Source organism: Morus notabilis, unplaced genomic scaffold (assembly GCF_000414095.1).
Source record: "Morus notabilis unplaced genomic scaffold, ASM41409v2 Scaffold159, whole genome shotgun sequence".
NCBI lineage: Eukaryota > Viridiplantae > Streptophyta > Magnoliopsida > Rosales > Moraceae > Morus > Morus notabilis.
In genome coordinates, this window is record NW_010366170.1 from 190,843 (window position 1) to 262,931 (window position 72,089).

A 72,089-nucleotide genomic window follows, 5' to 3' on the forward strand; every position below is an offset into this window, starting at 1 on the left:
TTGGTTCTAGAATTGGAGGCTAAACTTGGTTTTAGTTCTAGGTAGAAGCTTTAAACTATTTTCTTAGAAAACATTGCACAACTGTTAAACAGTTTTGGTGTTGAACAGAGGAGTTTGTTGAAGAACTCGAAGTATAATCTCAGGAAAGTATGTTGATTTCAGAATTTGCTAATAAAAAGGAAGGTTATTAGGATTCAATAAACCTAATCTTTAAATTAGAAACAAGGTTTTATAATCCTTTAAGATAGGAAAAGAGAAAGTAAGCCATAAATATAGAAATTATAGTTTCTTACAAGCTTGCTAAAATAGAATAGCAAGTGATAGTTAATCTCACACTCTTAGTGGGTATTTATTCTCAGAAATAAGAAAGAAAGAGAATAGACTCTTTGGCGAATAGAGAATTCCACTTCCTAAAACAGGTAAGTAGGAATCTGACCTACAGTATAAATAGATTTTAAAATGAACAGTACACATAAATTATATGTGTTAGAGTACATTTCATGTTATAGTATGCTATGCTATGTCATACTGCATACACCTTAATAAGTCAAGAGGAGCTTATAAGAATAATCTTAGTTGAATGTTGTACTAGCCTCCTAGTTGAGAGGTAATTCAGAGCCTCCTAGGTGAGAGGGACTCTAGCCCAAGTGAGGCATTCAGTTCAGTTTTAATTACGGAGTCAATGGGGGACTTATGAACCCTCCCGTCCCGTATATCGCGTGCAATGGTACGAGCACTTGGGCCCAACAGTAAGAAAGATAAGACCAGATAATAAATTTATGATAAGAAATCATAATTCAGCATAATAAGTTCAAGCATATCATTCATGTGAACTTTTAGTTATTTTGCGAGTAATAGTTCCTACTTGCTGAGCAAAAGCTCATTTCAGAGTATTTATACTGTAGGTAAGCAACCTGTACATAATGCTTGATGGACTGATATCGAGGCAGCGGACGAGCGGAGTGGAGGTCGGGGAATGGATACCGCACGCAATTATTTCCGCAATAGTTTAAAATTTTAAATGAATTTGGTGGATTTGTCTAGGAACCTGTGTTTTGAAAGTTTATAGTATGATTGTTAAGTGCGTGTAAGCTAGCAGGATTTTGAGAAGCAAAAAAATATACCTATGTGTAAATTTATGCTTTAGAAAAGGAATTATTTTTGAAGTATAAAAACTTTGCTATGTTCAAAAGTGGAAACCAGAATTTATGTCGTTACAGTAAGTTTAAAAAAAATGATATAACTTTTTTTAAGAGAAAGAAACTTATGCTCAGAATGTTACAACATTCGTATAGCATTTATATATATATATATATATATATATTAAAAGAAATGCTACAACATGTTATATAGCATTTTTAAAAAAAAATGTTATAACATTCTATATGGCATTTAAAAAAAAAAATGTCCCACAAATTTTAGAGAGTTTCAGAAAGTATATATTAAAGTTAGTCAGGTCGTCACAGAATTACTATTAGATTATCCATGCGATTACAATAATAATTTATATTCACAATGTTATTCTGTTCAATTTTATTTGGGAGAACAAACTTTTTTTTTTTTTGGCAAACTAGCTAAATTAGAGTAGTAGTCTACAATAAAATAGTGCATAAACATCTCAATTTAAACAACACATTCTTTAGCTACGTTTTATCTATGATTTTAATTCCAACATTGAGAAAGTCTCAGACCCTTCTTAGTTGGAAATTAGACAAGAATAAAAAGAGTGGACGATAAACTTTCTAGCTTCAAGTGACCAATCATCAAGCTTGCCATTTAAAAACAACTTGAAATTTATTAAATATGATATCCACGCACTTGCTACAAGCTAATTAGAATATTCTATCAACATTTAATAAACTAATAATAAAATTGCATATTCTCAAGCTTAGTTCCCAAGTATTTATTTATATATTTGTGTCACAGCATCAAGTATTCTATTAGAATTTTTCTTTATTCTATAATTGAAAGATTCTTATACAAACTAGATATGATAATTCGGGATAATATATATACAAAGTAATCTTAGGCATTTTACATATGTTGGACGGATTCCTTGGGGGACCTAAACACACCTATAAAATACAAAATGTTATCAATTAAGTTATTCAGGAGATAGTGTAGAATTTTTTTTTATAAATTACAGTTATCAATCAATCTAAACAATCTGGTCAAACCCATATTTTATGTTTGCGCTAATCTGAGTATATTAAATATTAAATAATTATATATTTAAATTCATCTGGGACACAAATTCCAATAATTACCTTTGTCACGTCAAGTAAGAAAGAAATATAATTAAACATTTTAATTTTTTAATAAAAATCTATTTTCTAGTAGAGGACCTGAGCGGTTGACAAAATTTCAAAAATATTTTTCTTACCCAGAGAATAATTTACGAAAATTAATTAATCAAATTTTCAAGTATTTCTGTTATTGTTGATAGTAGATATTGTTTGATGAATATAGGAATAATAATAATATCCTTATAAAAATGGGTTGAAATTTGATTTTACCAAGAAAACTATGGACATTAGGGAAAAAAAAACTTATAGATGCATGACCTGCGGCGAGATGACAATTAATTTATGGCCAAACAACCTTTCAGAACAATCTTTTTTATATACATTGATTAGGCAGTATAACTAGATGGGACACGTCAAGTAGATTATAAAATTTCAGAATCTTCTGAGTTTTATTCCCCTTGTTACGATCTAAGTTAATGATTTAAATATATATATATATATATACATAAAGTTCTTATAAAAATGGCAAGAGAAAATAAAATACTATTATGCTAGCATGATATAAGTAGTCTTAGGCCAATTAGATTAGAACATAAACCTATTTTGTGAAGGAAATTATCGACTTATAATTACCGAATAAGGAATTTTTAATAATTTTGGCCTGCCGAATGCTTGATAAAATAAGGGCTAAAATCATGAGAATCAAACCATGTTGCTGATCATATAGTAAAGTGGACACAAATATCGAATAACGAAGACGATTGGACAGCTTCCCACGAAAAGTTTCTTCCTATAGTTGGAATTAAATTATTAGATAATGTTCATGAAGATAACACCAATACCGTATCTTTATCTTGTTCTAATCGAAATAATCTCTTCCTAAAATAATTCAGTGGATTCATTCCTTAATCCGATTCCTTGATGCATCACGCATCCACTAACGACCACTTATTATTATTATTATTATTATTGGCAAAGTCTTCAATTCTACAATATACAGTTCAAATAATGTATTTTCTTTTTTATACTCATCTAATATTAGTCACATGTGTGTAACATTCGGCTCATTTAAGTGTAACATTCTATATTACATTTTTTGAATGTTATACTCAAGCAAATTAAATGTTACACACATGTACAAATGATATTACACGAAAAAAGTTATATGTACTTGACTGGAGACTTAACACAATTTCTATTATTATTATTATTATTATGAAAGGCGGGGCGGGAAAACCCTCTTATTTTTAGTTTACATGAATTTGGTTTTATTGTTCAAGTTTTGAAGTAGTTTTAAATTTAATTGTTCTATTCAGATATGTCCTTAAAACTGTACAACCTAGAATTATTAATTGCTGGCATTTTAGCTGTTTATTGGTCTTTTCAGAAGTCAATTATTAATTTCCTACGACTTGCATTGGCATCTTTACGATACTAATAAATAGAAATATGTGGAGAACTACTTTCAAACTACCATAAATTGCCTTGTCCTCAGCCCTTCAAATTCCATTAATTAACATTGATACCTGGAAAAGGGACTGTTTCATAAATCATAAGTACATAAGGGCTGGTCATTAATATCGTATTTATAATTTTCCCTGCGTAATGTATTAAGTTGTACACCTAAAAATTATTGCTTCATAAACGGTGTTCATTGCAACTTGCGTCGTGGATTTCATGCAAATTTCTCAAACCGAACAAGTCAAGAACTTTCAACGCGTACGTTTACTTTTTGTAGTATACTAAATATATATATATATATATATATATATAAATGCGAAAAGGCACTTTCTCTAATTTATTTTTGGGACAATTCCATGTTTGTAACAGTTTAAGCTTTTGTCGAATTGGTAAATTAATATAGTATGTGTTTGTAGAAAGTTGTATTTACTAATAATTAAAAAGATAAAAAATGTATAATTGACACGTAGTTAGAATTAAAGTTAAGTGTACCTAACACTATTGTATCGCTTATAAACAAATACACATTAATATACATGTCGTTTTTATTCCCTGCCAAACATTGTCGTTTTAATCAATATTGTTTAATTCTTGCCAGAAGCTTTTTTGCTGTTCTCTTTTACGTCGTTTCTCTATGTTCTTACCCCTAAAAACGGCACGTTGCTTTTTAAACAGAAATTGCCATATTTATACCTTTTTTTTTTCTTTTTCATAAACGACCAACAAAAGAATGGGGCCATTTTTGTAGAGAAAAAACTATGGGGATCTAATTAATTCCTTTGGAAATAATGACCGCTTGTTGTTTTCTTAACCATAAAAAACGACATGATTTTGTATAGCATAAACGATATGTAGTTTGACTGAGAAACGACTACTTCGTTTTTTTTTTTTGGTGAATTACTTGTGTTTTTTCTTGATGTCGTTTTTTAGAACAAAAAACGACACGTATTCTTTTCGTTGAATAAAAAGAATATGTTACAAACTTCGAATTCGATGTTGGGTATGTTGAATGTTGATCAATAATGTATCTCCCCGAAAATCTTCAAGCAAAATCGTTGTTGGAGAATAATTTGGTACGTAAGAAAACGTATTATGTTATTATAGTCTATATCCAATGTTAATGTGATGCGAATTTATTAAAAACTGCAGGTAATATTCTCATAGTTTATTACGCTGTGCTGCACAAATAAATGGAAGCAAAAAACAAATATTAAAACGATAAAGAAGCATCCAAACGACAAAAAAAAATGCAATATGAAAGAACGGCAACAAATGAAAAGGAAAAAAGAAAGAGAAGAAAATGTGCGAAGAACGTCCCAATTCCCAACTGTCGAATGCACGGATCCGGCATGGAGAGTTTTGTGTTAGTTTATCAATCCATCCTAAAAGCTTAAGCTATTAGGGATAACACTAGTTTTATACCTTAATATTTTGCTTATACGTTGCTATATTTTTTTGGTTCCTCTACATCTTGTTTTCTTACTTTGTTTTCTTGTTTTTCATCTAGTTGTTTTCTTCAACGGCCTCTTGATATTAAGATCTTTATGTCTTTATTCTTTTTTCAGGCAGTTAAATGAATTTTATTTGTTGTTTTTTTAATATCACATGATTTATTCTTACGTACTCTTCGGATAAAAAAGACATTATTTGATTGGATTTCTTTCCACCATATCTTTTAATACTTTCTTTCTTCTCAAAAAAAAAAAAAAAAAGTCTGAAGAACAGGACAACAGGATAACGTGTCAAGGGATGCTGATAACGAGAAAAACTACATCAAATCAGGAAAATAAGAAATGAAAAACGACCACGAGTCTAGAGCGACAGTAAAAGAACCAGAGTCTTAAAAATGACAAGAAAACAGAAAACAACAGATGAAATGAGAATTATAAAAACGGACAAGAAACAACAACGAATTAAACCAACAACTAAGTTTGAAAAACGATTCAGTCAAAAAAAAAAAAGAACAAAAAGAAATAGTATAAAAGACGACGAAGGTTAGTGAGAAGGAAAAAACAACGATAAATAATGAAACAAAATAGCAGAAAAATAAAACGACAGTAAACGTCAATAGCAGGGGAAAAAAACTACAAACAATGACAAAGAAGATAACAAAAGAAAAACGGCAACGGACTGTAAAATTACAAGCAGATAAAAACGACAACTACTGTAAAACGGCAATAAGGATAAAAAGAGGACGACAAGAAATGAAGAAAAAAAAATAAAGAAACTAAAATTAAGAAAGAAAGAAGAGCCTTGATGAGAAACGTTAAGAGATTAAAAAAACAAAAACAAAATTAACGACGACTAATAGAAAACGACAAAGAACTCTACAATGGAATGAATCGTGAAAACAACAGATTTAAAAAAAAAAAAAAAAAACAACAACAAAACAAAACAAAAAGGATTGAAAAAAGACGACAAAAAAAGAAAAAAAAAAAAAACCAACCTTGTTTAAAACGTCAATGCTAAAAATAATGCCACAAACAAGAAAAAACATAAACCACAATGACGATATTAGCAAAATGACGACATCAATTTGAAAACGACACTAGAAGATAAAAACGACAATGTACTTAAAACGGCAATATGAAACATTAAAAGCGACATCTCTCCTGTCTCTGGCCAAATATTACATGAAGTTTGGGAAAACTACCATATTCAGAGTCATTTTACCCTAGTAGGAAGAGGAAAAGATAATGTGAGAAAAACTATTGAAGCTGATTAGTTATCCACGATCTGGATTTTAAACAAAAATTTAATGCCGTTTTGTTTAGAGGAGAAATGACTCGTCCTATGATGTCGCTTGGTCTTCGTAATGACATGTCGTTTATATTCAACACAACTGTTGAAACATCTTCAAAGTTCAAATAACATGTTATGTTATATTTTGTCTAGATTAGAACGAGATGGTGAAAGAGAAAAATGAACGTATTTTCATATAGCAATGGCTAGTAATTTTTAAGGATAGCTATCTTAATAGCACTAAATACTGGTAATTGGAACCATTATCAAACATATCCTTATAGCTTAAATAAGATTATGCATGCCAAACAAAACACGAAGTCAGTGAGAGCATAAAATCTAGGATAAATTTTATTTTTTACTCTCTAAACTTTAGTCTTGTTATCACTTTATTCTTGAACTTTGAAAATTAGTATGCACACCTTTTAAACTTTGAAACGTTATTAATTTTACCCCTTCTGTTAATTTTATTAACGGATTTAATGACAAGGCAATTATTAGAAAGGTAGTTTAATAGATTATTTTCATAAATATTCCTTGAAGTATGTACCATATTTAAAAATGTCTCCTGATCTATTAAAACAAATCAAAATACCCCCTAATCTATAGAAAACATAATAAAATAATGCCATTAAAAATTAATTAAACATATTAAATTCAAATTAAATCAAGAAAAGTGATTAAATATTTAAAAATAATATAAAAAGCTTGAATTTAAAAATTGAAAAATTAAACAAATCAATTTTTTTTTCAAAAATCAAAACAAAAAAGAGGAAATTTTTTCAAAATTAAATAAATATTGACAAAAAGAAAGTAAATTTTTAATATTTAATCACTTTCATTGATTTCATATGAATTTAATATGTGTAATTAATTTTTAATGGCATCAATAAAATTATTATTTTATCTTTTTCATATATAAATTAAAAGTCATTTTGATATGTTTTTATAGATCTGTTAATAAACTTAACAGAAATTAATAATGTTTTAAAATTTAAAGAGTGTACCAATTAATGTTTAAAATTTAAGAGACAAAATGCTAAATGGATTAAAGTTTGAAAGGCAAAAATAAAATTTATTTATTTTTACTTACTACAGGCAGTTTCCATTATGGCACAAAATTGGCACTTATGAACACGAAATTAACGTACGTACAAAACCATACTTTTTCCGGGAATTATGGCACAAAGTACGTAATTATGACAAGCAAGAGAAAGAGAGAGAGAGAGAGAGACTACGTAATTATGACAAGCAAGAGAAAGAGAGAGAGAGAGAGAGAGACTACGTAATTATGACAAGCAAGTAACAATAGAGAGAGAGAGAGAGAGAGAGAGAGAGAGAGGTTAGAAGGAGCAGAGGCTAACTTTGTCTTTGTCGTGATGTGTTAAAGAATATTAAAGAGACGTGAAATTCGTGTTATGATTCTCACAAAACCATACTTTTTCCGGAAATTACGGCACAAAGTACGTAATTATGACAAGCAAGTAACAACGGAGAGAGAGAGACTCCGAGTCCGATTGGTACGTAAATTTATTTTCTAATTCGAATCATAATTCATAATAATTCGTTACAATATTTTTTTTTATAAAAAATATACATAAATTAAAAATAATTCTAATCACATAATTTAAATTCATAAACTAAACACCACTTACGTAATAATGACAAGCAAGTAACAATATAGAGAGAAAGAGAGAGAGAGAGTACGTATTTATGACAAGCAAGTAACAATAGAGAGAGCAAGTAACAATGGAGAGAGAGAGAGAGAGAGAGAGATGATAGAAGGAGCAGAGGGTAACTTTGTCTTTGTCGTGATGTGTTAAAGAATATTAAAAGATTCCAAAGTTTCCAAGTTTCAACAATTGTTGACAAGGGCAAAAAACCACCCAAAAATAATGCTTCCCCCGCAGTTTACACACATAACGGCAATTTCCCAAGTTCACTGCAGTTCCTCCCTATACAACCTTCTGTCAAGGCCTTTCTTATGCATGTAGAATTGTTTTGGGGGGTGAGACCAATAATGCCTAGTGAAAGCAAAACTCCTACGAATTTCTAACACTTCTAATCGTAACCGAAAAAAATAATAATAATAATAATAATAATAAGAAAGATCAAACATCAATAAGAACGGTTCCCAATTCATTATCAGAACATGGCCAGATTTAACCTTGTGTTATGTTATGATATGATATGCCTATGTCTTTTTTGTTAATGCAGCTATTTCCTTGTCCTGTTGTTTCTTCAGATACCTCTGAGCAGTTGCATTCACAATCTTCACAAAGAAGTTCATGAGCATGAGCCACACAACCGTGCTCCAAACCGAAGCGAATGAGAAATCCCACTTTTTCACCTGATGAGGGGTTTTAGAAAACAGTGAAATCAGTACCGGAAAAAACCAAATGGAATGCACCTCAGCGGTTTACGGGGTTACCTTGCTATCTGAGGATACGGGTGCGGATGTGAGATATTTTTCTTTCACAGCGTCAAGTTTGGCGGTGAGGTTGGGGAGCGCAGATGCTAAACCCGGGATGAAACTCAGAACCCAAATTAATTCGTTCTCTATCCAATTAAGAAGTTGATTATTGCAAACAGCAATAATGAAAACCGTCTACAGAGGGAGAAATACAAAGCAAATGAAGAAGGGGGAAAAAAAGGTCAAAAGATACCTTGCAAAGTTGATGAACACTTTACAGAATAAGCAGAAAAGTAAAAATTAGATTAGCTTAGAGAAACAAATCTAAGATGAGCTTCTATTAAGGTCAAGGCATTAAAAAAGATGGGATAAACTGACTGAGAAAGTGACTTGACAAACCTGTATGTGCGTCTTAATAATTGCCTTCCCAATAAGTGTTGAAAGGAAAAACTTCCAAAATGGAATTCCAAATTGTCCACACATGATGCCAGCAAGATCAAATAGAGGATTTGGAATCTGCAAAAAAAAAAATAAAAACGGGTAGGATGAAATGGAGATAATAATCTATATGATTTGAAATAAGCAGAAAATTCGTTTTCAAGTACACTAGATAAGTTTTTCTAACAATGTATGGTCCCCTCCTCTAAGGTGCTTTATGACGATAATGGGAAGGCATTAAAAAGGATTTTTTTTTTTTTTTTAATGAAATGGAAGGAATTTAAAAGTTGGACCTAAAGTGAATGACACCATCGTGACATATGCATCACTTTCCACTTTTCAACGCTGAAGCATTTCCCTCATATGCAGGACATTCGGTTCTTTATTGGCACGCAATAGGCCATAGGGATGGTCCAAACATGAAAAGACCATAACTCTAGCCACGCAGAATAAGCAAGCAATGGTTAAACATTATTGATTATTACCAAGGAAAAAGCAGAGAAAGTGCTACTACTTGAGCAACTAGATCAACGAGAGACGTGATTAAGTTGCCAGAACAAGAAAATATGCAAATATCTTTCAAAGACACGTTCATAGCCGTTTTCTTTCAACACAAAACTTAATTTCTCAAAACTACCTAAAAGGTCAAGAAGGGTTTGTGTCTAAAACCTGCCAAGGAATGGTAATCCAGACTAAAATATATTTAATTAAAATGACGTTTAGAAATGAAGCAGGAAGAGACTGAAACTAACCGAAGCTAGTATTAAGATTGTAATGAAGTTCAAATGCTGTGAGTGTGACAAAAGCCAGCGCCTGATATTTCTCATGTGAGTAGCCCAAAATCCATTATCCTCATTTGAGGAGTCATCTAAATCTTCCATGGCATCCACTCTGTTACCCGATATGCTTGCTTCATAGAGTAGTAAATCAAATAAGAGATGGACATTGTCATAAAGGTCTTGTGATTTCAAGTTATTGTATGAAGGAAAAAAATCTGTTCCAGACAAGAGATCACAATTTGTATATACTACCAAATAAAAACATTACAGATCTTAATTAGAAACAAGCGAAAAATCCTTGAAAGGTTCCACCTAAACACATAGAAGTTTTTCAAAAGGACTGCAATATTTCCAGAATGAAATGAGTTGGATGAAGTTTCCCTTCTATGCCGAGTTACAATTAACCTCTATTTCTCTCTAAAATAAGGCATCTGAAGTTCCAAAAAGCAAAAAAATTGTTCTGCAAACTAGTAAACCACCTATGTGAAAAATATGACAATAATAACAGATTTCAGGAGGATGAAAACATATAGTTTCTTCTGCATACCTGCCCTTGATAAAAAATACGGAGGAAGCTCTCCTATCGCTGTCCCAACACCCCATAGAATAGCCTCAACCTGAACCTGTGGCAATATGCTGCTAAGTGGTACCCGCAAACCGTGTACTAATGGAAACAAAGGTGGTCCAAATTCAGAACAGTCTTTATCAAGCCATGAAGGACCTCTTTTCAACTGTATTGTATCATATGGAGCACTTTTTAAATCAACTCGGCCACACTTCATTGCTTTTATGGTGAAGAGAGCAATATGAGGGCCAAGGTATAGGACAAAAGTATGCAACCCAGACCCTGAGGAAAGCAAGAAAGATTATGTTATTGTTAGGATCCTAGTCTCTATAGCTAAGATTTACCAACAATTATTAGACTGTGAATCTGCTGATAGCCTTTTATTGAATGCAAATCATTACCATAACAACTATGAGCTCTTATGAAGCTCTGATATTCAACAAGAAAGGAAAAGTTACAGAAATAAAGATAGATAGAGGGGTTTTCGAGGAACCCCACAACCTCCCAGCTATCAGCTCAAGCACAAGATTCACAGTGCCCTCCCTACTGCTTCGATACTCCCCAAATACCCTCCAATTCTCTAACCAACTTTGCACGTCAAACTCAGATCCCCAGATGGGCCTTCCTCGCTCACCAAGCCCACTATCTTAGACTGACCCCCATCCTCTGGGCCTGGGCCCACAACATTACCTCTCTTGGCCCTCCTAGCATAGACTTACCGCACTGGAGGTCTAACAGTTACATTCCAGTGATGAGATACTAAGGCGATTAGAAAAGAATTACTAGACCATCTAAGAGTTTCATTACAAAAGGGCAAGTCTAATGCTTTAAAATAGAGAAAGAAATTGTGCACAATGTTTGTAGTCCAAAATTATCTGTTATAAGACAGAAATCACTACAAAACTAAATATTTTCATCGTCATGAATACAATATACAGACAATAATTCACACTTGTAATCTACATAAATAATGCTTACCTAGACCAATTGACGATGCAACTCCAAGGGCCATCCACCATAATCCAAACCGAAAATACTTAACAAGCTCCTCCACGTGCTGCAAAACAAGTTATAAGTAGAATTCACTATTGGAAAGTAGTAGTTATACAATTTGACAATAAAATACCAAGATTGAATAGAAATTTAACCATCACCATGAAAAGGAAATTATAATAATGTGTATGAAATTGTTCATCCTTGTCATAGGGCTAAAAGCTTTAAGCTTCTTTTTATGTTTCTTACAAATAAAAACAAGTATAAGATTTATGCTTGCGTCTATCCATGTAGTGATCCTACAAGCATAAAAGCAATAAAAAGCTGTAGGAAATGAAATGTTGGGTCATAAGAAAGTTATAATCTTTCATGATGTCATATCACAGATGGATCCTTTCGAAGGTTACGAATTTAATCTCAGTAGGACCATACTAAATTTGCAAACAAAATTTATTTAGTAACATACCTTCTCATGGGGGCCATCAATGGTCACAAGAAGAACTCCAACAGCCAAAGCTAGAGTACTCAATAGCATAAGCCAACCACCTTTTGCCAATAAATAGAATATCGAACGCTTAATATAAAGGAAAACAGCCAAAACAAAAAACTTCAAAGTTTTGAATGGTTGTGTTGCTAGTGTCAAATTTTCTAGATCTTGCTGATGTTTCTCCTGGAGCCCTGCAAAATAAAATATCTCTATCAGCTAATAGCATTCAATAACACTCTTTAGCTTGTTTCAAAGGTCTAAAACTTCTCTTTCCTTTTTTTTTTTGTTTATTTATTTATTTTTTTGTTGGAAATACCAACATCTAAAACAGAAGAACCCAAATGGCTTGTTAATTTATAGCCAATTGTCGTCACACCAAAGTTCACAATTCATAACCATATTCAACCGAGCAAAAACTCATCATCAACTAGAGAAGGAACACGCCAAACCAATAAAAATGCATCCAACAAAAGAAAAAGAAAAAAGACGCCCAATTGGTGAAAATATTTCAGGCTTCCAAGTATCATAATCAATTAATCTTCAAAATTTTCAACAAAAGCTCTCCTTTGCACAACGGTTGAGACCCATCTAAGCAATAAACAGTTACTGCTTATACCCAATTCCCAACTAAGCAAATTCTGATTAAAAAAATTGAAAGATTCGATTTTTACACCCCCAAAAAAGTAAGCCCATTTTCAATATTAGTCTAAACAATCAAAATCCCATTAACAGAAAGAACAATAACGACGATTCAGAAAGCCAAAATTTCAAGATATTAGAGAAAAACAAATCTGGGTTTTCACGTTTAGGGATTACATTTCACATTATCCATAAGAAATAAATAAACAAAAATAAATTAAATAAAAAATTGAAGAACTCGCCTGATATCGACATGTCAGTAGTAGATGAAGATGAAGAAGGTGTTCGTCTTCGGGAACCCATTAAACGAAGATCACAACCTCTCTCTATTGTTCATGAATGAAACGAATTCAATATATAAATATATATATATATATATATATATGTAGGTATGTATGTATGTATGTATAAATTTCTCAACAAAATGAGCATACGAGTATTATGAAATATAGATCGATGCAGATCAATACGTTGAAGTTAGAACCAAAAATTCGAAAGCAAATTTCAGATCTGAAATTACGAAACTGAGAGAACAACCCCTCTTCAGAAGTTAGCGTGAAGGATGGGTCTCTCTCTCTCTCTCTCTCTCAAAGAGCCCAATATAGAGTCATTTCTATTGTTTATTAATTATTGTTTTTATTTTTATTTTTAAATGGATTAATTTTGTTATAACATTTTTCTAAAAACATTTCTTGGTTTTTTAGTGTTATTTGTTAAGGTAATTGTTTTAGTATTGCTATATATTTGTTTATTTTTTGTGAAAAACTTTTAAGAGTCAGGAAAATAGTGAAAGTCCTTTTAAAAAAAAAAATTACAAAGAATAATGAAAAGTTACTTTAATTCTAGCAAGCTTTTTTTCCCCTTTTTTCGAAGGTAGTTAACTTAATTTTTTCTTTTGGCAAATGATTCTTTACAATGTTACGGAGGATTCCCCTATATAATAATAAGGAAAAAAAATAGTTCTTACCAAGTACCAAGGATTCCAATTTAAAATTTGAAAATATCAAATGAAAATATTTTCTTATAATTTATATGTTCATATGATTACAACTATTTTTTGGGGTATTACTATTGAATATGAAAAATATATATCCATTCCACTGATGGGTAGTCATGATACTAATGCATTATTTGCATGCCTGATAATCTACTGAAAAGACAAAGAAAGAAAAAAAAAAGATTATAGGGGTCACTAACTTTTTGTTTTTTCTTTTGTTTTGTTTTTGTTTTGTTTTTTTGTTTTTTTGTTTTTGTTTTTTTTTTTGAGAATGAGGGTTTACTACGTTCTACTCAAATTGCAATTATATTATTTCATTTGAGAAGAAAATAAAATTAAATAGCTTTAAAAATTAAATAAATGAGATCCATTTTGTTTAGAACAAAAACGTGCATAACCATGATCATTATTTGTTAAAAAATGCCTCACAGGGGCATTAGAATTTTATACAATTAATGCATCTATACTCTAAACAAAAGTTCTCAATTGTCTATCAAATTAAGGGTCCCTCAAAAAATAATTTTATAAAAAACTATCAATATTAAGGGTCAACGTGCAATTATAGTTTCCAAAAGAGTAAAAGAAATCAAAAGTCATTTTCTAGCACCATTATTAATGTTGGGTTTGTGGGTCAATAACAAAACTAAAAATGAAAATAAAAATTTTAAAAAGAACATCATCAATTTCAAGCTAATCAAAACACCAAGCAATTTTCCTTTTAAGTTTGATCTCTTTCCCCTCACTATGCTACAATTGTAAATTTTGGTCTTCTCAATCGAGTAATCCAATCCTTTATTATTTTCTTTTTCTTTTTCTTTTTTGTGTTTTTCCTCAATTAAAAGTGATTGTCGATTATTCCTTAAAAAATAAAAATAATAAATTAGTGGCGGTCATTGGTCAATGGCTTCTACCTTTCGGCAAGCCAAGGGTGCTTGAGTATATTCCAAAGCACATTTGGCATATAAATGCAGTTAGTATAGTTTGGATCAGAAGAAACCAGTCAAATGTAAGATAACATTATTTTTGCTCAACATATATTATTTGCTGCTAAAATACTCATTTGAAATTGAAGCTTAGAGGGAATACATATAAATAAATATAAATTTATGTTTTCTTTTTCAGTATAGCTGAAAAAATATATATAAATAAACATATGATTTTCAGGTTTGTCACATGGACTGCACTTTCTGTAATTACATAATATATCCCCGTTCTATTGGCTTATTAAATGATTAAATTAAATAAAAGAAATAAATCCTAGCATTATTGATAATATGTATATGTTATATCCTATTATTTCAGTTATTTTGTTTTTTTTTTATATATATTCCCTAAATTAAAAATTTGAAAACCAGGTTGAATGGCTGGCCAATCAGTGACTATTATTGCGATGACGCATGTGCTATGGATCTGCAAGAACAAGACAACACAGTTCTCTATATATGTTTTTCCTTTTTTTTTTTAAATTTAAAAGAACTTAAATCTATGTCTATCTTGTGCAATAATTATAATATATCTCCTGGCTTTCAAAATCCTATAAAAAAAAACAAATACACATGGAAAGACATTTCTTTTGGTAGTTAATTATAGTTATAGTTGGGTTGGAAGTTGGAAACTACGAAGCATTTGTAATATTATATATAAACACATACCAAAAAACACATGTATCCGATCTTATTTTATTTAGTTTATAGATATCTCTAAGAATTCTAACGTATAAATAATAAAGAAACATACTCGTGGCAGACAATTTGCAAATGCTGACAATACACCCTTCAAATTTATAAATTTTAAAGAGTCAAAGGAAGGGGTGATAAGCCACAAATTCTCTACACATAGTGAGAAAAGGAGATCCTGCATACAAAAAAAAAAAAATGATACCATAATTTAGGCTTGTTGTTAGACTTGACCCGCATAACGATACAAATTGGGTTGAACGGGGTCTAGGTTTTTATTGTTTGTAATTGATACGATTTATGAATTCAACATAGGTCCAAAGCTCTTGTTTGGTGTAAGATTTTCATTTCAAATTTCTAAAGGGTAAATTTCAATAATAGCACTTCTGAATAAATTATTATTAATTTTAGCACTACTTTTGTATACTTTCACAGTTAGCGTCGTCATGTTAGCAGTATGAGGGTAAAATGACTTCTATGCTACTTAGGTCAAAATTATCATTTAAAAGCACTTCAAAAAGACTTTCAACTCTCTCCCGCCCATTCTCTCTCTCTTTCTATACCTCATTTTCGTCTCTATCTCTCTACACCTCATTTTCGTCTCTATCTCTCTACACCATATTTTCATCTCTCTCTCTCTACACCCCATTTTCGTCTCTCTCTCTACACCCTATTTTCGTCTCTCTCTCTCTCTCTCTCTCTCTCTCTCTCTCTCTCTCTCTCTCTCTCTCTCTCTCTCTCTCTCTCTCTCTCTCTCTCTCTCTCTCTCTCTCTCTCTCTCTCTCTCTCTCTCTCTCTCTCTCTCTCTCTCTCTCTCTCTCTCTCTCTCTCTCTCTCTCTCTCTCTCTCTCTCTCTCTCTCTCTCTCTCTCTCTCTCTCTCTCTCTCTCTCTCTCTCTCTCTCTCTCTCTCTCTCTCTCTCTCAAGTTTGGCCTCTTTCTATACTCGGTCTCTCTCTTCCCCACACCCTCATTCCCTCATCGCCAATACTCCGGTTGTGCACCAGATTGAGGTTGGTATACAATTTGTTTTTGTTTTTCTTTTATTTTTGTCTTTTTAAATTTATTTTTCGGGAGACTTAGTATATAGAACTCGAAAAAAATGACTGGGTTGAACTTAATGTGATAGGAATTGAAAATATCCTTCGTCAATTTGAGATTTTTGATGGTTTATAACTGATATGTAAACTAATTGTAACGACCAACACGTCAAAGACATAGTTGACCTTGGGAGTCATAGTATTATGACTCATAATGTAATATGTTCGGTCATAATACTATGACCAGTCAGTCATTACAATATGAGTCATTATCTATGAGCCAAATTATAACAGTATGAGTCAAAATGGTTAGTCATAGTCCAGTCATAGTATTATGACCAGCCATAAGACAATCATAGTGATATGACCGTCCGGTCATAATATTATGACTGAAATGACCCATAGTGTTATGACTAGCACACTATGACTGCCTTATGACCGGTCATTATACAGTGTTATGACTAGTCATTTCTAATGACTTGATGATGACTAAGAGTAATTGCATATTGATTAACAACTATTATTTTTAAATTATTTAGGAATGTCTGTTGGATTGAGCGTCTTCATCAAGTACAATGGACATTGGGACCGTGCTTCTAGATACGTTGGTTGTGAAATGAAGGGGATATTGGTCTCCACCAACACAACTTATATTGGTCTTATAGATTTGGTGAGAAATGTGCTTGGGATTCAGCCACAAGGATAGTTTATCCTTAAGATATGTCGTGGGTTCGTCGGTGCTCATGGTGGTAGACGGTGGTGGTCGTTGGGATTTCTTGATCTCTGTGCATACCCACGTTCTTTCTCCTCCTCATCTCTCTACTTTGAATATTTGAATTTTATAAGGCTTCAAAATATATTCAAGGCTTCAAAAATGAAATGAGGCACAATTGTCATTTTAACTCAAGTAAAATCGGTCTGGTCCTACTTTTGTTAACATGTCAATGCTAATTGTGAAAGTACACAAAAATAGTACTAAAAATAATAATAATTTATTCATGAATGCTATTATTGAAATTTATCCAAAAAGGAAATGGTGATAAGCCGTAAAATCTCTACACATAGTGAGAAAAAGAGATCTTGCAGATAAAAGAAACTGATACCATAATTTGAGCTCGTTGTTGGACTTGACTTACATAACGATACAAATCGGGTTGAGCCGGGTCTAGATTTTTGTTGTTTGTAATTGATACGATTTATGAATTCAACATAGGTCCAAAGCTCTTGTTTGGTGTAAGATTTTCATTTTTCTTATGAGCGGTTAGAACTTTTGCTTGTCGATTATCGATTGTTCCACAAAAATTCAACTCTATTGTCCTTGGTTATTCAAAAATTCCACGGAATGCCAACGAAATCATGCAAGTCTTTGCTATATTCCTCACCCGTCTTTCTAATTGCTTCATCGACTAGCTGTAGTTAAGGCCAACTTGTTAAGAACAATTTTCAAACTACAAGTAAGAAAAAGGACAAGGAAAAAAAAAAAAAAGCTTATTTTTATTTTTATTTCTTTTCCTTGAGCGAGGAGTGACACAACTAGCTCTCCCCCGCCATCAACATTGTCCTCCATAATCTCTGCTCTTCCCACCCACGTTACCATGGGGTGAGCCAGGTTGGCGCCAATGCTATCAACTCACTATAGAGGTTTTTTTTTTTTTTTTTTTTTTTTTTTTTTTTTTTTTTTTTTTGTGTATTATTTCCGTAAGTATCACCGGTAGCACTATAGATTACCGTTGATAATGTAGTAGACTACGATTAGTAAGAATACCTCCAGTCACATGTTAGACTGCCTTCAATAACACAGCATTTTACCATCAGTAACACTGCAGACTATCACCGGCTCGGACGTAGGCTATGACTGCAGTAACGATTTTCAATTAATTGTGTATCAAATACAATATAACCATAGTATAGTGCTGGGTTGACATTGGGCCAAGGTTTGCATCATATTCACATGGCAAAGCCCTTTTGGAACATGGGCTTGAGCTATAGCTGAACCCAATCAGCAAACATAACACAACCAAAGGACAGGAGCCATTTTTTACGCTACTGAATTAACTTTAAAAATACATGGGCCTTAATTTTACTTTTTTATTTTTAATTAATACACTTTTAATTAATATAGTTATTAACTAAAATAATGTAAACAATAAAGAGTACAAATCTAAACTCATGTAAATTAAAAGAATATTTGTCTCATTTTCCTCATTTTACAAGTGTAATAACCATTCGAATACACCTAATGCTCATGCCATTTTTTGATTAGTACATAACTCTTTTGTGGAATGGTTTTTTCTTTTTGCAAGAATGTGGTTAAGTTCATAACTTAAGCTACTTGCATTTTTTTTTTGGCTAATCAAGCTATATGTAAGCTGACCAGAGCAATTTTTCGGATCAGGATATGCCCTTTTGCTTTAGTCTTTGTTTTTTATATTTATCATTGATTCTGAATCATGATTCATGGTTCTCTACAGTATTTTATCTCACAAAAAATACATGTAAAACGAGAATGATTCTGAATACATAAACTAAATGTCCTCAACATTATCATGGTGTCAAGAACAGAAATGATGGAGTCACTTGTTTTATCACTTTATTTCTCACTCTCTATCTTCTCTTTTAATTCACAAGTCTCACACACTTTTTTCACTTTTAATTATTTTAATTTGTGAATCTCTATACTTGATAGTATATATCTATAGTATACATAGAGAGGAGAAAATACATTTATTTTTTTTCAATCTTTTGTTTCGTTCAACCTTCAAAAATCTTTCAACCCGTGAATCTGAATCCTCTGTATGATATATCTAGACTACATGCAAAATAAAAGATGACACTTATATTTGCAATTTTTTTTTGTTCAGTCATCACTATATATTATATAAATCTTATGATGTTGTTCAATATTTCATTATTTATATATGTTAATTTCATAACTTTCTATTAAGTTTCCACTAGAATGATTACGATGTTAATTTTCGAATTTGAAAAACAATTATGGGTTGACTACACTTATTCAAGTTTGCATTTCTTATACCATGAGATATAAATGCTATATATATTCAAGTGCAACACAAATTATAAGATGACTTAGCACACTCATCTATCTATTTTCTTAATGATAAACAAATATGAAAAAACTCTTTGAATTAAAACATAATTAAGCCTACTTAATAATTAAAAAAAGTTGATATAAAATTTTGCAAATAAAAAAATGTAAGGTAAATATTTTAATTTTTTTTTATTACTAAGAGAACTTACCTAAGACACACCCCTCGCATTTAGAGATGCCACTATGAGCCGAGGCCTGTGGGTCGGCTCGGGCCCATCTTGATACAGTGTCAGGCCGAGCTAGCCTGGCACGATACTGTTTAAGGCACAACTCATCCCAACAAAATTAGTAAACTGAGCTGGGCTAGCATTTCTCTGCCCATGCGACGGCCCATGAAAATTCATGGGCCAGACTGGACTTAGGTCGTGCCATGTCGACATAAATAGGCCCAACATGGGTCGGCCAGTCCCGATCCATGTAAGACCCACTTGATTCAGCTCATATAGGCCCACAATGGGACAACCCATGAAAGGGCCATTGTAGCCTAATTTCATATATATATATATATATATATTATTATATATTTTTTGCTATGTTCACTCGTGGTTGGAGAATGGTCTTTTGCCATGCCTGGCATATCAGGCTTTTTATGGTTTTTGTTTGTTTGATTTTCATTTAGTAATTTTATAAACATCTTATATATATAATTATCTTCACTATACTCATTTTTTCTTATTATGATTTTATCTCACTAGATTTTTCATAGAAAGGTTTTTAATGAGAAAGTCGTAAATAAATATATATTTTCATATTTTCATTAACTATTCAGACTTTTATTAACTTGTTTAGAAATTTTAAAAATAAATATTAAAAAAATTAAAAATTGAAGATTATGATGGGTTGGCCCATCTAAATTCACGATGGGCCTACCCATCCTAACTCGTTGATGGGTTCAAATGGGGCGGCCAGTCCCGGCCCATGTAAGACCAACTTGATTTAACTCATATAGGCCCACAATGGGCCAACCCATGAAAGGGCCATTGTAGCCTAATTTCATTTATATATATATATATAAATTATTATATATTTTTTGCTATATTCACTCGTGGTTGGAGAATGGTCTTTTGCCATGCCTGGCATATCAGGCTTTTTATGATTTTTGTTTGTTTGATTTTTATTTAGTAATTTTATGAACATCTTATATATATAATTATCTTCACTATACTCATTTTTCCTTACTATGATTTTATTTCACTGGGCTTTTCATAGAAAAGTTTTTAATGAGAAAGTCGTAAATAAATATATCTTTTCACATTTCCATTAACTATTCAGACTTTTATTAACTTGTTTAGAAATTTTAAAAACAAATATTAAAAAAATTAAAAATTGAAGATTATGATGGCCTGGCCCATCTAAATTCACGATGGGCCTACCCATCCTAACTCGCTGATGGGCTCAAATGGGCCGGCCGGTTCACGGTCCACTTGGCCCGTATCACGGCCCGGCTTGGCCCATAAAAAAATTGGCTCATGGTGTGGACTAGGCCGAGAGTTTTTCTTATATGGGCCCACGGCTTGCGTGGGCCTAAGTAGAATGGGCCAGGCCGGGCCGCCCGTTCTTGCAACTCTACTAGTATTAGGATAATATAAATGAGAGAAACACACAATTCACGAGTTCTAGTACTATATTATTTGTGTGTGTTTTGGTACATATCTTTTTAGGTTTACTTTAGAATAAGATCCACCACTACTCGATTCAAAAGTTTTGGTGATCAAACGCAAAGAAATTATAGTATAATTGTACAATATTTGATGCATTATGAGTTATACCCTACATTTTATAGATTCTTTTAATGGGACATTTTCCGGTATATCAACATATCGGTAGGTCAGGTTTTATGTCCGTTAAATATGTATTAAATCACATAAAAGTCAAAAAATATACAGATTTAATAATTAAAAAAATTTAGCATATTAATACACCACGCGTACAAAAAAATCTCCCTTAATAATATTATCTTCTATTTGAGAAAGTTTCTTTAAAAAAAAAAAGTTAAACCGTACAATATATGAAGATCTTAAACGAATCAGATACAAGGAGAGATGATAAGTACAAGAAGATCTTAAAGAGGGGATAAGATCATGATCTGTGAAGAAGATTGTCTATCAGTGATTAATGCTTTTAATGGTTCATCTGCAGTCCAATGGGACGTGAGTTCAATTGTTGAAGATTCATCTCTGTTGCTAATTCTCTTTCTACTAGCAAGTTCTTCGGGGTCCCGTGAGAGTTGAACGATTTGGCTCATAATATCACGAAATGGGCTTCAACCAGTCACTTGGATGAGTAAATCAAAATTCCTTATGAGAAAGAAGATAAATATGTGTGAGTTTGGATTTTTATTTTTTATTTTTAATTAATATTATTTTTAATTAAATAATTATATAACTCAAAGAGTATTAATCAAAAGTAAAAGAATAAAAATCACGACCGATTCTTAGAATAAGTTTAACAATTTTCTCATTCCTCCTTTTTTTTTTTTTTTTAATCTCTATATAGGTTTCCTTTCTGTCTATTTTGTGTTTTGCTTTGTTGTTTTCGGGCTTCATTTGTTGTTGTTCTTACCTTGTATTTCTGCTTATGAAAAAAAGGGAAACATGATAATGTTGTCTCCTATCTTATCCGTTTATATATAAGACATTTCATTTTTGTTAGAAAGATAAGTTGTGTGTCAGATGATAGAAGAGAGAACTCGGATAATCGTTTTTCATTGGTATGTCACACCACCACTGGTTATATAATGAGACATTTCTTAACTTGCGATGTTATTTAAATAAGGATTTCAAAGTACTCGATTATAAGTATAACTGTATATGCATAGTAGTTAGGTCCCGTTCATTTCACTGATTCGAGTTTAGAATTCGAGTTTTTCTATAGTAAAAAGCTCTCACAAATAATCACATTTAACTTTTTTACTATAGTAAAAAGCTCTCACATAAAGTCACATATCAACTCGAATTAAAAATTCGAATCAGCAAATTAAACGGCCCATATATTAATTAAGTGGGGTTTACTGTCGGAAACTAGATTCTATGTCCCCTTTATATGCCCCTAATTTCTGTCTCTCTAATCAAATTGTGTCACTTCAATTAAAATCTCAACTCATTTAAATTTAACACCTCACCACCATTATAACAATTTCTGTCAGTTTCATTCCGTTACAACTTCATCTTCTTCTTCCATATTTTTTTTTTTTACTTTCTTATTCCTATTTTATGCCCTCTCTCTCACTCTCATCCCCTCTTATTTATCATTTTCTTTCTTTTTCTTACTTTGTGCGTTCTCTCTCTCTCCTTTTTTTTTTTTCCTTTGGCAAGGATAGAGCAGTGAACAGTTTTTTTTTGTTTTTGTTTTTGATAAAGAACGATTCATGAAGTTGATTATGAGAATTTAGAAGCTTATATTGGTCTGATCTAATTGAAGAAAATGGTTTATTTACCACTGTTTTTACTACGAGATGAGCACCAGAGGCAAAGTAAAAATGAGCGTATTAGCAAACTAAAAGTTAAAATTCACATGAAAACAATATGACATATATGCCTAATTGTATATTTATTCAATTCCTTAAAAAAAAAAAATACAAAGCAGAGACAACAAATATCGTCCTTTTCAAATTAATATCACCTGTAAAATGAATTGAGTGTTTGAATATCCAATATCACTTAAAATACATGAGTTCAGATTTTTACCTTTTATTTTTTATTAATCTCGTTTTTAGTTAAATAATTAAAAAAAAAGTTTTCGATAAACATAAATATTTTTGCTGAATTTTGTTATTTTATGGCTTTGTCTATACCCATTAATAGACAACACTAAAATGATTTAGGAGAGTTAATTTCTTAATCAATTATATATATGAAATTCTGATATAAGAAAGAGAGCGCATATATATATATATATATACATGATTTCCAATAGCTAAAAAAAAAAGAAAAAAAATTGCTTATTAATCAATGCACTTTTTAAATTATTTTGAAAAATTAGAATGTGTAGTTTTTAAATTTTACTTCTACTTTTATTTTAAATAAAAATAGTGCTTCTATTAAAAGCACAACAATTATTTAAAGGGAAATAGTAGAAAATAGGCCAATATGAAAAGCTTAAGAAAGTATATAGGCTAATTTTTAGTTATAGAAATTAATAGGCCATAACTTGTCAAGTTATAGTTCATAACCAGATAAGTTATGGACAAACTTATCAAGTTATGGTTCATAGCCAGACAAGTTATGGACAATTATTGACAATAACGTGTCAAGTTATGGTTCATAACCAGACAAGTTATGGACGAAAACAGTAATTTGGCCTATTTATTAACTTATGTAAACTATTGGCTTATTAATTTTAATTCATCTTAAGTCTTGGCTTATTTTCCTCTTTCTCTCTTATTTAAAAAACACAGCAACCCTAAACCCTAAACCGGCCCTTAGCCCATTCTACTTTAATTTGTATTTATGTTTATTTATTTTAATTACTTGAAGAAAGAGAGCGGTGTCTTGAATTTGAGACCACATGGAGAAAAAATAGTGTTTTAGTACCCACTTTACTCAATTATCTAATCCAATAATGCCTTAAACCAAGTTAGAACTACTAAGTAGTGTTTTTTTTTTTTTCCCTGCTTCTTCTTCTTCCTTTAAACGTGTTGTACAACATTCTTTTTTTTTTTTTTCCGAAAAAAATGTAAAGTAATTTGGACATGTATAATACTGGATTTGCTTCAGGTAATTTAACTTAGTTTGCTCCTAATAAATTGAGCACCCCTTTACTTTCCAACTCGAATGAGTTGAGATATGAAATTTCCACCTCTCTCCGACCTCATATGTGGACTACCCGAGTCGGGATGATAGTTAATTAGCATTAATTTTTAAATAAATTCAACAATCTTGTTGCTCAGAAAAAAAAAGAAGTACAATTCATATATATATATATATATATATGTGTGTGTATATATATATATATATATATATGAATCCCGGTTTAGACACCAGATCAAGGAGAGTTTTAACATTTGTCGCTGAAGGAATCTCGTTAGTGTCCTCATCGCATAATATAATATTGAAGTCATTAAAGAATTTTGATTCTGCTTTTTCTTTTTTCTAATTTGTTTCTTCCATATCTCCCTTTTATCGCACCAAAATTTTATATCTATAAGTAAAGAATAAATTTCACTAAATAAAAAAAATTCTACGATCCTTTTCTCTTTCTTATTCTAGCTCCCTTTTAATTCTTAATTGTGTTTGCCTTTTCTGTTCATGTGAACTCATCTTAATTCGGTGTTTTGGAATGTCCCGTGGTGGTTAAAAGCTTTTCACTTAGGTCCTTTGCTCATACGTTAATATTCTTAACTATATATTTTGCTTTTTACTTTATTCCTTTCCATCGCAAACAAGAAAAGGATGTTACTACATTGAATCATGATAAGGTGATAATATAGAATGAGGTTAACTAGACCTATATATAATTATTATTAGTCGATTCTCTGTTAATAAGCCTGAAAAAACTTTGTTGGATTCGAAGATGACACAAGTACACTTTCAAGAATAAATTAATCACAATCAAGTTGTACGTATGGCCATGATGTAGGATCTAATATGGGTTAAATACATTGAAAAGATGAATACAAGAAATTAGCGGGTCTGTTATAGTCTCATTTTCATTGTCGCGTTGAATATGATATACGATATATATTATAGCTATACATGATACTAGTGTATTATTAGCCAAGTAAATCATGAACTTTTACCTTAGTAAATAAATTGTTGATCACTCACTTTTAAGTACATTATCTTTTGTTTTTCATCGGAGCCAGTGTAATGTTTGCAGAAGAACTATCCCCGCATGCTGTGTTATTGTTACTAAAATTATTTTTTTTTACATAAATTATTATTATTATTTTATTATTATTATTATTATATGCAAAATGTGACTTTACACTAGAGTTCACTTTTCTTTGGCTCACTACTTACTCAAAAATTTTATCCTTGTGATAATAAGAAGTATAAAAAACTATATATTCTGCATATTATTTTAATCTGATGTGATTTTGATTAGATTTAACAGTTAAAAACTGATACTATTGATAAGGAGACGTAACTGAGAAATGTCCTAATAAAAAAAGGTGTGTTATTAGCACACGAAACAACTATATAAAATCTCCTAAACTTCAAGTAATTATACGTCATATGATTTTCATACTTAGATAGGTATATGACCGCAACATAGAAATTTCCATTTTTATATTTCATGTATTGAAAACTGTAATCCCATTCCTAGCTAGCAGACTCCTAGGTACTTATTTTAGTACTCCAGCTAATTGACTAACATATGCGTGAATACGCTATAGAGTCTAGACAGGGCTAAATGTTAATTTAGATAATATTTATAAGCACATACGATTATTTCCTCGATTGAATGTCAAATCCAGGTTTATCGTAACTTTTGTGCACATTAATTATATTCTTAACGGTGACAAACCCCTCCTCATTCTCATCATTTATAGAAGAAATTTGGTGACCCATTAATAAAATAAAAAGTGTATGATCTTCTCCCAAATCACCATGATTTCAATACGATACAACCCAATACACAAACAAAATCTTTGATTGGGGTGCTGAGTATATTGAATCTGGGTGCATTTTATAAGGAGAAAATAGAAAGACATCTTTATTATTACACCAGCTCATGGCAGTAGCATGGATGTTTCTTATATATGCAACTGGACGTATGTTTTCCTCATCAGCACAAGTATTTTTTGTTTTGTCTTTTTCCTTTTCTTTTCGGGATTTTCTCTGATAAACCTGAAAAATTAAACTACTGGTAATTCTTTACTTTTCAGCTGTTAAATTTATATAAAAAACTGTCTATTTTGTATTTATTTTTAAATCTGATGTGAGTTTAACGAGATTTAATAATGAGAAATTGACATTATTAATAGAGAGGCCTATCGGATAAAGTACCTTTCTTTTCCTTCTTTTAATCTCAGCTTGTGTTAAGACGAACAATGTCACATGGTCTAGAGGAAAGGACGTACAAATGCCAATATTGGTGTTTCGGCCAGTTGTAATCAGATATATCATGCAGTTGACTAGGACTTCAAAGGATACTAGTGTTATTAAGAAAAGGTTCGGCAGAGAATATGTTGCAAATTATATGGTAAGAGTTGCTTAAAAAGTACATATTAACTAAAAAAGAAAAAAAAAGTTAGTGAAAAACAGTATTTTTTTATTATTATATACACCAATTAGTTATTTCTTTTTTCATTCATGGGTAAACAAATGCAGATAAGTCCCTTCCAAGTTTCAATTTCCAAACCGTTGGAGGGTTAATGGATCTCTCTTTTTCAATTGGAGAAATGAAACTAACACCTTTTTAGAGTACAAGAGTCTACATTTTTATCTCTTATTCTTAATTAATATCTTTTTAATTAAAAAATTATATTAGTTAAAAGAGTATTAATTAATAGTAAGGGATAAAAATCAAGACTCATACACTCTTAACGGTAAGTTCGGTACCGTTTCTTCTCTTTTCAATTTTACTTGAAATTTATTTGGATGAGTTAAATCCCTTCAGTGGGGATATTGCTTAAATTTCAGTTGGAATCATTTATTCAAGACTTCTTCTTATAAGGTCACGAGAAATTATAGGCCAGTACTATTATCTTACAATACATATAAATTAAAAAAGGAAAAAAAAAATAACAACCAAAAGAAACAAACAATTAAACATTTTCTGATGGTGACAAAGGGGCCCAAAATTACTGCTTCTATTTATGATCGAATTGCATAAAAATATCAAATTTACTGCTTTGCAATATCTCGCTTTTCTGGGGTTATCCACAAATGTTACTCTTCCAACCAAAAAGGGAAAATTATACTAACAGAAACCATATATTATTATTTTGGGTCATTAAAACTTGAAATATAGCTTTGTATTTCTTTTCCCCATTATCTCTGATTCTCTTCACACTTTTTTTTATATAATTAGAAAAAAATAAACATTTTAGTTCTTCTTAGCATAGACACTTAGAGGGTGTTTGATATGAGGATTCGTGTCATGGTTTGAATCATGATTCGTGACTCGCTACAGTGTTTTCTCTCACAAAAAATACACATAAACCAAGAATGATTTTGAATCCGTGAACCAAACTTCCACTTAATTACATACCCTCTTCAAAGATTACGGTATTAACCTTCGTTGGCCACTATGTATTAAGAAGTGCTATGCCATTAATTGGAGCTCTAAAAGGGCAGATATGAAAATCTGGAGTTTTAAAAGTTAAAGATCACCACCAAAATATAAGTGCCCATTTTCTTTTTCCTTCATATATTTTGTTCAATTCAGCACTTTTAGAATATGCAACAAAATCTCCACTATTGCTCCATTTGTGGTTATTATATATTGCTTGGTCTAATTGAATTTTTCTTTTCACAACTCAAATTATAACTCAATTTTTTTTTATGTGAGAAAAAGCTCAAGTCATTATTCAAACTTTTTTATGTGAGAGAAAATACTGTAATAAAAGACTTTGAGAGATGATTTGAGTTATGAAAAGAATAAGGCGATAGTGTTAGTGCTTGTGTCTAATTTGCATGTTCTACTCATGTATGTACTTCCCTCTTTCTTGCTGTCTTTGTTCTGATATGTACATGACAACTATGATTTCATATTAAATTATAATACCTTTGAGGATATTTATGTATAGTATGTCTATTGATATTACATATTTCAAAATGCATTAATTACGGACTTTCAAATAAATTTGGGACCTTAAGCAAAAATATAAACACCTAGATATATGCTATCAATCGAGATTTTTTTTTATTTATATTTTATTTATATCTTTATATTATCTAACGCAATTTCTTAACTTAAAAAATTGTAGTACTAAATGGTAAACCGAAACCATATTATACATTTTATGAAGAATAAATGAAAATAACAACAAAACAATGTCATCATAAAAAAAAGAAATTAAATAAGATCGTAATTGGAAAAACTCGTGTCTTGTGTAATTGTTTGGTTTGTAATGAAATGTTTTCTTTTCAAAAAAATATACATACATATATATATATATATATAAGAAATAAGATCGTATCTATAGCTTTCAAAGAAAACAAAGAGAAGAATACTAAAAGATTCCACTTACGTACCTTTAGTTGAAATTTGTTCAATGACAATTCGTAAGGCAGATGGACTAAAACGATTGTTTGTTTGCCCCCTAAAAGACGTTTCTTTCCTTAATTTATTACTATATGACTTAAAATAACCTTAAACATTGAATTCATTACATTCACACTTTTTACATGTGGTACATTTCTTTTTATTTTTATGTTCGACAAATATTAGCTGACTTGGTTTCTATAATTCGGATTTCACATAAAGATAAAAGGAAAGAATTCTTTCCATCAATAAAAAAAAAAAGAAAAAGAAAAAGAAAGGGTACAAAGAGAATCCGAAACAGGTGTAATTCCAATACGACATATAATGAAATGTAGGACGTGTTTAGTTCGGTAATTCGAGTTGAGATATGATTTTATGTGATAATTTTTTATTATAGTAAAAAAATTAAATATGGCTGTTATTCTGAAAATTTTTTACTGTAACAAAACTCGAATCGGTAAAATGAATGGGGCCGTAATCTTGACAAATTCTCCGTTTTTTCTATAATTGAATACTCTAAGTTAATTTGGCCTTTTGCGATTGGAAATACATCTTTCCCGTGTAAAACAAATACTATTTAATCATCCACTATGATCTACAATACTAATTATTATTATTAAATAAGGCCAAAAGTAGCACACTTAAACTCAATAAGATTATTATACCATGCCCCCCATCTGGTTGTCCATGACCACCACTTAGAAAAAGAAGGAAATAATAAAATAAAATAAATAAAAAATAAGGGCCATGCAACAGCGTAGCCGTACATATTTTAATACTTTTAAGTGTCATTGAACCGAGCTGTCAAGAAAGAATCTTGGCTGATCTCACAAACTAAAAACTACATGCATGCTTAAACATATACAGAGTCCATTCATTTTGTTAATTCGAGTTTAAAATTTGAGTTCTGTTACAGTAAAAAATTTTCATAAATAATCACATTTAATTTTTTTGTTACAGTAAAAAGCTTTCACATAAAATCACATCTTAACTCGAATTAAAAACTCGAATCAACGAACTAAACAGACCCATACATATGTATGTATACAGTGATGGAACTAGTGTTATTTTACAACGAAATTCAGAAAAAATTTAAATTTGTGTTATAATTTTATTCAAGTTCATATTTTTTTTTTATAAAATTTGAGTTTGAATTTAAGTTCGAGGTTAAACTCGAGTTCAAGTTTCCCCTTCAACTCGAGTTCATAAACTCAAACTCAAGTTAATGAACATTATTTTTTCTATTCTTAAAAATTCCATAACTTTTTCGTTTTAATTCTGATTAAGATGATTTTTTTTTTCTATACATTCACAACAAAAAGACAAATAAAATCACACCCATATACCCTATTAAAATTTTTCATTACCATTGAGTTTTTATTAAAATACTATATAAATACAAATTTAAGTTTTGATACACCAAAACACAAACTGAAATAGATTCTTATAACTCAAGCGTGCACATCCAAACACAAACTCAAGTTACAACTTCAACTTAAGTTATAACTCAAACTCAACTCAAGATCATCACTCAAGTCACCCTAACTCAAAAATGTAAAAGAACAACCCTTTATTGTTCGGCCGAACCCAACTCGAAAATTAATTCGAGTCACCAACCCATTCTCGCCTCCTTTCTCGAGTTCAACCTTCCCCTTGAATTTGAGTGTAACTCTCGACTTCTACCGTGCATATTCTCACGTGTACATACCTGCCATCTTGCCATTTGACCATTTCCATCTTCCAACAAATCGGCGACGAAAGAAGATGGAGAACAGGAGAAGAAGATCGCTGACGGATTAGCAATAGATCGGCGATAATGGCAACGAGATCGATGACAACAAGAAGCTCGGCCACGACGGCAATGAGAGAGGAGGGAGAGCCGAAGACATTCGATGACCTGGAGACATCGATCTCGACTGAGGACAGCTGATCTGCGAATCGTTGCCGGAGAAGAAGGCCGGCCAAGCAACAAATCGACGGCAATGGCAACGAGATCGATGACAGTAAGAAGCTCGGCCGGAGAGCGAAGAGGAGAGAATGTCAAGAAGAGAGGAGAGAGAGTTGTTTATTTTATGTTGAAGAGCAAATCAAATAAATTCTTGTTGTGTTGAACCACTCAAGTTATGCCATTTTTTTTAATTTTTTTAAATTAAATAAATTCAAATGAGAAATATATGCCATTTTCTTTCCCCACTATTCACAACTCAAGTTATTATACACTAAAACACAAACTCAAAAAGATTCTCATTTTAAATCATAACTCAAATGTAAACAACCAAACAAAACTCAAATTACAATTTCATCTTAAGTTATAATTCAAATTCAACTAAAAAATTACACTCAAGTCACACCCCAAACTATAAGCTAATATAACGTAATATAAAAAAACTATCTGCTTATAACCTATTATAATATTATGCATGTTTCAACATTTTTATAAATATAAAAATGAAACTTAATGGATCTTTTTACATACCTTAATGTTATAGAAGTTGATAAAATTCTAAAATAAAGGAGATCACAGAGCAAGATGGTAGCAACTTAATCTACCGAAAAAAAAAAAGATAACAAGTTAAAGACGAGAGAGAGGACAAGCCAAAATAAAATTAAAAAAAATAACAAAAAATAGAAATAGTTGAAAATAAAAAAATTTGAACATGCATTGGACTTGAAAAAGGGTGGGTCCATATGATAATTTAAAAAGTGAGTTAAATCAAACCCAAAGCTATATAAAAGACAGTATTACTTAGCTGCGTGAGAAATTAGGGGTTTAAAAGACAATATAGAAGGTATCAGTTGAATAATTTATGTCCCGTTCATTTCGTCGATTCGAGTTTATAATTTGAGTTTTGCTACAGTAAAAAACTCTCAGAAACAGTCACATCTAACTTTTTTGCTACAGTAAAAAGTTCTCACACAAAATCACATCTCAACTCGAATTATAAATTCGAATCAACGAAGTGAACAGCCCTTTAAATTTTCAGTGGGGGCACGTGCCCCCAGTGGCTCCGTATATATGTTCGTACGTACTTACAACTAGGAGGAATATATTCATAAAAAACACTACAAGGAATATATATGATGTGAGAATACATAAATACATGTATAACAAAAAGATTTTAGGATTGGTGAACTTAGTATTTGTTTTATCATGATTTTATTGACTAGAATGGGAAATGGACATGGCAAGGTAGAATCAGGTCCTTTGTTCATTCACTTTAAAAAGATATATAAAGACCCAAAATTCCAAGGCCTCAAAATGCCACTGTTACTTGTCATAATCAATATTCAAAGAGATGCCTCGTCAATGGAGGCTTTGGCATATGATGTTGGAAAGAAACCCATAGGATATTTCCAAGTCAATAAATGTTTGAAAAAGAAAATTATCTCTAGTCTTTAGAAAAACCAAAAAAAAAAAAAAGTTAGTAAACGGATAGAAGTTTCCTATGGAAAAACTTTTTAAGAATTTTGCTTATATATAGGTTGTAACATTACCATACACATTGAAAACACCTTAAACATCTTGAGAATCAATCTTTTTGAGTCTTTCTTTTCTTTTCTTTTCTTTTCTATTCTTCTCTTTCTTTCTTTCTTTCTGGTTCATTGAGATTAAAGCTATAATGGGGTTTTGTTCAAGTTTAGGAACAAGCCACAAAGCGATGGAAGTGTTTTGTATGAAGAGCAAAGAGAGTACGATTATTAGTCAAAAAAAGGTTGCTGTTGAGACCAAGAAGATCAAAGGAACGGTTGTGTTGATGAAGAAGAATGTTTTGGATTTTAATGATATTAAGGCTTCTTTGCTTGATAGAATCCATGAGCTCTTCGGCAAAGTTGTTTCCATGCAGATTATCAGCTCTGTTCTACCTGATCCAGGTCATCTTCTCTCTCTCTCTCTCTCTCTCTCTCTTTACAATATTTGAGTTGTGTCCTTGAATGAGAACTTTTAACATTCACCCTTTGACCAATTTCTCATACATCAAAAACTTTGTTCATATATTATAATGAAAGAGAACTATTATGGAAGTTTCCCTTTTTTTTTTTTTTTAACGACTCTTTTAAGTTTTATATCAGTTGTTTTTATTTTTTTTCCTCTTTCAAAATGTCTTTTAATTTGAAGAAGATGTTGAATTTGGGGGAATTATCCGATTATAAAGTTGAGACAATATTTGAGTAGGTTAAAAAAAAAAAACAGTAAATTCTTAACATGTTTCTAAGCATTTTTTTTCCCGGTTTCTAATAAGCTTAATGATGAAGCAAAAACTGAGATTCCTTGTATTATGTTATGTTTAGAGAATGGTTTTAGAGGAAAGCTTGGGAAGGTAGCATACTTGGAGAAATGGATCTCAACGATCTCTCCGACGGCGGCAAGAGAAACTCAATTCACCGTTACATTCGAATGGGGCGAAACCATGGGCCTTCCAGGGGCTTTCATCATAAAAAACCATCATCATAGCCAGTTCTTCCTCAAGACAGTAACTTTGGAAGATGTTCCAGGACATGGCAGGGTACATTTTGTGTGCAATTCCTGGGTTTACCCCACACACCGTTACAAGTACAATCGCGTTTTCTTCTCAAGCAAGGTAAGTTGATTGTTTTCTTTAGACGTTAAAGAAAGGTTACATCTGTACTAATTTTGACCTTATTCTTGTGTAAATCTCATATTTTTCAAATTGTCTAGATGAATTTACTCAGTCTTGATTTATTTTTGCTTTTTATTTTTTACTTTTAATCTACAATTATTGGAAGCAAAACCCATATCCCATCTAGACTTCCTTACAAGGAACCGCCTCAATTATTGTCAACAAAAATTACAATTGACAATGACTAATGTTATGATCTGTGACTGAGTTTTGCTTCATCCCCAAGAAACCAACAGTTTTCAAAATAGAATTACATTATGGTTAAGAAACATGTTTTGGACTAACAGAAGAGTCCACGATTTTTGTATCAGACCTACTTGCCATGTCAAACACCCGATCTTTTACGCTACTACCGAGAGGAAGAACTGAAGAATCTGAGAGGAAACGGTACCGGTGAGCTCAAGGAATGGGACAGAGTTTATGACTATGCTTACTACAATGATTTGGGAAGCCCTGACAAGGGTCCAGACTATGCACGCCCTGTTCTTGGTGGAACACAAGAGTATCCTTATCCTCGAAGGGGAAGAACCGGTCGAAAACCGACTAAAACTGGTAAGGAAAATCTGAAACCACGTGAGAGGTTTTAAGCATTTTGAATCAATAATTTGATTTTGTTGAGTGTAACAGATCCCAACAGTGAGAAAAGACTGCCACTTTTGAACCTAGACATCTATGTCCCTAGAGATGAACGGTTTGGACACGTGAAGTTTTCAGATTTTCTGGCCTATGCACTGAAATCCCTTGTCCAAGTCTTGCTTCCGGAGCTAAAATCTTTATGTGACAAAACCATCAATGAGTTTGACAAATTTGAGGATGTTCTTAGGCTCTATGAAGGTGGGCTAAAGCTACCAAACGGGCATACACTAGGTAAGATTAGAGAACGCATCCCGTGGGAGCTACTTAGAGAACTTGCCCGTTCGGATGGGGAGCGATTTCTTAAGTTCCCGATTCCTGCTGTGATCAAAGGTATTCATAGTTCATTCTAGTGAAAAAAGGTGACAACTAGTTCGTAGATAGTTGAAATTGGTATAAATTGTGAAGTGTTCTTGATTGATCATTTCAGAGGACAAATCTGCTTGGAGGACAGATGAGGAGTTTGGACGCGAAATGCTTGCTGGAGTGAACCCCGTCATAATCCGCCGCCTCCAAGTAAAAAAAGAAAACAAATTTTGCTAGCTGAATTAGTTTGGTGAATTTTGTTATAATGGTATTTTTTTATACTAACATTGGCTTAAAAAAAAAAAATACAGGAGTTTCCCCCAGTCAGCAAGCTAGACCCTGAAGTATATGGAAAGCAAAACAGCTCAATAACAAAAGAGCAAATAGAGAAGTACATGAACGGCCTGACTGTTGACCAAGTACTAATCATAATTCTTCCCTAATGTGTCTCAAAACAAAAACAAAAAAATCTCTTGTTGCAAATCTCGAGAACAAAATTTTCTAACATTTTTTTTGACAGGCAATTGAAGAGAACAAGTTGTTCATTCTGGATCACCACGACGCGCTGATGCCATGCCTGAAACGAATAAACTCGACCACCACAAAGACTTACGCGACGAGGACTCTCCTTCTGCTCCAAGATGACGGGACGCTGAAGCCACTGGCCATTGAGCTGAGCTTACCACATCCACAAGGCGACAGTCACGGTGCTGTCAGCAAAGTTTTCACTCCGGCGGAAGAGGGCGTGGAGGGTACGATTTGGCAACTGGCCAAAGCTTATGCTGCCGTGAACGACTCTGGCTATCATCAGCTCATTAGCCACTGGTATTTGATCTACACAACTTAAACATGAATCGTCAATCGTCAGATCACATCATAATTATATCAAATATAAGTATATACTTTATATAATGTGCTGTTTTCTACTTGCAGGTTGAACACGCATGCTGTGATAGAACCGTTTATTATTGCAACAAATAGACAGTTGAGTGTTGTTCACCCAATATACAAGCTTCTAGACCCTCATTTCCGTGACACGATGAACATAAATGCGTTGGCTAGGCAAATACTCATCAATGCCGGCGGTGTCCTTGAGAGGACGGTCTTCCCGGCGACATACGCCATGGAAATGTCTGCTGTGCTCTACAAGAACTGGGTGTTCACAGACCACGCACTGCCTACTGACCTCCTCAACAGGTGAGTCATTCACATCCAATTGCTTCCATCTTTTAAAAAAAAAAAAAATTATTTGCTTGGGAAAATGAAGGAAAAATATATCCTTGGAATTGTCTTCAGTCCGGTAGCGGTGCTTGCACATTTTTTTTAAAATGTGTACATTTCTTTTAATATGTACATTTCTTTTTATAATAAAATATATAATATATACATATTTTAAAATAAAATATACACATTTTTAAAAAATATATATATTTTAAAGAAAAAATATATAAATGTCGCTCCAATTTAGTAGCGAATTTGGTGAATTTTCCTATATCCTTTATTTTAAATTAATCAATCAACTAAGTAATTTCAGTACATATAATACTCATTAATCTTCTGTCACATAAATAGTAATGCACTTTTGTTTGTGGTAATATATGCATATTACTTACGCAAGAATGCTACAAACCTACCATATCAAATAATGTTCATCATTGATTAGTAGGAATGACAGGCACTGTGGTGAGGTGGCAATTCTGCAAAATAGGTTCACATTTCATGTTTTATTAGTGGTATTACTTAACACTAATGATGTCCTTTAAAGTATTTTTCATACATACAATAGTAAATGTAAATTACATGATTATGTAATTTGTATTTTAGGGGTATACATTACATATTAATAGTACTAATACTGATTGTGGCAAAACAGTAAATGATGATCGCTACATGATTTTTGTTCTCTTATTCATGATTCAATTTTTATACCCGTATTTAGTTCTCTAAAACAGTGATACTAACACCTTTGCAGACTTTTGACGAGTCTTTTGCATTCCACTTGGAAGTCTCATCTCCCACTTTAGAAGTGTGTGTGTGTGTATATATGTATATGTGTGTGTATATAGATATATATATATAATTTGGAACTCAAGCTGATTATAATTATCCAATATTACTGTTATTGTTATTTTTTAGAAAATTTCCTGCTTATCATCTCACTTAACTTCATTTACAGAGGAGTGGCGATCCCTGACCCCGGCAGCCCCCACGGCCTGAAACTCCTAATCCCCGACTACCCCTACGCCGTCGACGGCCTCGAAATCTGGTCCGCCATCAAAACATGGGTAACCGACTACATCAGCCTTTACTATCCCTCGGACTCCGCCGTCGCCGCCGACCCGGAGCTCCAGTTCTGGTGGACCGAGATCCGCAAGGTCGGCCACGGCGACAAGAAGGACGAACCCTGGTGGCCCCAGATGAGCACCATCGCCGACCTCGTAAACTCCGCCACCACCATCATCTGGGTCGCCTCCGCCCTCCACGCCGCCGTCAACTTCGGGCAGTACCCCTACGCCGGGTTCCTCCCCAACCGCCCCACCGTCAGCCGCCGCTTCATGCCGGAGCCGGGCACGCCGGAGTTCGCCGAGCTCGAGTCCGACCCCGACGCCGCCTTCTTGAAGACCATCACGGCGCAGTTCCAGGCGCTGCTCGGCGTGTCGCTGATCGAGATCCTGTCGAGGCATTCGACGGACGAGGTCTATCTTGGCCAACGGGACACGCCGGAGTGGACCGACGATGGGGAAGCCATTGAAGCGTTTGAGAGGTTTGGCAAAAGGTTGGTGGAGATTGAGGAGAGGATTTTGGAGAGGAATAGGGATGAGAGGTTGAGGAACAGAGTGGGACCGGTGAAGGTTCCGTACACTCTGTTGTTTCCTGGTACCTCGGACTTTACGAGGGAGGGTGGGCTTACTGGGAAGGGTATTCCCAATAGTATCTCCATATGAACAGTGTTTTTTAATATTTTTAATGTATAGTTTATGTTGGAGAGTTGTATGAACAGAAGAAGAATTGTGTGTTTTACTTTCTTATAACTTATTCTTGGTTATGTGAGCTCAGAATGTATGTTGTATTTGTGTGTCAGATTTTCAGTGTTTTTTTACAGATTTTCAGTTTGTGAGTACTGATTACTGAAGAGTTCGTGTAGTAGTATTGATGACAAATGACGTTTTTTTTTTTTTTTTTTTTTTTTTTTTTTTTTCAAATTTAAAAAAAAAATAATTTTTTTTTTTTCGGGGCAATATGAAGACATAATAATGTTCTCTGTTCCGGTGAAATTTTAGTAAGCCCGGAGAGAATTACAGACTCCAATGTCGGGATTGCTATGAATGTTCGGGCTCTTTTTGTTTCAACAACTCACACTGTTATTTAATTCATGATTTAAATTGGTGTTTGAGAGAGTAAAATATAAGGACAATTCAATTTATTAATAATAATTTAAGAACAACTCAAATTGTTAATTTTAAAATTTACCTCTTTTTTAAATTTTAACAATCTGAATTGTTGTCAACAGTCCAATAATTTCATATTTTATTTTTTTTCCTTCTTCAATTTCAATCTTAAAAATATCATAATTTTTTTATTTTAATTCTGATTAAGATGATTTTTTTTAATGTGTTCATAATGAAGAGAGGAACAAATCTCCACTCATGTTGCATATTTTTAATGTCATTTATAATAAGATTTTATAAGATTTGTTACAAAACTTTAACTACAGTTTTCAACACTTTATTCAAATACAGTTCAGATTTTATTCACAATTTAAATTATAATTTATTTACATATACCAAAATAATAATTTAAATCACTACAGTTTAAATTATATAATTCTAACTAAAAAGATTCAAATCTCTACCGTTTTAGTCGTTGAACCAACAAGTCCTAACGAATTTGAATGTTGAAATTGTAAAATAAAATGATATGGAACTTTAAACAAAACACGATTACTTATAAGCTTGATATGACACGTCGTTTTATTTTGAGTAAAACTACCAACCTTCTTGTTGTTTATGTGAAGAAGCGATAAACGACATTGAAACGAAACGTATTTTTTACTAAGGAAAAACATGTCGTTTCGACGATTGCTTTTCGAGTAAACTACCAAATGACTTGTTTGTACGAAGTAAGTGATAAATGACAGTGAAGCGAAACATACTTTGTGTCGAGGAAAAACATGTTGTTTCGATGATTTGTTGTAAAGCTTACTAGTATATATTATAGAGTTAATTTCATAAATGGTTTCTCAAGTTTACACTAAATTTTATTTTAATTATTAACTTTTTAAACGTCGTACAGATGATTTTTGAGGTTTTATTTTACTTCAATTTTGATACAATATTTGAAAAGTCATGAACTAAATTTCCTATAAAATAAATTGAAACAAAAAAAAAACTTTAGGGACCAACTGTATGAAGCTTGAAAAATCAAGAATTAAAGTGAGATTGAAATTAAACCTCAGAAATCAAGATTAACCCTATAATTATATTATAGGAAGAAGAAGGACGCTGCAAAGATAAATACCATATGACATGTCATTTTCAAGATTGCTTATAGTTTGGATTAATCTCCTTTTTAGTCCCTAATTATACGCCAAATCTTATTAGGGTCCAGACTTTTTAAACGTTTCAAAACTACTTCCAAATCTATCAAATTGTATCAAGTTAGTCCTTTCATATGTCTGACAGTTAAAATTTTGACAAATAAATACACGTGAGGACAATGTGAGGTTTAATGACAGTTAATTTTGCAATTTTACATATTTGAGAATTGACTTTTTAAAAAGGGGTCGAGTATTTTTCCTGTCGAGATTTTAATTATCAGACGGATAAAATGACTAAATTAAAACAATTTAATAGACGATAGACTCTTTTATATGATATTTAAAATGTAGCTTAGCAAAATGATAATTTGGCAAACATCTATAATTATCCCAATAATCTTTGTAAATGCTAAATGGAATTTCCATCTCATAAAAAACTTGAGAAAAAAAATAAAAAAAACAAATAAATGAGTCGATTAAACGGATATTTTTCCCTTTGTAAAAGAAATGAATCTCTAGCTCTCTCTCTCTTTCCATTTTTTTTTTTTTTTTTTTAATGGGAAAAGAAATGGGTCCTTTAACTAATCTAAAATAGAGTTTACACGTCGACGGTTGACCAGAAAAGAGATATGCAGAAGCAGCACATGAGGTATGGGTAAGAGAACGTATCAAAATCACAAATTCTAATTGGTCCAAGCAATATCACCTTATCCACACCACATCCCCAAATCCCCTAAAACTCCCAAACAAAAATAAGCCTTCAAAACTCAACAACCACCGCCACAACACAAGAAATTCTCTTCCCACACCCCAATCTCCAAAACCCAGTTTTCCATGGCCATGGCGACTCAAGCCACCACCACTCTCTTCACCCCGACCCTCTCCGCCCCGAAAGCCGGCGACCGCGGCGTTGCTGTCACATGGAAACAATCCCTCACCTCCTCCTTCACCACCCCAAAACCCTTCAAGCTCTCCCGACCAAGCAGCGGCAGCAGCACCATCGTCCGCGCCGCCGCAGAGGAGGCGACTAAGGCCCCTACGAAGGAGGCCCCCGTCGGGTTCACCCCGCCGGAGCTCGACCCCAACACGCCCTCCCCGATCTTCGGGGGCAGCACGGGCGGGCTGCTGAGGAAGGCGCAGGTGGAGGAGTTCTACGTCATAACATGGGACTCCCCGAAGGAGCAGATCTTCGAGATGGTGACGGGCGGCGCCGCCATCATGCGGCAGGGCCCGAACCTGCTGAAGCTGGCCAGGAAGGAGCAGTGCTTGGCGCTCGGGACCAGGCTTAGGTCAAAGTACAAGATCAAGTACCAGTTCTACAGGGTTTTCCCTAATGGTGAGGTTCAATACTTGCACCCCAAGGATGGTGTTTATCCTGAGAAGGTCAACCCTGGGCGCCAAGGGGTTGGGCAGAACTTTAGGTCCATTGGGAAGAATGTTAGCCCCATTGAGGTCAAGTTCACTGGGAAGCAACCTTATGATTTGTAAGAATATAATATAATGTTTGATCAGGGCTCTTGTTAATTTTGTGGTTGTAATGTATTTATATGATCATGACCATCTTCATGGACTACGTTAAAATTTTAAAATTGTTTTACCCTTTTGCTTGTAATTTCTCTTTTGCATATCTGAAAACATGATGCATCCGTGTATATGTTGTTTCTTTGTGTAATATGTTTTTTTTTTTTTTTTTTTTTTTTTTTTTTTTTTTTAAAGTCCAAAATTATGAACTTAAGGCAACAAATTTAATTATGATCCTATCAGAAATATTAATGTATGTGTGTATATTATTTTAGGTAACATGAAAATAGTAGGAAATTGGTTTGGGCACTTACGTGTGCTTATAAATAGGATTTAGTACTAACATTCTCTGCTTTGAGATGTGTATGTGTTTTTTAAGCGGGAATTTTCTGGTGATCAAATTTGGAAATTAACATGGGAAAACAGTAGGAAATTGGGTTTGTGCACTTGAAGTGTGCTTGTAATAACAATTAGAGGATTGCCATTCTTTGGCATTTCATTAATTACATCATAACGGATTAAACGAGTGGAATTGTTGCGCTATCCATATATTTGGGTTTCGCCTTTTTACTTTTTGAATTCATGTAAATAAGAAAACTTGTTGCAATATTCCCGAGTTAGGAGATACAAAAAGGGTGTCAAAAGTTTCTCAAATCATACCAATTTGGAAAGAAAAGGGCAGATACATAGAACATATGCCATCAAATAACATGTATGTTGCGCTATCCATATATTTGGGTTTCGCCTTTTTACTTTTTGAATTCATGTAAATAAGAAAACTTGTTGCAATATTCCCGAGTTAGGAGATACAAAAAGGGTGTCAAAAGTTTATGCCAAAAAAAAAAAATTTTATAAAAAAAAAAAAAAAAAAAAAAAAAAAAAAAAAAAACACACACACAAGTAGAAAATTATTTTTGGTATTAGGAGATCATAATTTATGGTTAGGTAAAGGGGACATGTTCTGCTGCTCTTTATTCACAAGAGATTATATATATATATATATATATATGGTACAATTAAGAATGTGTACTACATTCTATTAAGGATAACATTTACATTTCACCATGAAGAATAACATTGCTTGCATTAACATTACGAGGCCAATCTAATCCAGGTAAGATCGAGCACTACAACTTTAGTGACTTGGGATCCGTTTAGTTCATGCGTTCAAGCCAGTAATTTTTAATTTTAGCATTTGAAATTCAAATTTTTTGTGAGAGAAAAACACTATAACAGAAGTAAAATTATAAGTTTAAACGCATAAAACAAACGGGCCTTAGTGACTTAGATATTGATGGTTTACAGCTCTAACCCATCCTTTGCCCATACGGTGATCAACGATTCTTCCCAATTATTCATTATGGTGAGTAGACTAAAACTAAGATAAGTCTTATATTTAAATTTTTTTTATAATAAGAAAACTTACGAAGGACAAAAGCGGAGGTGTATCTCTCTCTTGTTATTTGTTAAAGTAGAATAGGAACATAATTATTCTCTTTTGTAGTCGATAACAAGGGGAAAGATCAAACGTACAAGCTTCTCCGGGGACTTCAAAGTTTGTGACTGATGTTGTTCAAATTTCGATTTAAACGGTTATGCTACGGTGTTTGTTTGTTTGTTTTTTTTTTTTTTTTTTTTTTTTTATTTGTATTTAATTTCTTTCAAACTATTTCTTTTAGTTCAATTCATTAATTATATTTTTATGACTTCACATCACATGTTTGATTTTCAGCATTAGAAATAGTGTTTAAACAATCATATTACGACATGTTATATAAAAAATTAAAATACTTTATGACTTTTACATGTTTTAATATTCGAGTCTATTAAATGATATGACATAGAATGATTGGTTAAACACTATTAATTGAGACGTTAAAAAATATTAATCTCATTTTCATGGTGATAAAATCCAGTTTTTGCTTGCCTTATGAAACCTTAACAATTATTATGCTATCAAAAAAATATATTGAAAAACTATTTTTCCTCCCAAGTCCCACCACTTCCTTCATTAATATTTAACATTAATAATATCAATTATCTATAGACTCTACCAAAGGAAATCATATAATAAATTATTAAAAGAAGAAAATATTAACGCATATGAGCATACAAGAGGCAGTCCATTACGCACAAGTGACTAATTGGGACAGCCAAAGACCTTAATACTTTTTTAGAAGTGAATCATATAAAAAATAAGATTGCTTTTAAAATTGAAGGAACTAACAAAAACATCATATCAAAGCATATATACAACACGGAACATTGTTTTGTGTTATTATTCTGTCATGACACCGAGAAGTATGGCCAAGTCAATTTTTTAAACTTTAGACTTGAAAGTTGCTGGCATTGTCGGTCCATTTGATACCCTGTTTTGGGGCAGGTGTATCCATTATACAAGCCACTTAATTCATAGTTTATATATAATTAAAAAAAAGCCAATTAATTTACAATTTATCTCCACCAAAAAAAAAATTCATAATACATAGTACTTCGAAAGCTTGTTTTTGTTTTTTTTGTTTTTTTTTAAGAAGTCCAATTTTAATCTCTCTCAACAAAAATTAGTTACAAGTATCCATACTTAAACACAATAATGATGTGTTGGTTCAGTAGTTTAGTCCAGCTGAGTCCATTTAAGCTGCTCCAAAGTCCCAAAAACGTGTTTAGTAAGAGCATTAATTTGAATTAAATGTCCAGTTTAATTTGAGCAAAACAATACAAAAAATAGAGCATTAATTTGAATTAAATGCCCAGTTTAATTTGAGCAAAACAATACAAAAAATAGTTTAAGGGCCAGTTTAAGGTTGCTGTGCTTTTAAAATAATTGTTGTGCTTAAGATAGATGCACTGCTTTTACTTAAAGTAAAAGCAAAAGTAGAAGTAGAATTTAAAAGTTACACATTTTAACTTATCAAAATAACTTAAAAAGTACATTAATTTATGTACAAAGTGCTTTTGTGCATCTTTATCAAACACTATAATTACATTATTTATTATGCAAAGTACTTTCAAGAGTTTCAAAAGTAATTCCAAACACACCCTAAGCCCCCATCCCCATCAGTTCTACTTTTCAAACCATTCCTCTTTTTAGAACCTCTGTTTTTCCATCAGGTTGAAGTAAGCGTTGGTAGCTTAAGTGCTTTGATAACGTATGATGCTCTAAATATTGATATGATGATGGCCACTAGATTACTGAGCCTCTTTTTACTGAAAAAAAAAAAACACTCAATGGCTTGTGTTTTTTTATTATTTTATTTTATTTTATTCTTTTATTGTGTCTAATGGTTTGTTTCCATTCAATTACATGTTATTAATCTGATTCGAATCGTATAAATAGAGTCTTCTTTTTTTGTTTATTAATTCTTATTGTTAATCTGAATGAAAATTTTCTTTTTTTTATTTATATTAACCTCTTTGAATGAAAATTTGCTCAAGTATTTTACTGAATCAAAAATTATTTCAACTTGTTAAACTGAAATAATAACTTCAATTGCACATGAATAATAGATATTGCATAAATTTTTTTTTAAATACTCGTTTTTTATTATATTTTTGTACAGGTTTTAGTTTTTCTTCAATGTAAAATTTTTTTATTTATATTATCAACTTCAAAAAAAATGAATTTTTCATATAGGAAAAAAAAACTCAATTGAAATTAGATACTCTTACACATCCAAACACCAGTTCAGTTTAAACTACAATTTTAAGACCTCATCTAAACATTAATTATGATTATATTTTCTGTTCGGATTAAAAGTTAAGTTGCATGTCCAAACGCTAGTTTAAACTACTGTTTAAATTGCACTGTTCAAATTTTTTTATTCAAATTAAAAAAATTTAAATTAACACAGTTTGAGCCAACATAACAAACGGGCACTAAGAAAAAAAATTCTCTTTTCTTATATTTTTGTCGCCTAAATTATACACATCACTTTTCTTCCTATTTTCCTTCACTCTTAGCTTACCAAACATGCAACTATGTGAGCCAAAAGATAACACTAAGGGTATATTTGTTTGACCGTATTAAAATACCGTATTATATAATAATATAATAATACAATATTTTGTGTGACCATCGTATTGTATAAATTAATACAAATGGTAAATTAATACGGCAAATATCGTATTATTGAATACGGCTCATTTTTAGCGTATTGTATTGCATTATTTTATAGTGGATTAATAATTCATGTCAGGGTTTGGCACGACTAGAGGTCGAGTCAGGGTCATGTCGGAGCCTATAATTGTTAAAAAATTTACGAGGCACAATGCAAATTTTATGTTTATTAAAAACTACATTTTGATCCCAAAACTTTTACAAAATTACAATTTAACCCTAAAACTTTTATAAAATTTCATATTGACCCCAAACTTTTAAAAAATTATATTTTTACCTCAATATTTTTTTAAATTGCATTTTGCATCAAAAATTACTAAAATTTTACATTTTACTCTCTTATACAATACATCACGACACCAAACAACGTATTATATTATGATATACAATACAATACAATATATCTTATACAATATAATATAATACAAGTTATCAAACATGACCTAAGAGGAAATGCATCTACACATGACCCCACGCGAAGGTTCTCGAATGGCCCAAAGTGCATTATTTATGTAAACCATTTAGCATAATTTATTCGACATTATTGATGTACATACCAGATTTACAAAGATAGATACAATTGTCATTTTGGGATATGCACAATCCATCTTTTTCATACACATAATATCTGACGCATACGGACATTATACAATATGGACAACATTATGGGCGTAGCATGTACATGTTGAGATCAAACACTAATTTAAGATCATCAGTCAAGCTCCGACGGCTGTGGTTGCAAGAATGGAATCATTAATCTCGCTCTTGCTGCGGCTGATCCTTTGATCTCCACCGTCAGCTTTGCTGATCCATATCTCGGGTATCACTTGTTCCAGATTGTTGACCGTCTCTAATACATAATCTGCTTCCTTGGTTTTCACGGTTTTCCCAACCTTCACCCACAAAAATAGAAAATTCACTTTATTAGAATAAAGTATTTAAAAATAAAAATAAAACCATCATTCGATAACGAATTGCATTTTACTAAGAATCCAACGGTAGAGTATAGATATATAATGTTTGTTTCACGTTTTTTATTTTGATGTGATTTTATCAAAAATAAAAGATGCTTTCATATTATCTACTCCTAAAAACCTTATACATTAGAGTTGGTTCTTCAACAAACAAAAAAGGAACTTCTATGTAAAGTTTCTTTTTGGTATCATGTATTTTTTCGAAATAAATTGATAATTAATTTAACATATAAATATGATGAAATTTGACAAAAAATGTAACCAACATAACATAATGCAAAAAACAAAGAAAAGAAGAGCAGAAAATTCACAGGTGGAGCAATAATATTACAATAATAAAAGCAGGCGATGTGGGTCCTACTATTAAAAAAAATCCCACATTGTATTACGTGGAATGATTTCGGACCAGAAAAGATCCTACGAATTGTAATATTTGAAAAGTCAATATATTATGGCCCCTCGTTCTTAAGTAAAAAATTTTAAAAAATAATTACATTCAATTTTTATATTATAATAAAAAATTTTCACATAAAATTATATTTAAATTTAAATTAATAAATTAATGGGTCGATAAAAAGAAAAAAAAAATTACCAAAGCTGTCCAAAGACCGACGGCCTTGCCAGCGGCAATATTTTTGACATTGTCATCAAGAAACAGCTGCAAAAAAGTAAACACAAAACGGCGTCGTTGAATTCGTCAGCGCCGTCGCGCCGCCATCTCAAAAATCAATATAAAACAACGAAACGACAAAACAACTTACTGTACGACGAGGATCAACGCGAGCAACAGCCAAAGCAATTTTGAAGGCGTCCATGGAAGGCTTCAAAACGACAGGGATTTCGTCAGGCTTACTGGCTTTGGCCAGGTTCGGATTCATCGTCTCGAAGCATATGATCTGATCAAAGCACTCGGATAATCCCAGCCGTTCCAATGCCTTGATCGCGTGATTCCGATCCGAGTTCGTGAAAATCTGAAAATAATTAAATTTAGTTTTGGATTTTTTGTCGTTTTAAATTTTTTTTGTTTGGATTGATTAATTAATTAATTAGCTTACGATTTTCCTCTGCGAAATGCTTCGGAGCAAGGCTCGGAGTTGAGGATCGGGTTTGATTAGCTCGTACGGCAATCTTCCGTGTACGAAACTGATAATCGTGGAAAAAGGAAAAACACACAACTTTCAGCGAAATTAATCAAAGGGAAAAAGGATATTAATTAATACTAATTTGAATCAGATTAAGCTAATTAATTCACCTGTGATAATCATCGGCGTCAATATCATAGCCTAATATCTGCACACACACAAAAAAAAAAAAAAAAAAAAAAAAAAAATTGAAATGAGAAAAAGAGAAAAAAAAAATTAAAGGTTTTTGTTTTATTTATTTTGGAAATTTGTTTCTCTATGAAGAAGATGAATTACTCTTAAGCCAGCGAGAGTGCTGCCGTATGTTTTGAAAAGCTCGACTCTAAGAGTCGAGGCTTGGCTCTCTGGAAATCCACATTTCTCAACAAGAAAATCTGCAAAATTAATTTTTCAAAAAAAAAAAAAAATTATTCAATTAAATACTTTTACGGAACAAAAAGTGGAGATTTTTAAAATTTTTTTTTATTTTTTTTATTTTTTTTATTTTTTATAATTGTATTATACCTTCAATGTTTTTCTTGCAAGCTGAAGCTATTCCAGTGTTGGCAGGGTACAAAGTATCATCCAAATCTACTCCAAACATAACAAAATTAAATTAAATTAAAACATTACTCGAAAAAAATTCTTCAAGAAAGGAAAAAAATTAAAAAAGAGAGAATGGAATTACCGAAGAGAATGGAATCGAAAGAAGAGGAACTGATCAAAAACTCCATGGCAAAGAAATCGAGAGAAAAAGCAGAGAAATTATAAAATGCAGAAAGAAGCAAAAGAGAGCTAAAAAAAAACTGAAAATGGAGCCTTTTTTTTTTTTTTTTGGGTGATGAAGAAGAGAATGCAAAAGAGCAAGTCGTTTGAGAAGGAAGAGAAGAGGAGTATTTATAGAGGCGATTTAGACCGACGTGTTTGTGTGTAAAGATGGATAAATACGTCACATGTCGGATAGAGGATGCTGACTCACTTCAAGCGTTCACTTGCGATTCTTGTTGTTTGCTTTGTCCGATTGAATTGTGAATGGTGGCCCACACGGCAGGCCCATAAAAGCCCACGCCGTTTGGGGGGAGGCGTGGATTGACGGAAAAGCCCCTCGTTCGTGAACTGGGGAAAATCGGATGCTTTTCTTTTTAGCGTGGGAATTCGGTATTTTTGCGTAGTTTGCATATATTTTGCGTTTTACGTGGCCATGCATTGCACGAAGCTCCAATAATGTTTTAAAGCTTTTTTTTTTTTTTTTTTTCCGTTTGATGAAGAAGATTGGGGCAGCTTGATGTTAAAACGTCAATAATAACAATAATAATAATAATAATAATAATAATAATAATAATAATAATAAAATAAAGACAATAGTGTAAAACAAGTACAGGTAACGTCAAGCACAATCTAAAAATTATTAAGAGGAAGAAAAAAGACAAAATGAAAAACTTATCAAAGTATTTGTCAGGGTAAAAAACAATGGAAAAGATCAAGGAGAGAGCGAGATTCGTACTGGAGGGTGTTTAAGTAAAATTGCGATTTGAACAGGATGAAACTTCAGTAGTGTTCATTGGCAGGTGAAACTCGTGGTATAATTAATTAGTACAATGATATTTCAAAAGAAGAAGCGATAGCGACCAAACAAATGGGGCATCCGAATTAATATATATATATATATATCTATATTAAGTGGTGCATTATATATATGATTAATTGATTCCATTTCCAATGTGATCAACGCTTTTTAATTGGACAATATTTGTTTAACTATATAGAATAGATTGCAAAAGATATGATGGGACACCATCATCAACCTTAACTGAACAATATTTTCTTATTAATGAGATTGGAGTTGCAGATAAGCTCCCTTTCATGTGTAATAATAATAATGTGCATATAATATAGAAAAATGTTAACATCACTTATTTTATCACTATTCTTTTCACTTTCTGTATTCATTATTTGATATGAGGACCTCACTTTATCATAAAAAATGACAAAAAGAGTGACAAAAATAATGATAATTTTACTAATAAAAAACAAAATCATTAAACTTCAAATTCTAATAGCCTATAAGTGGCAACTTACCATGTTAATTTATAATATAAAGTAGTGAGAGAACAGTTATCAATTATATACGCGTCTCTTTTTTTATTTTTACTACTAACTAATATTGTTAAACTATATTTTGTACCACAAGCTGTTAGTAAGCAAGTAATTAATAATTAATCAGCATTATTCTGATATTAAGTTTAAGTAGCTAATGTTACATCCTACACCCTTATACATCTACATCCATTCATTAAAAAAGTGTCATACAAAATTGTTATACGAAACCATACATAATCACTATCATCAAACATTTTTTTTAAGCAGGAAATCTTCACCTCGTTATTGTCAATTTTGATGACGAGTTAAGCCATATTTCGTCGAGAAGTGGATATTAGGTATGCAAGCAATATAGATAAATATGTCTACATCATGTATATTAATGCCTCGTTTAGTTTATTTATTCAAATTTTTAATTTAAATTGAGATATGATTTTATGTAAAATTTTTTTACCGTAATAAAAAAAATTAAATATAACTTTTTATGAGAATTTTTAACGATAATAAAATTAAAATTAAAAATTTAAATTGAGAAAATAAACGGAACAAAATTTTCATTAAACCCAACAGCTAGAGACGGTCCATTATTATTGTTATAATTGGAGAATGACAACGAAGTGTTTGATATGACACGCTAAAGAGAGAGACAATGGATGGTGATGGGATTGTGGTGGTGACATGAAAGCCAGCATCAACTATATATATATATATATATAGATACATATATGTATTTATATGTATATGTATATATCTAATAATTTAAGCTTGTTTATTTGCTTCATGATGGCAGCAACATAGTGAAAAAAAAAAATAAAAGAAAAAAGAAAAACCAATGCAATATTGCTCAACATTCTGATTCTAAACGCTCATTGGTTGTGAAAAAAGAAAGTTGGAATCTATTTGTGCCAAAAAATTTCACCTAACAAACAATATGCACCACGTCTTGTGCCATATGACATCAACAAATCAAGGTCTCATGCATCAAATTCCTTTTCATTTTGTGAAACAATTTAGACTGTGGGTTGAAATTACTTTAAGGTTTTGTATTTTTTTTTTCACAGCACTAGTAAAAATATATTTCATAAATAACACTTATTACTTATTTTGATTATTTCTTTTTATATTGTCACTTTAATAATTACAATAAATAATTATTCTAATTACCAGATCACCTTTGCATACTAAAATAACTTGTGATAATTATTGAATACTAAAATAAGTTGATGTGACATTGATAAGAAAAACATTAGAAGCATATTGTTTATTAGGTGCTACAAAAAAGTTTAGGGACTTTCCTTCTATAGGCTTTCTTTATGGATATGGTCAGTTTCTAGCCGTTCGATCTAACGAAAATTATAACAAATTAAAAAAATAGACAGTTTTTATAAAATTTTTGAGTAGAAATTGATAGCTCATTTTTTATGTCTCACATGAGAAACTCTAAAAAAAAAAAAGAAAACCATGGCAACGTCTAAGATTGGAATTGTGGACAAGCCCAAATTGGCAGAGCGCTTTTTTGGTAGAAACTTTTTTTGTTGGATTTCTTGTCCCATTCATTCCGAAGACCTTAAACCAATCGTTGCTTCTGCCTACCCAATCATAAAAGCCGAAGGGACTACTGATCTCTGCTATCACATCGCTCTTTTTTTTTTTTTTTTTTTTTTTTTCAAGTCCTAAAATTGGAATTTTTTTAGACTAATGGCCTAGCGTGAGTATAAAGATTTATTTTTTTCTTAAATAGAAAACAATGATTTTTGTTATCAGTTTCTTTGTTATATCAACTTAATAAAAAATAATTCTAGAAAAAGAGCACAAAACTAAAGAAATTAGTTGAGCGGGGCAGATTCTTTGATTTTCTCTTTAAAATTTAGTAAACAAGTAATTAAGCTTATGTTACTCATAATTCATTGCAAGTGTAAACTATACCAAAATACTAACTTTTTGTTTTCACTTTGGGTAGAACAATTTGTTAGGAACTAAATATTTTACAATAAAGAAGAGATTAGACGACACCTATTTAACGATATCTTTTTAGAAAATTATCATTTAATATGATAAAAAAACGAGCACGGAAACTTTCATACTTCAAAAATTTGTACGCATACATTAGACTACGATTTTCTCAAAACCGTTGTCTAATGTTGTATATTAGATGATGGTTTTTTTTAAAAACCGTCATCTAATGAAGTATATTGACGATGGTTTTCAAAAAACGGTCATCTAATGTCAAGAAATTAAAAAAAAAGGACTTTTTTTGCTTATTTTTTTTTTTAAAATTCAAAGTTTTGATATCCCTTCTATAACTTCAAGCACTCTCTTACAGACTCTAAAATTTTCTCTCTACTCCCTCCATCTCTTAAAAATTTTCTCCCTCTCTATCTCCTCACGCTCTAACGTCTTTCTCTCTAACTCACCCTCTAAAATTGTTCTCCAAAATCTCATCTTTCCTACACTTCTCACTCCCGCTAATATACACTCCTCACTCTCTTAACTCAGTCGCCCCCTACAAGAGCCTCACGCAACCATGCTCATATATCGTCAGCCGCTGTGACCTCGCCAACATATTCGCCACTACACCATTACCAACATATTTGCCACTACACCATGACCACTAAAATCGGTACTTTTTAATCCTTAGAGAATTTTCCCCCTCCAAGATTAGGTTTTTTTGTTTGAATTTAGTGTTTTCTTTGTATTAATTATTTTTGTTGTTAGATTTCTTAGAGAGACGTTTTTTATGGGTTTTGAAATATGTGTTAAAAGTATATTGATTACGTATGAGAAGGAGAATTTGTAACATGTTTTTGTAATTTTTTTATATGTATTGTTTAATGATTTATGAATAATATTCGAAGAAATTGTTGTATGAAAATATCCTTTTAAAATTTTTTTAATACTCTTAACAATGATTTTTTTTTTTCTGCAAAAAGCGTCCTTAAAAATTGCATATTAGACTATAGTTTTGAAAAAACTGTCGTTAAAAGTTACATATAAGACGATGTTTTTTCAAAAAACCGTCATCGAATATGCCTTTTTAGACTCCTCAAAGACAATCTGAATTTGTAATCCTCGAATTTGCCCTCTAAGGCACCATTCGTTTGTAGAGGCCTTTGAAAATGGACATTCAAAAGTTCAATTGAACACAAAGCATCCAGGATCAAATTTATAGTAACTTTTCACATTTTTGCTATCATTAAGAATTTAATATGTGGCGAGGATTCAATAGATGATGAAGGTTTATACCCGCCCATAAGACATTATTATTATGTTATGCGGAAGAATAATAAGAGCAGAAAACTAGTTGATAAAAAGGTGTTTACAGTATTTTCTATTGGTATGGCATACCATAATTTAAGGTCAACGATACTTGATTTAAAGTGGCTTGGTATTCAACTATATGACATCGATAAATGTAAGATTAAGGAAATTGGTTGGATCCATTAACCTGTTAAAGATGTGGTTGCTAAAATTAATGAAGAGTGGGTTACGGAGCTAAATTTGATGCTAAAAAGAAAGTTAAAGCTAAGATTCAAGCAATTGATTCATTTGTTTTAAACTTTTTAATCGACAACTATTTACTAACCAAAATTGATGGATTAAGATTGGAAATAGGTATGCTTGATTTATGAGAAAATCGGCGAACTCACTTTTTAAATGCATTGTTTTAAGATTTTTGTCTCTTACTCTTGACTAATACCCTTTGACTAAAAAAAGTTTTTGACAAAAAGGTATTAATCAAGAGTAAGAGATAAAAATTAAAGATCCATACATTTTATGAGGTATTTGTTTTCTTTTTCCATTTTATTACTCATAGGTTTCTCTACATGTTTGTCTCATATATTGATAAGCTTGTATTATACTTGATTAGTTCATTTTTTTTTAGTTACTAATTTTTTTTTTTATTAATTTCTTTTAGGTGGCATAGGCTTTCAACCTATCTTGCCTTTGTTGTGGAGCAAAACATGAGTTTTTGCTTGGATTTTTAAACTTTCGCTATATACACATAGTATTTAGCGAATTCATTTGACATGAAGTAGATAATCACTATTTTGTGCATTATGATTTCATTGAATTTTTCTTTTTTTCTTCCCTTAATAAGTTTCATTTATTTATGTCAAACACAGTTGACTTAATGTGGATGATAATTAGTGTTGGGAGCATCTGCCAATTCCTTTTGTGATCAGAAGAATTAGAAATCAATGATTGTGAGTCGGAGAATGAAATGGAAGTGTGGACCGGTTTTTTTTCTCTCATCCAAGACAAAGCGTTGATAAAATGAAATCACTGCTATAATTAGAAAAGGAATACACGAATCTAATTATTAAAACAACTAACTTATAGAGCACAATAATTTGTGAAATTGAATTTGACTTTGAGATAAAAATCGAAGTATCTTTTCCTAATGTACTCAAACTGTTAATGTAAGTAAATAAAAGTTAATGAATATTTACTTCTAAATGACATTTTAAATATAGCGCACATTTTAAATATCGCATATTTTAAATATACAAGTATATATCTTTTAAATGAAAATGTATATATATCACGCATTTTTAAATATCCTTGTATTTGGAGTTCAATATGTTTTATTCATTTGTTTGTCCTTTGAGTTTGTGTGCTATTTTCTTTAATTTTATTCTGTTGTATCATATTTTTTATGTCTGCTATATGTCGCTAGAATAATCTCAGTCCCTCAAAGACAATCTAAAATCGTAATCATAGGCCTTCGAAAAGGCGTCATTCGTTTGTAAAAGCCTTCGAAAATGGACATTCAAACGTTCATTCAAACACAGCATTCAGGATCGAAATTATAACAACTAGTTATTCATATTTTTACTATCCGTAAGTATTTAATATGTGGCGCGGATTTAGTAGGTAACGAGGGTTTATGTCGGTCCATAAGACATGTTTATTATGTATATGCGGAAGAATAAGAAAACTAGAAAACTTGTTGACACAAAAAAAGGTGTCTATAAAATTATCGATGACATTGCCAGTACTTTGCATTGCACGAGGATTTCGCTCCATCTCTTTAGATTTGAAAAGGGTCTATTATGGGCGATCTTAAGTTTAAATTGCGTGGGAATGAATACTAGAGACTAGTGCACTGTTTATTTTAGTCCTTGAGAAAGACTCATGCTCCGTTCATTTTTCCGATTCGAGTTTAGAATTTGAGTTTTGTTACAGTATAAAGCTCTAAAAAACAGTCACATCTAATTTTTTTACTACAGTAAAAAGCTCTCATATAAAATCACATCTCAACTCGAATTAAAAACTCGAATCAACGAACTAAACAGGCCCTCAATATTTTTTAAGATTTCATAGGCTTGAATTTTTCATGAAGATTCCATGCATTGTTATACCTGGCCAAGGATATCCTAACCTTGCAAAAAGGTAGTTCCTCAGTATAATTAAGGAGAAGACGAGACTAACTGCTTTAATTTTTTGTGATGGGGATCAACATGGTGTAGTGTCATGCTAAGTTATGCTATAGTGTCATGCTCAGTTATGATGTAGTTTCGGTTAGTATGGCATACTGTTAGCGCCTTGATCAGCTAAGACTCGGCCATGGCACACCGAAGCCCTTGCATAGGTGTCATGGGCCGCGAAGGGAGTGTGTGTGATCCAACGTTTAAATCTAAGCTAGTGTATTCCTTTTGTGAGAGCAATAAAAGGTTGAAAATGGTTTCCGTAAGCTTGTGTTTATTTGTGTGGCTTTTGTTAGTTTCCCGTTGGTTAAACTTTCGTGGTTGCAGGTTTGACGGGCTGAGTCTTGGTGATTTAGTGCCATCACATTGTGTCGAATTTTAAGTTGAAAATTTAACCGTGTGACATATACCATAATTTATGGTCAATGACACCAGATCTAAAGTGGCTTGTATTCAACCATCTGACATCCAGAAATATAAAATTAAGTTCAAGTGGTAGGAGCCATTAACCTCAAAAGATATTACAATAGTTAATAATTTACTGAATGATGAGGTTTTGTGAAAATCAATGAAGGGAGGGTTGTAGAGCCAAATTTGAAGCTAAAAAGGAAGTTAAAGCTGAGATTCAAACAATTGATTCTTTTGTTTCAAACGTTTTAATCAACAATTATTTACTACCAAAATTGATGGATCAAGACTAGAAATAGGTATGTTTGATTTATTACTTATAGGTTTCTATACATACTTGTCTTACTTATTGGTGAGCTTGTACCATACTTAATTAGTTCAGTTCTTTTAATTACTAATTTTTTTCATTAATTTCTTTTAGTTGCCACAAGCTATCAACCTATCTTGACTTTGTCGTCGAGCAAGACATGAGTCATGTAAGGAGGCATGGAAACCCATAAGTGTGTTATGTGCGGCGAGCTAGTTATCTTTGGGCGTGTTTGAAACTCGTTCCAAAATGATTTTATTTTTTTATATAAAAATGAAAATTAAAACGTTTTCAATCTTAGACAGAAATTATTTTTGAAAATGTGTTTGATAGTTTTATCAAGATATTATTTTTAGTATAAAAAAACCATTAATGTCTCTCTCTCTCTCTCTCTGCTCAAGAGAGGAGAAAATGAAAACAAAAAATGAAAAACAACTAAAAGTCATTTTTCATTTCTCACTAAACTAAAAAATCGTTTTCATTTTTATTTTTTATCTTTATTGCACCAAACGCCGTTTAGAAAACGTTTTCATTTTTTTTTTCTCGAAAAACGTAAAAAAAGAGATCAATTCCAAACACGGCTTTTGTTTCATTTTTGAACTTTCGTTATATATGTACCTGGCTTTTAGTGAATTGATTTGACATTAAGTAGACAATAACTAATTTGTGCTTTATGATTCCACTGAATTTGTTTATTTATTTTTTCTCTTCCCCTAACAAGTTTCATTTATTTAGGTCAAACACAGTTGCCTTAATGTGGAAGATAATAAGCGTTGGAAGCCTGTGCCAATTCTTCTTGTGATCGGAAGAATTGGAAGTCGGGGAATGAAATGGAAGCGCGAACCGGCTCATTTCTCTCTTCTAAGGTAAAACGTTGATCAAATGAAATCTTTGCTATTCTTCTTGTGATCAAATGAAATCTTTGCTATTCTTCTTGTGATCAAATGAATTAATTTTCTTTCCATAACTAACGGACTATTGTAACTTGTTGACGTCCGTTCACAAATAGGGTTGTGACAAACTCTCGTCTTCTTCTTAGCCATCCATAGTGATAGCATTTGCAACTCGACAACCCATATACTAAAGACATTGAAGCTTTCAATTCCATTCCTACTAAAACCACCGCAAAGTATCCACAACCTCAAGGCTAAAACTAGTTTCATGATTCCCTTTAAAAAAATCATTTTCACAATAAACCCAAACCCAAATATTTTTTAATCTTTATTATAACTCGGAAAAAAAAACATCTGATGTCATATATAAATCTCCTTTCAATTTTCAAACTTATAAACATAGCAAGAAGTGGGTTTGGTTTCTAGACAAGAAAATATTTATTTATCTATTTATTTTGAATTCTCAATCTCATGACGGAGCAAGAAAAAAAAAACAGATTAGTTTGTTTAGCTATTTCCTTTCGATCCAACATATAGTTAAAGACTACGATCATGTTTGGTAGCTTGTATTGTATTGTATTATATAAGGTGTATTGTATTGTGTTACATTGTCTTGTATTGTCTTGTATTAATATAATACAATTCGGTGTTTGGTGTCATAACGTGTTGCACAAAGTGTGAAAATGTAAAGTTTTACAAATGTTTAGGCCAAAATGTAATTTTTAAACATTTAAGGGTCAAAAAATTATTTTTCAAAAATTTTCAGGTCAAATATAATTTTATAAAAATTTTGGGGTCGAAATATAATTTTACAAAAAATTATGGATCAAAATGTAATTTCTAAACATTAAGGGGTCAATATGTAATTTTTAAAAAATATAATTTTTCATTATACCTCCTAAATTTTTAAACAATTATAATCTCTGACATATCTTTATGTTAGCCCTACCTAGACTCATAATCGTGTCCAATCTTAATATGAATCGTGAATCTGCTACATAATAATATAATATAATACGCTAAAAATTAGTCGTATTTAATAATACGACATAAATCATATTAATTTACCATCCGTATTAATTGATACAATACGATAGTCATACCAAACATTATATCAATAAATTATTATATAAGACGGTACTCTAATACATTCAAACGAGTATCTCATGTAAGCTTTTGAAATTGGGGTTTAGTTGAGGAAGTAGTGGGTGATTTGAGAATTGGATTTAGAATGATGGATGATGCAGATAAGGTGGGATTAAGGGATGAGGCTGCGGGTTGTGTGCATGAGAAGAATCTCAAGTGGGGAACTTTTTTTTTTTTTTTTTAAATTTCTTTAGAAAATTAATGGTTTTTAATCGTTGCCATGGAGAGAGCCGTCTGAATCTTTTTTTTTTTGTTAGAAAAACAACCCCTGCAAAATTCCAGTTGAAACAAGAAAAGAAAAAAAACCACGGAAATGATTTAGGCACACAAAGAAGAAGAATCAATTTCTGGAAAGAATCTTAACACACTATTATTCACCCAAGAAACACAATAGTCTGTACAAGTCTTATTCTTTCTTACAGAGCTAAGACTCTCTCTCTATAACCGAGTAAAGTCACCTTCTGTCTAAGAAGTAAATCTAATCCCTTTTATACAATACACTCCCTAACCGAATACCCTTTGGTTAACCCCAAAACTGACTCTGTTAGCCTATGCCAAATTGCTGTAACCATTTTGACCATGTGTCTTGGTCCTTTGTCTTTTGTGCTGAGTCAAGTAAGCCACACACGTCTTCAACAATTCTCCACCTTGGCTTGACTTTTACTTTTCCATCACTTGAAGTAGTTGTAGGCAGTATTTGAACTTCTGACTGGCCAGTGACTTTGTGATCATGTCAGCTAGATTTTCCTCTGTTGAAACCTTCTCCAACCTGACTTCTCCCTTTGAAATTATCTCCTGTACAAAGTAGAGCCTCACATCTATATGCTTTGTTCGCTCATGGTACACCTGATTCTTTGCCAAATGAATCCCACTTTGACTATCACAGAACACTATTGTAACTGTTCTCTGTGCACCCAACTTTGTTGCCATTCCTCTCATCCAGATTGCTTCCTTTATTGCCTCTGTGACAGCAATAAATTCAGCTTTAGTGGTAGAGAGTGAGACTACATGTTGGGGATTTGCCTTCCAACTCACAGTATTACCACAAAATGAGAACACATATGCAGTCAAAGATCGCCTTGTATCCAAACAACCAGCATAATCAGAATCCACAAATCCAGTCACCTTGTCAACACTCTCCTCATGTCGTTTATACATCAATCCTACTTCAGTTGTTCCCCTGAGATATCTAAGCATCCACTTTACAGCTTCCCAGTGCATTTTCCCTGGTTTTCCCATGTATCTGCTAACTACACTCACATCATATGCCAAATCTGGATGTGTGCAGATCATGGTGTACATAAGACTACCCACTGCACTTGCATAAAAAATTTTGCCATAGAAGCTGCCCCTTCATCAGTTGTTGGTGAATCACTCATCGAAAGTTTGAAATGTTGTGCCAGTAGTGTGAGAACTGGCTTTGCCTGCTCCATCTGGAACCTTTTTAACACCTTCTCAACACAATCTCTTTGAGAGATGAAAAGTGTTCTTGCTTTCCTGTCTTTGATAATCTGCATGCCCAATATCTTACTAGCAGGACCCAAATCCTTCATTTCAAATTCACTCTTTAGCAACTGCTTCATATGCTCTATCTCAGTCTTGTTTTTGGATGCCACCAACATGTCATCTACATAGAGTAACAAGTGAATGACAGTGTCACCATCAACCACTTTGCTATAGACACAGTTGTCATATTCACACATGTAAAAACCGTTTGTCAACATAAAAGAATCAAATCTTTTTTACCACTACCGAGGTGATTGTTTAAGTCCATATAAGGACTTTTGCAATAGACAAACTTTATTCTCATCACCCTTTATAATAAATCCTTGTGGTTGTGACATATAAATGCTTTCCTCCAGTTCACTATGGAGGAATGCTGTCTTAACATCCAGCTGCTCCAGTTCCATATCCTCTTGTGCAACCAAAGATAACAGCATTCGAATTGAAGTATGCTTTACCACAGGTGAAAAAACCAAATTGTAATCAATTCCCTCACGCTGTGTGGAGCCTTTAGCTACAAGCCTTGCCTTGTATCTTGGTATTTCAACACCTGGGATTCCTTCCTTTAACTTGAATACCCATTTGCTGCCAACTATCTTCTGCCTCTTCGGTTTGTCCACCAACTTCCAAGTCTTATTCTTGTACAGTGAACTTAATGTTGGAAAATAATGGCATCGAGTGCGCAACGAAATATAAAAAATTTAATCAACGTCAAAGCCAACCAAGAACATGTTCATGATGCTATATAACATAAATACTAAAGATCTAAATCATACATTTTGAGATTTAAGAAACTCCACGTCTGATAGATCAAAGCGTTCCAAACAGTAATCGGGATCAAAGTGTTCCAAACAGCAACCGGAAGAGCCTCAACCAATTGGTCTTCTTTGCTATTCTCGTTTCCACGATCGGAGTGCGGGTGGGCACACGTCGTTCAATCTCCTCTTGGTATTCTTGATCTCCTTCCAATCACAAGAGAGCCAAAGAAAAAATTGTTCTTGAGAATTAAACAATTTTTCCTCTCAGGAATCTTTTATCAATAGCCGCCAAAAATTCTCTCAAGTGATCTAATGAGTAATGTGACTTAATAGGCTATTTATAGTGTTTAGGAAGTCATACTTCAGTAATAATTAGGTTTCCCAAAGTCTTAATCGCATCCAGAGTCGATTTTGCCACGTCAGCAAGCATTTTACGTTACAACCGGTCGACCGGTGACAGAGACGTTATAACTCACTGGTCGACCTGTCTTCACTAACCAGTTGATCGGACCGGTCGACCTGTCTGCATTGACGAAAGTTGTTTTCCTAGTTTTTCAACACGGGAAACTTGCATAGAGCCTCAATTTTGATTCAAGCAACTCAATAGAGAAATTGCTTGATCAAAACAGTCATATAATAGTCTTCCCATATTAAACAACTCTTAAAATAATAATTCAACCAATTTATCTAGAATTAATTTATCAATTAATTCACCCAATAAATCACCCATGAATTAACTTTGAACCTATTTTACGGAAATAACACAAATTACCAATGTGTAGGAAATACGCCGTATCGTTACAGGAAATTATGTGAGCTAGCAAAGGGACTCTATGGACATATATAAATCAAGCTCATATAATCACAACGCTACTTGTAAACTAACAAGTCTGTCTCATGATTATAAAACTCTAGCGCTATTCCACTAAAAGCCTAGAGCTGCACTCTCGATTTATATAGCGTATTTACAAACCTCTTATTAGCTCTAGTCCATGACTCAATATATTAGTGCATCATCCCTATAAGATATCCATAATCGACTTGAGGTCAAGTTCCGTTTTATCTTATGTTCCATTATTATACAATCGGAAAAATACTATTCGTACCATTACAAACAGTAAACCATTAGATAACACATAGTAGTCTAATGGCCGAGCGCTTGTATTTTCCAATCCACTGATAATGCATAAGAGGATATCATTGACTCTTTATAGGAGCTATGGATTCCATTATCTATGAATAATGAATCTACGCATACACGAGTCATACCCCCAATGTACCGGTAATCGTACATTTACATAATGTCAGGATATCTCCCTTTAGTACATCAAAGGATACAATTCAAGCATACGGGTTCATCATCCATCTCAGGATTAAGATGACAACATATAATTCGTCAAAAGTGAATTGTTTTATTCAAACAGAATTATTAATTAAAACATTTCAACTTTGGTCCGATCCAATATAGATTTCACCATTAGAAACTATATCAATGTCTCCACTCATGGAGTCGTCCCTCCGACGACCAAGACAAGCCGTCTCCGTTAGGAAGTAGACAACATAACAATCTTAACATGAATAAAGCGCCCAACTTTATTCTCTCGATTGTGGATCATAAGATTTAGACTATCATCTTTAGATTCTTGTCTTCCGCATGTTCTTCACATTACATGCATGACCTAAAGATTTAGAATGACAGTCTCAAACTTTCAGTTTGCTTATCATACATTCAACTATTATGAACATAAAGAGGACAATACATAGATATATGAAATAAACAAATCTTTATTAATGGTCAAAATGTCTCAAAGAATATTGTTACATTTATTCCTAAGGGCATAAACGCTAACACTTAATTCCTCCCTCATAGCTTCTATCCAGTTATGAGCCTTTTCACTGTTAATTGATTGAAAATAAGACTTTAGCTCCTCTCCACTCATCTCTTCAGCTGTAATAAGTGCAAAAGAAATCATTTCAGCATATCCAAACCTCTCTAGTGCTTTAATCTGCCTTCTTTGTCTGTCTCTTGTAAGAAGATAGTCTCGAGTGATGTTTTCTTGTTCCAGCTCCACCTGTTCTTCAACATCTTCAGTTGTTGACTCGTGAGTAGTTTCTGATGGCTCCACCTCGAATTGAAACTTCTCTCCTGGCTTATCCTGCCCCGGATTATTCCTTTCCACTGCTTCATTGTGGTACATTTCTGCTTCCTTGAACACTACATCCCTGCTGTTGAACGTTTTTGGCTGTCCTTTCTCTACACACCAGAGCCTATAACCCTTCACACAATCTGGATAGCCAAGAAACATGCACTTAAGTGCTCTTGGTTCCAATTTCCCTTGATTGATGTGAGCATAAGCCACACAGCCAAATACTCTCAAATTTTCCAGGCTTGGGGGATGTCCAGACCATTTTTCTTCAGGAGTCTTCAACTCTATAGCTTCGAAGGACTTCTATTAACAACATAAGCTGCAGTGACAACCGTTTCAGCCCAGAAGTGTTTAGACAAATTTGCATTCGAGAGCATACATCTCACCCTTTCCATGAGTGTTCTATTCATCCTCTCAGCCAATCCATTCTGCTGCGGAGTTTTCCTCACTGTGTGATGTCTAGCAATCCCCACTTCTTTACAATATTGATTAAATTCATCACCACAGAACTCTAAGCCATTGTCTGTTCTTAATCTTTTAATCTTTCTACCAGTTTGGTTTTCTACAAGAGTCTTCCATTCCTTAAACTTACTGAAGGCATCATTCTTATTTTTCAATATGTAAATCCAAACTTTTCTTGAATAATCATCTATCAGGGATAAAAAATACCTGGCTCCACTATGAGATGGCACTCGTGAAGCCCCCCAAAGGTCACTGTGGATGTAGTCCAATGTCCCTTTAGTATGGTATACTGTCGTGGCAAACTTCAATCTCCTAGCCTTGCCATAGATGCAGTGCTCACAGAACTCCAAGCTTGTAATCTTGTCCTTTCCAAGCAACCCTTGCCTGCTTAGCTCCCTGAGTCCACCTTCACTAATATGTGCCATCCTTATGTGCCATAACTGAGCTGTTGTAATTCCTGTTTCTGAAACTGTTGCAACAGTACCAGTCACAGTTCTTCCCAGAAGCACATACAACCCGTTTTGAAGTTTTCCTTTCAATACCACCAATGAGCCTTTTGAGACTCTTAGCAAACCTCCTTCAGCCTTATAGCAGTAACCTTATGCATCAAGCATACCAAGAGAAATCAAATTTCTCTTGAGTTTTGGAATATGTCTAACACCTTGCAAAATTCTTTCAACCCCGTCTGCAAGCTTCAATTTGATGGAGCCAATTCCTAAGACTTGACAAGCCTTATTATTACCCAGTAGCACCTTCCCTCTATTGCTCTTCTTGTAAGAAAGAAACCAGTCCTAATGAGGACACATGTGGAATGAGCACTCTGAATCCAAGATCCATTCTGAGTGTGTCATTTGGTCAGCAACACACAAAAGATCAACACTTTCATACCCATCTGACACCGCATCTACATCACCATCATCTTTAGCCTTAGTACTTCCGTGCTTATTCCTCTCTGGGCAGTCTCTTTTGAAATGGCCTTCTTTGTGACAAACAAAACATTTTCTTCTCCCGGTTTTGGACTTGGACCGAAAATTCTTCCTGTTCTTAACGTCCTCGAACATTCAATCCCTCTGCTGTAGCCTCTTCATTTCCTTCTGATTTCTTCTTTAATTCTTTCGAAAACAGAGCTGCTTGAACCTCTTCCAGCAAAAGAGAACCCCTACCGTAGATCAACGTATCTGACAGATTCTCAAATTCACTTAGGAGAGATCTGAGGAGCAACAGAGCCTGATCTTCATCCTCTATCTTAATTTCAATATTTTCAAGATCAAGAATGATCTTATTGAAATCGTCCATATGATCTTCAAGAGATTTTCCCGGCGACATCTTGAGCGTGTAGAGCTTCTGCTTCAAGAACAACCTGTTCGCCAGTGATTTCGTCATGTACAGGTTCTCCAACTTCAGCCAAACACCGGCCGCCGTCTTTTCCTTTGAAATTTCCCGGAGAACCTTGTCGCCGAGGCTTAAAATTAGGGCACTGTGCGCTTTGTCGAGGATGTCCTTTCTTTCCTTCTCCGAGAGCATGTTTGGAAGATTCTTTTCTCCTCCTAATGCTTCTTCGAGTCCTTGATGAACCATGAATGCTCGCATCTTCAATCGCCATAGTCCGAAATCATTTTTACCTGTGAACTTCTCAATGTCAAATTTTGCAGTCGCTATAGATGACTACCTCCCGAGCTCTGATACCAATTGATTAGAAAAACAACCCCTGCAAAATTCCAGTTAAAACAAGAAAAGAAAAAAAACCACGGAAACGATTTAGACACACCAAGAAGAAGAATCAATTTCTGGAAAGAATCTCAACACACTATTATTCACCCAAGAAACACAATAGTCTGTACAAGTCTTAGGCCTCGTTCATTTCACCGATTCGAGTTTTCAGTTTTAGGTTTCTACAGTAAAAAGCTTTCAGAAAATGTCACATCTAATTTTTTCTGCTACAGTAAAAAGCTCTCATAAAATATCACATCTCAACTCGAATCCGCAAAGTGAACGAGGCATTATTCTTTCTTGCAGAGCCAAGACACACACACTCTCTCTCTAACTGAGTAAAGTCATCCTTTGTCTAAGAAGTAAATCTAATCCCTTATGTACAATACACTCCTTAACCGAATACCCTTTGGTTAACCCCAAAACCGACTCTGTTAGCCTATGCCAAATTGCTGTAACCAATTTGACCACGTGTCTTGGTCCTTTGTCTTTTCTGCTGAGACAAGTATAAGTCCAAGCCACACACGTCTTCAACATTTTTTTTTCTTTCTTATACCCGATTTGCCAGTGAGAGAGAGTTTCACTTGGAGAGAGAGCAAGAGAAGATAAAACGTTAACAGAGAAATTCTGTCTATTTAGGTCCCATTCAATTAACTGATTTGAGTTTATAATTAGAGTTTTACTACACTAAAAAGCTCTCAGAAACAGTTACATCTTACTTTTTTGCTGCAAAAAAATTTTCATATAAAATCACAACTTAACCCGTATTAAAAATTCAAATCAGCGAACTAAACGGGCGTTTAACTTTGCTCAAGTTCTTTGATGAATGAATGATGTGTCAACATATTATTGGTAGGAAACCGAAAAAGAGACGGGAAACAGAGGATCTGTCTCCTAAAATCTCTGTATTAAACTATATTATAGAGCGCAATAATTTGTGACTTTTGATTTGACTTTGAGATATAAATCAAAGTACTTTTTTCTTATGTACTTAAACTGTTAATGCAAGTCATAAAAAAAAAAATTGATAAAATTGACTTTTGAAGCAATGTCTAGTTCGTTTGCAAAGGGTAAGGCTGGCTTGTCTACTGTACAAGAATATGAAGTGGCCAAGTTCAACTATATGCAAATCTCAATAAATAAATAAATAATAAACGAGGGAAAAAAAAAGCTTTGCCTTACACGGTTTCTTACTTTCCATTATTCTGTGAATAAGAAAGTGAAACTAAGCATGATTATCTCGTTGATAAATTAAACACAGCATATCAATAGGTTTGATTCTAGCTAGCTTTATCCAAAGGTTCACTTTCCTTTAGCACTTGGATTTTAATGTTTAATATGTACTCTAATGTTTTTGTCACATATGCATCACAATAAAGTAATACATTAATGAAACATGTCTAAAAGCGATAGGCCTTTATTTCAAGGATAGAATATTGAGGAATATTTTGGACTCAGATTTTTTATTTAATTTTAATGTCTCAATTAATGTCTTATCAATTAAATCATTTCACGTCGTATAAAAAATTTGAACTGGTTTTTAATTAACTCTTTTATACTTATCATGAGATGATATGTGGTAAGATTTATTAGTTAGACACTAATAATTGAGACACTAAAAATTAGATAGAAGATCTAGATCTGAATGTTTCTGCAGAACTTTCTCATTCATCAGATGAATTGTAATGAAGTAATTAAAAAATCAGCAGTTTCTCAAGATATATATTGTTCAGAGGTGGGGTTCTAATGTCCAAATTGATATTCTCGGTTTGGATATGCTTCTCATTTATATAAAGTTGTGTGGAGTTTAATTGTACTATACACTTTTTCTTGCTAAACGCAGTTTGACCTATTGTATAGGTCATGTTCATTTCGCCAATTCGAGTTTAGAATTCGAGTTTTGTTACAGTAAAAAACTCTAAAAAACAGTCACATCTAACTTTTTTGCTACAGTAAAAAGCTCTCACATAAAATTACATCTCAACTCAAATTACAAACTCAAATCAGCGAAGTAAACGGTAGTTTGCTCTAATTCTCGTATAAGAAACTTTTAAAGCTATGTATTGATTATACCTGTACTTTTTCTGAGTAGATTTTGCTCTCACATTAAAACCGAACAACTATAAATCTCGTGTCTATACTATATTGATTTTATTTTACTTTTTTGTTGTTTGATAATTGTTCTTGAACAAGTGGAATTAGGAGTTTTAATTCCTAAAAACATATAGGACGCGCTTGAAATTAGTTCCAAAATAATTTTGTTTTTTGTATGAAAATGAAAATGAAAACGTTTTCAATCTCTGATAAAAATCATTTTAAAAAATGTGTTTGGTAGTTTTATTAAGAGATTGTTTTCAGTATAAAAAAAACCTATTAATGTCTTTCTTTCTCTCTCTTTGCTCGAGAGAGGATAAAACAAAAACAAAAAATAAAAAACGACTAAAAGTCATTTTTCATTTCTCTCTCATTTTATACTAAACCAAAAAATCATTTTTATTTCCGTTTTTTGTTTTTATTGCACCAAACGCTGTTTTGAAAACGTTTTTATTTTTTCTTTCTTAAAAAATGTGAAAAACAAAAACGAGATCAATTCCAAACACGGCCATAGAAACTTTAAACTTGTTTCGTTTTACAATTTGATTTTGGCATCTTTTTCTTTCCATACAGATAGTGCTTATTCTGATTCATTCTTAAGCCAAAAGTTGTACATTGTAGATGGTGGATAATAGTCCATCTTTGGTCTGCTCATTTTGGTTTTAGTAAAGTATGCTCATATTTTTGGTACATAAAATTTATAGGTCTGTAACCATTGTTGTCTTCAATATCTTTTCCTTGTTCTTAAATTACATATAGCTTCTCATAAAGTTCTGAAGAAAGGAACACAGACAAGGACCCATACACAAACCATTATATAATAGCTTTTAAGTTATAACTAAACAACAACAACAACAAAACAAAAAAAAACAAAAAAAAGAAAAGAAAAGAAAAAGAAATAGAGATAGGAATAATCAGCAGGAAATAGCCAAGATTTGTCTCCCAATACTTGCACTCTTCTGTGTTATATATGCTTTTTGAAGGAGAACTCTACTAGACTTTTTTCTTAAACATGACTTTGTTTATTATCAGCACATCCATGGCCATAAATGAACCTTGCTGATCCTTCAGTGTATATATGAGTTTCATTATCAAGCCTGCAAATTCCCATCTCATGTTAGTTGTATAATACTAATTCCTTAATCAAAATTAAACGGAAAAAAAGGACTCGAAATCGAAAAGGACTTACGATTTTCGAACGGCTTTGCTCAAAGTAGAGGCTGAAGAAAATGTCTTCCCATCTAAATATCTGTTCTCCCCTTTGATCCTCTGCTTGATTCTAATGTCTAACTCATCAGCAGTAAGCACAAAAGGCTTATCCGAAGCCTATTTACCACCAAAAAAATAGTGCATTAGGACTCACTAGTAAACACAGACAAAAAAGAAAAAAAAAAAAAAACAAACTATAGTGATATTTGCATTATTTACTATTCTCATTAATATTTATTTGTATGATATTTTGTTATTTTTCATACCATGACCCAACCCCAAGTATCAGCATAGGAAGGAATATGAGCTGAGTAAGGCACAACATCTGCATTCATATCATGAAAAAACCATTAAAAAGAAAAAAAAATAACCTTTTGGGGGCTAAAAAAGAATGGACAAATATTCTGGTCAAGAATGGACAAATTTTACTTACATTTGAAAACCTGCTTTAAAGTGTTGTAAATGCAAGAGAAAACTTCTGCGTGGCTAAAAATTCCAGCCGGGCCCGCCTGCATAAGTTAAAAATAATCACGGTTTAACTAATTTAATTCCATTAATCTTCTTAATTTAATTTCTTGGTATTAGAGTTGTGACACAAACTTGTGTGACAAAGATGCCATCATGGTTCAGCTTAGGCTTGACAACCAACTCATAGAAGGATTTAGTGTAGAGTTTGTAACAAGGGCCTCCTTCAATTGGGTCCGCAAGGTCACCTACAATCACATCATAATTCTCTTCTTTGTTTTCTAGCTCAGCCCTGTAATCCACCACAATATATTTTGTTTATATTTACCAAAAAAAAAAATAAATAATAGTTTCTAACAAGAGAATTGACAATCGAATCGGCAAAATTAAACGGTCGAGAATCGAACCTCGCGTCGCTGATGACGAGCTTGAGTCTTGGATCACAGAAGGCTTCTCTGTTTACAAGCAAGTATGATTTGCAGAACTGCACCACCTCCTACTCCATTGTGTTATTTAAAAGCATTTAGTAAGAATTCTAATCTTTTGGGAAAGTTTTCTTCCTAACCCAATTCTTAATTTATCTTTTTTTTTTTTTTTTTGGTTCAATTAAGTTTATCTTTCATGATGACTATAAGCGTTAAACAAAGGAGACATTCACCAAAATCAGCTGTAAAGGTAACAATACTTCATATTTGTCCACATCTTGGTAGTATTATGAAGACTTTTTTTTTTCTTTTTTCCTTTGTTTAAAAAAGTTAGTTATCTTATTTGTGGGAAATAGAGAAAAAGAAATTATTTGTAGCCTTAAATGAGCAAGAAGTAAAATTTAGAAATGGGAAAAAAGCTTTATTTATAATATGATATTAAAAAGGAAAAAAAAATGCAAAGAAAGGGTCTTTACCTCATCAATGTCACACATGACAACCTTGTCCACAGCCTTGTGTCTGAGTAGTTCTCTAGCAGTAGAACCTTCACCTCCTCCCATGATAAAAATAGTCTTTGGACTATAATAGATATTGAGAGAAAAAAAATGAATATATTATTAATAAATATGAAAAAAAATCATAAATATGAAAAGGCTATGAAGATGACAAAAAAAAGTACTTGGGATGATGAAGAAGAGCAGGATGGACAAGACATTCATGGTAGATAAACTCATCAGTTTCTGCACTTTGGAGCTTTCCATCAATGACTAATGCCTGTAAAAAATGGAAAATAAGTTATTAAACAAAACAGAGAAAATTTGAATATTATACAAATTTTTTTTTATTATATAATTTCTTCCATTATTATAAACCTTTCCGAAGGGTTTGGTGTCCAACAAGGCAATGTCTTGGAACTGAGAATGTCCTGTGTGTAATATACTGCATAGCAAGAAAAAAAAAAGAAAATATATTAAAATGATTGATTATGAAAATGCTTAAAATTTATCAAGATGTTAAACATGGTGATTGTATGTTATTAGTTGTATTCTAAGTCTGTCTCTTTGTTGTCCAACTTTACATGATCATCATAATTGCCATTCTAAAAAGTATATAAATGTTTGGCGTATTTTTAACTCACGGCAGACAGCTAGGCCACACTTTTAGTTATTTTTGTCTCACACAATAAAAGGATAATGTTGCAAAATCTTTTGGAGTATTATAGTAACTTTTATTTTATTTAATTTTTTAAATGAATCATAGGAACTTTTATAATATTAAAGAATATTCACCAATTCATAAATCTAAAAAACTACTTCTAAAAGGAAGTACCCATTTTGGTAAAAAAAGAGAGAGAGAGAGAGAGAGACAGAAAAGAAAGGAGCTATAAGATCAGAATCGAGATGATAGAGAAAAAATAGTACAGAAAAATGTGTGACAACAGAGTAGAAACAAGAAGAAAATATAAAATGAGGAAAATCCATTATATATATTTTTTATGATATATTGTGTTTTTTATTCATGCATGATTCTGCAAAGAAATTTCACATATAAGAATGAGTACGTATATATGCGCGCGTGTGTGTGTGTGTATATATATATATATATATGTATATATATACCTATTGAGAGCAAAACACCATCTTAAGTCTTCTTCAATTTCTTCTTCATACCAACAACTCTTCCTATAACCATTCAATGAATAGCCTTTTCCACACACCCCATTCCCATTGCTAATTCCATTGGTGCAAGAAATAGCACTATCCATTTTCCTAAGAGCCAGACAGTACTTGACCGAGAAAGTGAGAGAGAAAAACTAAGCAAAGAGAGAGAAAGATATATAAGAGAGAGAGAGAGAGAGAGAGCGAAGTTGTGGGGAGAGAGAGAAGGCAAGGAGCAGAATATAAGAAGGGGGAATGTGGCAGAGAAACCGAATAAAAAAAAATAAAAAATAAAAATTAAAACAATAATTTGGATATAGCAATATTCTTGAGATAGAGTGAAAAGTTGCGTTTCAGAATATCCTTATTGGAAATTGAGGGTTGAAAAGATACACGATTTCTTAGGTTAGCGTAGCTGTACACAAGTTGTCTTGTTTAAGTGTGTTTTTTCTTTTTCATGTGTGTGTGTGTGTGTATATATATATATATATATATAATTATGCTTCGTAATGATATAATGCATTACCATATATATTCTTACATACATATATGCATGTAGAGAATGGATAGATATAGAGAAAGAGAGAAGGGTAAAAGTGCGTAATGAATTAAAAGAAGAAGAAAGATTAGCAAAAAAAATTAAAAGAATAAGAAAGTGACAATTTTCGTTCTTCTTTTTCTTTATATATTTTTCTTCACTTTTGAGTAATAGGGTTTGAATTTTTATTCATTTTATTTGTTTTTTGGTGGATATATATATATATATATATATATATATATGCATGTTAGGAAAATAGGATGATGGGCATTGCACTATAGTGCATTAATAGGAGATGTGATAACGTTCCTTTAGAAGAGGAAGAGAAAACGATAAAAGATAATGATTGAAATGGGCTGACAAGTAGCGAAAATCCTGCTAATATTCTTTACTTGAAGAATGTTATAAACTTTGGTTTGAGGGCAATACGAGATCAATAAGGGCGAGCGTGCAGTGAGGATCATCATGAACATTCTCTTTGTTGATTCTAAAGATTTTTCTTTTTTTTTTTTTTTTTTTCTTTTGTGTGTGTGTGTGTGTGGAATTGGTGGCGTGCAATGCCAGGCACACTCATCATCACCATCACTATGATCACTACTTGGCATCAAATATATTCCCAATCTCTTCCAATTCTCTTTCTTTATGTAACCAAAGGCCTAAAAAGAAACCAAAACCAAAAACTACTTGTTACATATTGCAAGCCCACCATAATTGAACCCTCCAACAATATTTAATTACCTTTTCGGTTTTCCACTATTGTGTTTTACCCATTCATCATGTTTGGTTGTTTACCCTCCACTAACTCCACACACCACCAGAAAAAGAAAAAACAAAAAGAACATTTACCATTTTATCATGCTTGGTTTGCCACGTTTTCTTCATTATTTAGAGTACTACTCCTTTCGAAGCACCAATAGTACTTAGAGCCAGTTCGGTAGTGTCGTAGATTTAAAAAAAAATTATTATTAATTATGTTGAAAAAAATAGATGTTATGAAAAGTAACTGAGTGTTTGATAAACTGTAATCATATAAATATTGATTCTAAGGGTATTACGAGTATTATAAAAGTTTCATTAATTATACTTCAAAGTGATTGTCGCACAATCTAAAAGTCAAAGTTACATTTAGGCTGCTTCTGATTTTGACTGTAAATTCTTCAAAAATTCTTTAAAAATCACTTTTTATGATTTTTACCAAACACAAATTTCAACTGTGGATGGTTAGAGAATTAATTTTGGGCTCTAAGAATCTCTATCAAACATACCCTTATACGTAGAAGCTTCTCCCTTGATGATCTTGTCCAACTTATGGGACATGCCTATTAAATAATATAGTGTAGCATGGTATCATGTATACTCATTAGCTTCCATATGTCACATGAAAATACTAACTAGTATAGAACGATATCACGCATGAATAATAAGCCCCTAAAACGTTTTAACGATAATATTGTTGTCGCTAAAAATAAACTTAATTAAAAGTTTTTAATCAATAGTGATTAAAAAACATCGTTAAATTCTGCCACTTTAACTACCATACATATCGTTGTTAAAACCAGTAGAGTGACTTGTGGGTTTTAACAACGATATGACATATCGTTCTTATGACACAATGATATAATAATCTTTCATCACAATTTTTTTTTTTTTAAAATGTTGTTGCTAAAATTTTGTCATAACGTCTATTGGCGACGACATTTCAAAATAAATAATGTTGCTTTTTTATAATTAGAGAAATAGTAGGAAATAGACCAATATAAAGAGCTTAAGAAAGTATATAGGCAAACTTTTAGTTATAGAAATTAATAGGCCATAACTTGTCAAGTTATGGTTCATAACTAGATAAGTTATGGACAAACTTGTCAAGTTATGGTTCATAGCCAGACAAGTTATGGACAAAAACTGAGAATAACTTGTAAAATTATGGTTCATAACCAGACAAGTTATGGACGAAAACAGTAATTTGGCCTATTTATAAACTTATGTAAACTATTGGTCTATTAATTTTAATTTATCTCAAGTCTTGGCCTATTTCTTTCTTTCTCCCTTTTTTTTTTCAAAGTGTCCCGTAGCCATGTTAACCCGTAACCCCAAGGGACAAACATGACAATATTCATGCCAATTTTTGAGAACAGACTATAACTTTTTCGGTTTTGAGGATTTCTCTGGAAATACTCAACTTATGTTAGAGCATTAATGTTTGTTGTAATAAAATTGAAGTTGGGTATGTTTATGATTTATTAGCTTTTTTT

At 32.3% G+C, this 72,089-nt stretch overlaps 5 protein-coding genes across 5 annotated transcripts; 2 read left to right on the forward strand and 3 right to left on the reverse strand.

Moving 5' to 3' along the window:
* Positions 1-8,240: 8,240 nt before the first annotated feature.
* On the reverse strand, positions 8,241-13,344 carry LOC21395586 (vacuole membrane protein KMS1). The gene is made up of 8 exons (XM_024173252.1): positions 13,006-13,344; positions 12,104-12,315; positions 11,623-11,701; positions 10,627-10,926; positions 10,053-10,210; positions 9,262-9,378; positions 8,881-9,057; positions 8,241-8,799 (listed from the first exon to the last, which is right to left on the reverse strand). The coding sequence occupies exons 1-8, from the start codon at positions 13,064-13,066 to the stop codon at positions 8,644-8,646; spliced, it is 1,260 nt and encodes a 419-aa protein (XP_024029020.1). The 5' UTR covers positions 13,067-13,344; the 3' UTR covers positions 8,241-8,643.
* An 18,934-nt stretch (positions 13,345-32,278) lies between these two features.
* LOC21395587 (linoleate 9S-lipoxygenase 5) lies at positions 32,279-37,390 on the forward strand. The gene is made up of 9 exons (XM_010109708.2): positions 32,279-32,609; positions 33,027-33,316; positions 33,688-33,928; positions 34,004-34,342; positions 34,440-34,525; positions 34,627-34,734; positions 34,836-35,140; positions 35,249-35,512; positions 36,492-37,390. Exons 1-9 carry the CDS (start codon positions 32,357-32,359, stop codon positions 37,258-37,260), a joined length of 2,655 nt encoding a protein of 884 aa, XP_010108010.1. The 5' UTR covers positions 32,279-32,356; the 3' UTR covers positions 37,261-37,390.
* Positions 37,391-39,590: 2,200 nt separating this feature from the next.
* On the forward strand, positions 39,591-40,504 carry LOC21395588 (photosystem I reaction center subunit II, chloroplastic). Its single transcript, XM_010109709.2, has one exon. The coding sequence runs from the start codon at positions 39,687-39,689 to the stop codon at positions 40,338-40,340; it is 654 nt and encodes a 217-aa protein (XP_010108011.2). The 5' UTR covers positions 39,591-39,686; the 3' UTR covers positions 40,341-40,504.
* A 4,476-nt stretch (positions 40,505-44,980) lies between these two features.
* LOC21395589 lies at positions 44,981-47,392 on the reverse strand. The gene is made up of 8 exons (XM_010109710.2): positions 47,274-47,392; positions 47,111-47,176; positions 46,883-46,980; positions 46,717-46,754; positions 46,520-46,607; positions 46,226-46,435; positions 46,057-46,122; positions 44,981-45,383 (listed from the first exon to the last, which is right to left on the reverse strand). The coding sequence occupies exons 1-8, from the start codon at positions 47,317-47,319 to the stop codon at positions 45,207-45,209; spliced, it is 789 nt and encodes a 262-aa protein (XP_010108012.1). The 5' UTR covers positions 47,320-47,392; the 3' UTR covers positions 44,981-45,206.
* An 18,891-nt stretch (positions 47,393-66,283) lies between these two features.
* LOC21395590 (thermospermine synthase ACAULIS5) lies at positions 66,284-69,459 on the reverse strand. The gene is made up of 10 exons (XM_010109711.2): positions 69,261-69,459; positions 68,514-68,580; positions 68,321-68,415; positions 68,118-68,220; positions 67,624-67,712; positions 67,352-67,508; positions 67,185-67,260; positions 67,018-67,076; positions 66,732-66,868; positions 66,284-66,639 (listed from the first exon to the last, which is right to left on the reverse strand). The coding sequence occupies exons 1-10, from the start codon at positions 69,404-69,406 to the stop codon at positions 66,549-66,551; spliced, it is 1,020 nt and encodes a 339-aa protein (XP_010108013.1). The 5' UTR covers positions 69,407-69,459; the 3' UTR covers positions 66,284-66,548.
* Between the last annotated feature and the right edge of the window lie 2,630 nt (positions 69,460-72,089).

Coding starts and splice junctions, on each gene's coding strand:
- LOC21395586 (XM_024173252.1), bottom strand. CDS start 13,066: ATGGGTTCCCGAAGACGAACACCTTCTTCATCTTCATCTACTACTGAC. Junction 12,316..13,005: donor TACTGACATGTCGATATCAG/GCGAGTTCTTCA, acceptor TTTATTTTGCAG/GGCTCCAGGAGAAACATCAG. Junction 8,800..8,880: donor CCGTATCCTCAGATAGCAAG/GTAACCCCGTAA, acceptor ACCCCTCATCAG/GTGAAAAAGTGGGATTTCTC.
- LOC21395587 (XM_010109708.2), top strand. CDS start 32,357: ATGGGGTTTTGTTCAAGTTTAGGAACAAGCCACAAAGCGATGGAAGTG. Junction 32,610..33,026: donor CTCTGTTCTACCTGATCCAG/GTCATCTTCTCT, acceptor TGTTATGTTTAG/AGAATGGTTTTAGAGGAAAG. Junction 34,526..34,626: donor TCATAATCCGCCGCCTCCAA/GTAAAAAAAGAA, acceptor AAAAAAATACAG/GAGTTTCCCCCAGTCAGCAA.
- LOC21395588 (XM_010109709.2), top strand. CDS start 39,687: ATGGCCATGGCGACTCAAGCCACCACCACTCTCTTCACCCCGACCCTC.
- LOC21395589 (XM_010109710.2), bottom strand. CDS start 47,319: ATGGAGTTTTTGATCAGTTCCTCTTCTTTCGATTCCATTCTCTTCG. Junction 46,755..46,882: donor GCACTCTCGCTGGCTTAAGA/GTAATTCATCTT, acceptor GTGTGTGTGCAG/ATATTAGGCTATGATATTGA. Junction 45,384..46,056: donor TCGGTCTTTGGACAGCTTTG/GTAATTTTTTTT, acceptor TTGTGGGTGAAG/GTTGGGAAAACCGTGAAAAC.
- LOC21395590 (XM_010109711.2), bottom strand. CDS start 69,406: ATGGATAGTGCTATTTCTTGCACCAATGGAATTAGCAATGGGAATGGG. Junction 68,581..69,260: donor TGGTGTTTTGCTCTCAATAG/GTATATATATAC, acceptor CTTGCTATGCAG/TATATTACACACAGGACATT. Junction 68,221..68,320: donor GCTCTTCTTCATCATCCCAA/GTACTTTTTTTT, acceptor TATCTATTATAG/TCCAAAGACTATTTTTATCA.